The 72,089-nt window shown below is 44.8% G+C and overlaps 1 long non-coding RNA gene across 2 annotated transcripts; it reads left to right on the top strand.

The window, feature by feature from the left end:
* The first annotated feature begins 30,300 nt into the window (after positions 1–30,300).
* Positions 30,301–63,842, top strand: LOC143840786 (uncharacterized). 2 transcript variants are annotated; one of them, XR_013232412.1, is made up of 3 exons: positions 30,301–30,412; positions 34,162–34,273; positions 63,714–63,842. It is a non-coding gene; the product is annotated as an uncharacterized LOC143840786 (long non-coding RNA). The 2 variants fall into 2 exon arrangements; XR_013232411.1 differs by lacking the exon at positions 63,714–63,842 and adding an exon at positions 58,708–58,768.
* Positions 63,843–72,089: the final 8,247 nt, after the last annotated feature.

The raw sequence follows: 72,089 nt of genomic DNA, 5'->3' as shown, positions 1-72,089 counted from the left end.
GAAGAGAGTCATGGGAGACATGGAAGATTTCAGGAAGCTGCTCCCTGAGCTTGTGGCGGGCAGGAGGGCAGGGATCGCAATGAGTCAGGGAGCATGAAGACACTTTTGTGGAGGGGGCAGGGAACCTTTTCTACTGGCTGTGGGTGGGGAGGGCATGAGGACAGCAGCAGGTTGGGGATCACAGCTGTGTTTGGAGGGGTGGTTCCCTACTGGCTCTTAGTGGGGAGGTCAGCAGGGAGAGAAGTTCGGAGGGACTGGAGGGCAGCCGAAGGTCAGGGAGAGTGGTGTCATTATTGAGGGAGTGAGGGGGCCCTACCTACTAGATGACAGTGGGGAGAGCAGTGGAGCAATGATGGAGCATCTTGTCTGGCTTCCATGCTTTTGGAGAGTGCAATGGCCTCTGAGTGGTTCTCATTGGGGGAGGAGCCTCCCATTGAGGGCCAATCAAAGGCCCTCCATTGCTTCATAATGGTATGCCAGCCCCTCTGAATGGCCCTCAGTTAGGGAGGGCCCTCCCCCATGAGGGCCAGTCAGAGGGCTGGCACATCGTTGGAAGTACCCTTCACATTTTGGTGGTATGATTACTTTTACAACTGCTGATTGTTCATGTATAAATTTGTTTCGTACTTTTTTATTTTTGCTGGTCTAAGACAGTATTCATAAATACTACTGATAGAGTCACTCAGCAATACAAGAGCCAATGAGAGCAGGCCTCCAGAGATCCACAAGGAATGGAGTGCCAAGAAGCAGAGACAGTTAATAACAGTTGGGAAATGGCAGTTGGAGACAAGCAGTTAGTTAAAGGGATTTCACCTGTGAGAAGGGAAGGATAAGGACCAGTTTCAAGGAATACAGATTTTTCATTAAATCCTCTTATTCTCTCTGGGAACTTGAGTATAAAGTTGATATGGAGCTACAGTGAGGTTTGTCGTGGTTATTTGTAACAGTCTACCTTATGAACTGAGGTGTTTATTTAAGCCTGCCTGGAAGCAGTTTCTCAGTTTATGAAACTGCAATCCCTTGCCTCCATGTTAAATATTCTAATATCTTCAGCTCTCAAGCTTGCAACAAATATTGGGGGGTTTTGTTTTGTTTTCTTAGACAGCCTTCTTGCCTCCAAGTTTACTTCAAATCACAGCAATAAGCCACAGACTTTGTAAGGTTCTCACTTCCAAGCCAGCTTCTATCCTAGAACAGGATGCTGGAAAATGACAAAACCTAGTGTGAAGTGTGATGAAATGAAGCTATTTTTTTAAAGCCTCTTATTCCTGAAACATCATACCTTTCTTCAGGGAGCTCAATGTCTTTAACATGATTTGTCCTTTCTTCCACTTGATCATCGTACCAATCCCATGTAGGGTTCGGTGCTTCGGCACCCGAAGCGGCTGGTCTCTCCTGGTGCAGGCAGCACCGCGCCGCAGCGGGGAGGGGAGGTGCGGGCGTCGGAGAACCAGCGGGTGCACACATGCAGGTGTGGAGTTCCATGCCTGTGTGTATGGGCCCACCGGCGCGCTGATGCCCACGCCACCCATCCCCCATCACCCCTCCCCGGAGCTGGAGGTTGTGTCCTTCCTGGCCAAGCTCCTCTGCTCTGTCGCGCCGCTCTTTCCCTCCTCTGTGTGGTATCCCTTGTGCTACATTGCAAGTCGGGAGCTTGTGACCACTCTGACCTCATCCACAACCTCCTCAGTGAGTGGGGGGAGTGCCATGCCTGTGCGGCCTGGCCCATGTACAGCACGTGGAAGGGGGGAATGCGCCGGCCTCTCTCCTGATCCTGCCTACGAACTCCCTTCCGTACACATGCACCATGCTAGTGCCTGTTGTTTCAACAACAACAGCCTTGCCCTCTAGTTCTTTAATAAAGAGATTTCTTCAACCAAGAGTCTGCTTATTGAGGAAGTTGACTGGAATTTGACAAGTACAAACATCTACTCTTCTTCTGTAGTATCTGTTCTTATCACTTATATCAAATATATCCTCTATCTATCTATATATCCTCTATTAGAGGACTACAGTTGGGGAACTGGGAATATATTACTATTTTATTTGATGTTATTTATTTATTTATAATTTGATTCATAGCCCGCCACTCCCAAACAAGGTGTTTCATGTCAGGTAACTGACATAAAACCCCAGAATAAATATAATTAAATATAAAGTTAGAAAACAGTAAAACAAATTGCCTTAACCCCTCCCACCAGTGAACCTATCCCTCCTCCCCCTCCAGCTCCACCTCAGAGGTCAGTGAGGATCAGTCTGATGTACCTACTAACTTGGAGATGGGCTCCAGATCTTCTGGTAGAAGAGTTCCATCTTGCAGGCCCTGCAGAACTGTGACAGCTCTGTCAGGGCCCTCAGTTCTCCCAGGAGCTCATTTCATTATGCCATGGCCAGGACCAAAAAGCCCTGGCCTGGGTTGAGGCCACGTGAACCTCCCTTGGGCCAGGGATCTCCCAGTCTGAATCTATTGTGAAGGAAGTGCTATTATTATTGTTGTTGTTGTTGTTGTTGTTATTGTTGTTGTTGTTGTTGTTGTTATTGTTGTTGTTATTATTATTATTAGCCAAAATGGGCCATCAGCCTGATATAAGAAATATCCAAAGGGATCAAACATGCCCAGGGTATTTGATCCATTCCACCTTTGAATAAACTTTCTCCATGCCATATTACAAACTTTACCAAAAATGTTTTTAAAAACATGTTTTTTAAAAAATGTTTTTCCATTGCGAGAAAAAACATAGCTTATCACTTCACAAGCCTTGATCGCTTTTAAAATTAATACTTACTATAATTCTGACTGATGACTATTGACACAGCATACCGAAGTGCTTTCTTAGCCTACTCCTTTATAACAGCTAAACAGACATTTTATATTTTGGGCAACTGTGATTTGCTGAAGGGATTCCTTAAAGACGGAGTGGGGGCGGGGAGAGGAAAGAAGCATCAGCTTTCAAAAAATCTAATATCCGGAAACGCAGCGGCATTGAGAAATTGGCCACGAAACACTGAACGGATTCCAAAGCTTTCATTATTAGGCAGTAATTTTATTTCTCTTCCATTATTTGACACTTAAATAGCTCATAAAGTCAGCGCCACATCATAGACATCTTTATTATTAATAAACAAGGAAGAAATACATGAAATAAATAGTTCTTTTGTGATCAGATCATGGGCATTCAGAACACTCACTTTATTGCTTTTCATATATCCACTAGAAACCGTACTTGCGGTTTTTGCCAAAATATGGGGGAGGGAGAATGCAATATTCGGCATTTCTGCATGTATACATAACATCCTATATCTAAGTCCCTTCTCGCTAGCTTCTGCCAAAGGCAAATCTTAACACCGCCCGTGGCGCCACGGGCGCCACGGACTAAATAAAACGGTAAGGCGTTCTGAGGCGGGATGTGTCCGTGATGAGGAAGGGTCCGGATTGGACCCTTCCTCTGGACAGACAATCGGAGGGAGCAATCGGCAGTCGCGCAGCGCCTGCCGATTGCTCCCTCCGATTCCCAGCCCCGAGCAACTGCGAGCCGCGCGCAGCGCGGCTCGCAGTTGCTTTTTTGTTGCCGCCTGCAAGGGAGCCCTCGGCAGCCGCGCGCAGCGCGGCTGCCGGGGGCTCCCTACAACACAAACCTACGAAGAGCAACTGAAAGAAAAAAGAAAACCAGCCAAAAAGCCCCTACGAGCTGCGACAGAAGCCGCCGAGGAGCGCCCCTCCTCCGACCCGTGTGCACAGCTCACCTTCCGGGGCCTCCCTGCCCTCCTGGTTGAAGAAGAAAAGAAACCTCTGAGTAGCCACGGAGAGAAAAAAAAAACAGCCAAAAAGCCCCTACGAGCCGCAACAGAAGCCGCCGAGGAGCGCCCCTCCTCCAACGCGTGCGCACAGCTCACCTTCCGGGCCCTCCTTGCCCTCCTGCTTGCAGAACAAAAAAAACCTTTGAGGAGCCACCCAAAGAAAGAAAAAAAAACAGCCTACAAGCGCTGCCGAGCCGCGTCAGCAGCCGCCGAGGAGCACCCGTGAAGAGCTGCGGAGGCGCCGCCAGCCTCCTCTTACAGGTAGCTTCAGTCCCTCGCCTGCGCCACGGATCGGGCCGCGCCCGCGGATCGGGCCGCGCCCGCGAGCCGCGCCCGCGGATCGGGCCGCGCCCGCGAGCCGCGCCCGCGGATCGGGCCGCGCCCGCGAGCCACGCCCGCGGATCGGGCCGCACCCGCGAGCCACGCCCGCGGATCGGGCCGCACCCGCGGATCGGGCCCGCCCGGCCGCGGCCTGCACGGGCGCGGCCCGGCCCTGATTCCCTCTCCCCGCCCTCCCCGCAGTAAGAAGCTTCCCGGGCCGCAAACTTGCGGCCTGGGAAGTTTTTTACTGCGCGGGGGCAGCGGGGAGAGGGAGCCGCGGCCCGCAGGTTGGGGACCACTGTGCTAGAGCCCATTGTCTTCTTTATACAATGGGCTTTTTTTACTAGTGGGTAATAAAGCTCAACCTCAACTATCTATATCTATATCTATATCTATTCTCAAAAGAACAATTTCCCCACAGCCATTTTGTAAGGTCCTGATCTCTGAATTATTTTATGGGGGGAACATTGCTGGAGCAAAACAGGTGAATGTTTGTTGCCATCATTCTTACATGCACATATGCTCTGCCAACATATCTAGAAAGATATATAGCATTTCTTACACAATCAGAAAGTGTGTGTGGGAAATCCCTAATGTGTAGTTTGGATTAAAAAAAAAAACAGCAGCTTTTGAAGGCCTCACTTCCAAAAAGACATGGACAAAATTGAGAGGGTCCAGAGAAGAGTGACAAGAATGATCAGGGACCTGGGGACCATACCCTACAGCAGGGGTAGTCAAACTGCGGTATACCAGCATTTGCTGGCATGGGCTCCTGGGAATTGTAGTCCATGGACATCTGGAGGGCCGCAGTTTGACTACCCCTGCCCTACAGTGAAAAGCTGTGGAACTCACAAATATTCAGCCTGGAGAAGAAAAGGTTAAAAGGGGACATGATTGCTGTTTTTAAGTATTTGAAAGGTTGTCACTTGGAGGAGGGCAGGATGCTGTTTCCATTGGCTGCAGAGGAGAGGACATGCAGTAATGGGTTTAAACTTCAAGTACAACAATATAGGCTAGATATCAGGAAAAAGTTTTTCACAGTCAGAGTAGTTCAGAAGTGGAATCGACTGCCTAAGTAGGTGGTGAGCTCCCCCTCACTGACAGTCTTCAAGCAGCAGCTGGACAGATGCTTTAGACCAGGGGTGGTCAAACTGTGGCCCTCCAGATGTCCATGGACTACAATTCCCATGAGCCCATGGCAGGGTCTCATGGGAATCGTAGTCCATGGACATCTGGAGGGCCACAGTTTGACCTCCCCTGCTTTAGACTGATCCTGCATTGAGCAGGGGGCTGGACTAGATGGCCTGTATGGACCCTCCAACTCTATGATTCTATGATTCTAAATAAACTGTTGTCAAAACCTCAGGAAACTGGCAACTCTAGCTCGATTTACTGCTTTTGTTGTAGCATCAATCTCCTTCTCCCACTACGCACAAAGACTACATAGACTTTTTGAGAGGTGACTCCAAAACATCTAGACTCAGCACACTTAGTGAATCTCTTGGTTTGGGCTTCAAGGGTCAACCGAAATTCAGATTAGTTGTTTCTTGAAATGCCTCTTTTCTTGTCATACATCAAAACCTCTCATTGCTTTAAATCTGGGGTCCCCAAAGTGATGCCCATTCACCGAATGATGTCCACCAACACCTTAGAAAGGAGGTGGAGCTAAGTTGGGAAATTTCCCACCAGGGTTTCTAATCAGCCACTGTAGAGCCAATAGACTGGACAGATTTAATTGACTGGCAGGTGGCGACTAAACCCCAGTGATGACACGACTCCAGTTTCTTGGCAAATAACATGGCCGCAGCCTTTTATTAACAGACCAACCTCAAACAGAGGGTTGGCCGTATGCTGGTGAGCGAGCTTGACCCCAGTCAGCCGTCCGGCTGCCTGCCATGAACCGCGGCGCTCCGGCTCCACTCCTCACTCCCAGCCGGAAGGATGGGATGCCTTCCGCCGCAGAATCCCAGGGAAGTGGCTGCAAGAGACCCAACGGGCGTCCGCCTCCATCGGGTCCCCCCGCCTCTTGGCCTCCCGGGCCCCTGGCCTCCCAGCCGGGTAGGCCGCACCCGGGACATTGCCGATCTCCTTAATGAGACCCCCAACTCAGGGAGCCCCGCACGCAGGCGGGCTCCCTGCCAACAGGCTCACTACCAAGCATACCCGCAGCTGCGACAAAAGAATGCAGGTTACCCATTCCTTCCGTGTCCGAAACACAGGGAGGGAGGGTGGGTGTCTGTTCTGGCGAGCGGCTGGGGCGCGAAGAGGGCGAGCAGCCTCGTGCTCTGCCTTTTATAGGCTGGCTGCCCCGCCCCTCTTCAGCCGCGCTTCAGGCGCGGCTGGATGACGCCGCTGGGAGCCGCGTCATCCCGGCGGCGCTCCCGCAGCGTCAACGGCGGCCGCGCCAAGCCGCGGCCGCTATATAACTTTGTTTCAGTGGCACCTGCCACCACAATATTAGTTTTATTCTCTCACACTCCTCCTTCACAGAGTATTTTTTTAATTATCCCCTTTTACCCTGCATGTGGGCTTCATCTGTATAGCTTCTTCTCCTGCCGCAGCCATTTTGTGCCTGGCTCCTCCTCCTGTGACATCCATTTTGTCCTTGCTCCACCCTGTATCTGAATTCCAAATGTAGCCATTGGCTAAAAAAGATTGGGTGCCCCTTCTTTAGGGCAATGTGTGCTATAACAACATGCATTCTAGTTGCCCAGGAGTATATTATGGGTTGCTGCTGGACCTCGGCATGAAAAGACACATGGCATCATGAATTGGGCAACATATCTTCTCCTCATTAGATGGTAGTGCAAGAGGAAGGAGAACCAGATGCCTAGACACATTTATAAATGTGCATAAGTGTTCCAAGTATTTCTGCCACTGGTTTATTGATATAGTGTAGCTGTCGTGGTCATGCTTTTGCATATTTTACCTTTTGTTTAAGAGTATGCCTCCCTTAGGATTCTTGCGGAGAAGAAGAAAAGGGTTTTAGTTCAGAAAAATATGTCAATGAAATAACGATCCCATTTGCATTTCTGCATCTATCTATAAACATTCCATCTTTTATATTCTCAGATTTTTTAAAAAGGCACTTTCCAGTATTCTGACATGTACAACACATAATAAGAGCCCAGGTCTTGAAATGCTTGAGAATTTTTATGTAACCGGTAGGCCAAAGAGTCATCAAGAATATATGGCTGTTCTATGCACCAGATTTTAAATTATGGCCAGAGGTTTAATTTGACTGTGTTTTACTGCTTCCTATTTGTACATGGCCAACAACAGATGCTGGATTATTGACTCTCTTGCAACTTTTCAGCCACTAAGTAGTCTTAAAATCAGGCTTTATGACTGATGACTCTTCATCTTTGGCCCAAGGTTTTCTGAAACATATTTAAATGTGAAAAATAAACTTACAAAGAAAATCATAGCACGCAATAGGAAGAAGGAAACAACCAATCAGATGTATTGTCCAAACTATTTACATTTACAGACTTTAAAAATGATTTAATAATCTATTGAGATTATTTGTGTTCAGTTTTTTCTCTTTTTCAATTATTATTACTACTAATATTTTTGAAGGAAAACAGCAGGGTTACAGAAAAGAAAACAAAAAAAAATGGGTTATACAGCTTAGTTCAAGTTGTCAAAGACCCATAAAGGTTTACAAAATGTATAAGAGAGAAAATATTTTCCCTCGTATCCCCTTCATTATAATTTTAAGGTTATATATAAACTCCAACAAAAAAACCCCTCAACAGGTAACAGTTAGGACCTACAAAGGCTGAATGTCTGTATTGGTGTTAAAATTACATTACTTTTATTGTGCACAATTAAAAAAAAACCTATAGAAATTAAAAACATACATCCAGCCCATGCTATGCACTATGTGAACCAAAAGACCGACACATTTCTTCTTCTTCTTGAGGGCCTTCTTCAAAGGACTGCTTTTAACACACACCAGTTCTTAACACATATAAAATATGTACAGCAGCCTATAAAAGCTCCAAAGTAAGAATCAGAGTCACTTAATGAAAGAAGATATCTAGTTATCAGTCACTAGCTGTCTTCCAAAGGCTGTCCAAAATTTTCAGTGGTGTCTTTCCTTATTAGTGCATTTACTGTAATGAATGAAAAGCCGTTCCTTTTTGTATTATCTCTGGTTGCTCCAAGCATGCATGGCAAAGGGCTCATCAGTAGAACAAATGCTTTGCATTCAAAAGGCCCCAGCTCCAGTCCCTGGCATCATCAGCAGTGGAAGGCTGTTGGACATTGACAAAGAACTTTCACTGGTGCTGGTGTCCACATCTACAGGTAGTATTGAGCTACATGTGTTTGGGAGGGAGTAGGTCAAATTGTAGAATAACACCATTCCCAACTCACAACCTTGCAACATTCTTACTGGTTACCCTCATAGAGAAATTCTGACCAAGGTTCCACTGTAGTCTTGGTAGCATGTTTGTCATGAACATGAGTCATGAACATGAAGCTGCCGTATACTCAATCAGACCATTGTTCCATCAAAGTTAGTACTGTCTACTCAAACGGGCAATGGTTTTCTAAGGTCTCAGATCTTTCATATTACTTGATTCTCACTGGAGATGAACCTGGGACCTCCAGCATGCCAAATAGAAGAAGAAGAAGAGTTGGTTCTTATATGCCGCTTTTCTCTACCCCAAGGAGTCTCAAAGCGGCTTACAGTTGCCTTCCCTTTCCTCTCCCCACAACAGACACCCTGTGAGGTGACTGAGGCTGAGAGAGCCCTGATATCACTGCTCAGTCAGAACAGCTTTATCAATGCCCTGGCGAGCCCAAGGTCACCCAGCTGGTTGCATGTGGGGGAGTGCAGAATCGAACCCAGCTTGCCAGATTAGAAGTCCGCACTCCTAAGCACTACACCAAACAGATGCATGTCAAGCAGATGCTCTACCACTAAGCTATGACACCGCCCCCCCAGTGTCTTTTTTGCTCTTGTAATCATGGTTGCTGGAACAAGTGATGCAAATAATTCATAATCACAAAGAACTCAATTTGATGAGCCAAGGAAGAGAGAGTCTCTTAGCTAAATAATCTCCAGCTACTTAATTGGAAGGATTCTTTATCTAATGTCAAGTGGATTTCAGCTTAATGCTTGAGATAAGAATTTATATTAAGCTCAGAAGAAAATATTTGTCCTTGCAAATATTCATGATGTCCTACCCATTATAATGCTTTGCACATTGAGCCATGGGTTATATGTCCATGTGGTTCCAGAATCATGTGAATTCCTGGAGAAGATTTTATTATTTTTATAGGTTTAGACTTGAAGACATATGCAATGCCTTACATTCCTGAGGTAACTCACAAGGCAAAAACAATGCGATAAATTCTTTGAAAAACCTCAACAAATATCAATAACAGCACTATTAATACAAACCTTATTTATTTGTTTGATTTCTATACTGCCCCTCCCCATAATGGGAGGTTTAAAGGAGCTCTGCAGGGCCTGTAAGACAGAACTGTTCCAACTGGCCTATGGTCATGGCCCTGAGAAACCACCAAGAATTGCTTTCCTCACTACTGGAAACTAAAGGAAGACCTACTCAAAAAACATTTGAATCCCCCTGTCGAATTAGTTGGGGATTAATTAAGGCATGACTGGTTTATTATTGATGTTGTTGTTGTTGTTGTTGTTGTTGTTTGACTCTTGTTGTCACCCGCCCTGAGCTATATAGGAAGGGTGCATTATAAAAATAAGATTTCTTCATTTTATTTTAAAACAATATATACAATAATAAAAATGCAACAATAAAAATACAATGATGATGATGATGATGATGATGATGATGATGATGATGATGATGATGATGATGATGATGATGATGATGATGATGATGATGATGATGATGATGATGATGATGATGATGATGATGATGATGATGATGATGATAATAATAATAATAATAATAATAATAATAATAATAATAATAATAATAATAATAATAATAATAAACTGTCCCACCTCCTCCAATATTTCCAGTGTAGGGGGAAATGGGACTATGGGTATTATAAAGTTTTCACCACACCTCCCTATCTATGGTATCAGTACAAAATTTCTCCCAAAAGACATCACACCTCTGAGAATATAAGGAATGCTCATTCAGACCAAACAGAGTGAATCAAGAGCCCTTAACAGTACCTAGCCAGATGTTCCCAAGAAATTCTTATGGAATGAAGGATATTGTCATGTACCCACAGATGAGGTGCATGCTTTCAGTTGAGGCGGCCCACTGAGGGGCCTGTGTTCCCCGGGGGTAGGCATCATTGGAAGGCATGGCTAGTTGAAGGCAGTCCTCTCCTTCAAATTAAAAAAAAAAACTCCACTAGAGAATCAGGGAGACTGATTGTAAATTCTTTAGTCAGCAGGTGGTTCCATTCCTCCTTCAGGCCATCCTTCTTCCCAGAAGGTACAAGGAGAAACGTAATCCCATTTAGCTCTTCCTACAGTGGCAGCAATTTCGAGGTGGCACTTGTCACTTTTTTTCATTATTCTCCCCCATCAAAAAGGCTGGGGATCCCTGATCTAACCAGTGCTATCTGCCCAATCTACAAAACAAGGAATCATACACAAGAAAGGATTTGGGAGTTTGAGGATACGATTAGTGGTGTTAAGCTACAACAAAGCCATGGCCCCATTTGTTATTTCCCCCCAACAAGCACAACAAGGTATTTTTCTTACAGCGTACAGTGGACACTGTTATAGTTCATTCTTCAGAACAGATCTCTTCCACTAATAGGTGAAATATATCTTTCTCCCGATATTATAGGACAAGCTACGAAGGACACCGCGGCCTGTTCATCAACTGGCGACTGCCACATTCGATTTGTGTTTCACGGACAGATAACACATAATTCTGATCCTAGTTGTCTAAAATCTATTCCAGTTGCTGTCCAAAAAGAAGCAGTAAATGTTGAAGAAGTAAAGAGTTCTATCAACATTCATCACGTCTTCAGCAAACCCTGGACCGAGGAATTTGAATTATGGTGTTATTGAATGAGAGCCTGGGCAATTCTTTATTTTTATTTTTGAACAGCGAAAAATCAGTGAAGCTTAACATTTTGTTTTCAATTCTGGGAAAGTGACTGTCTTAGATGAGATGACCATATGGAGTAATTTAGTGTTTCATGTCACCGATATATGTTTAGATCTGCTTTCAGATCCAATTTCTTTAAAAAAATTCAGGCCAGCTTTAAGATGGGTCATTGTGAAGCAGGACTATGACAGAAAAAAAGTTGAATTATATATATACATAAATAAACACACACACACACCACTTTTCTCTACCTGAAGGAGTCTCAGAACAGCTTAAGATTGCATTCCCTTCCTCTCCCCACAACAGTCACCTTGTGAGGTAAGTGAGGTTGAGAGAGTTCTGAGAGAACTGGGACTGGCCCACAATCACCCAGCTGGCTGTATGCAGATGTGTGGGTAATCAGTTTTGTCAAGAGGTCAAGCTACAATAAATAACATAAAATAAAATAAATATTTATTATATAACGTGTACATATGTAATTTTTTTAAAAAAATTGTGACTGAATATCACACTACAATTTGCAAGCATTCCTAGCGGATAAGTATTTTCTATGAACCACATGAAACCAGATACATTTTGGTCTCTACAGCCTTCCACTGTGGTCAAAAATGCATTAAACTTACAACACGCACATATAGAAAATATATACTAGTAGTAAAGCCCATTGCATTCTTTAATACAATGGGCGCTAGCTCATGATTTGATGTAGGTTTCGTGCCTCACTTGGAAGCTGGTAACTCTAAGAAGAGATCCCTCTGTGCCCAGCAGTCTTGACCCTAGTCAGGATTATGCACACTTAGGTACTGTGGAATTCCAAAACATGAACCTACACCAATCTGGCAACCTTACCTCCTCTCGCCAAAGTCTTCTTGAACTGAAATAGGTCAGGGATGCAATGTGGCTGGTTAGGTGGCTGTGGAGGAATTATACAATTTGAGGCCCCTCTTTCAAACCTCAAGGAATATTTCCAGACCAGGCGGGGCCTGGAGATCTCCTGGAATAGCTGCTCATCTCCAGACTATAAAGATCAGCTCCCCAGACAAAAATGGCTGCTTTGGAAGGGTGACTCTGTAGCATTGTACCCCACTGAGGTTTAAGGATGCCAGCCTCCCGGTGGGGTCTGAGGATCTCCTGGAAGTACAACTCATCTCCAAGCAGTTAGGCTGAAGCGAAAGCTCTTCCCCCTTACATGTGCGCCCTCAAAAGGAATGCACATGAACATACACCCCTTATCTAGCACACTATGTTGTTTGGCTGGTGATGTCTGCCCTTCTGAAGACTGAGGCCTACTGCTGGTAACTGCAGTCCCTGTTGTTATCGGCAAGGCCTAGTCATTGCATCATAAAAGTGGATCACCTAGTTCCCCCCAAAGTCTCACTGTCTCCTTTCCTATAAAGCTAGCTCCACTTGAAATACTGGGCCACTTATGCCTTTGAGTTCATAGGAGTGTTTATTTACCAGACAAGATTGAGAAAAGTCCAGTTCCTATGACTCTCCAGCCATTCACTTTTTCACAATTTATAATGTCAGGTTGTAAATATTCTTTATTTAGATCTTCCTGTACTTTCCAGATTTGCAGGACTCATGCTGGACTGTCTGTCTGTGCCCCAAAATACAAATAGTGCTGGCCAAAGCCCATAGCCCTGCCAGGACACAGCCACATCACTCCCTCTCAACTGCAGTCTGCAAACCTTTACCATCATCTCTACTATCTCTGCTCATCTCTAGATTATAATGATGAGCTCTGCAGGCAAAACAGGCTACTTTGGAGGGTGGACTCTGAGGCACTGTACCATTTTGAAGCCTCCTCCAAACCTCCAGAGATATTTACAACCCAGGGGTAGCCAACCTCCTTATGGGGCCTGGAGAGCTCCTGGAATTACATATTATAAAATCAGCTTCCCAGGCAAAAATGACTGCTTTGGAGAGTGGACAGGGTTGTTGTGTACAAGAACATTTAAGATCTCCCACGCAGGTTGTAGAGATGAAACACTCAAGACCTAATGCATTGGGTTGTTGTGCAGATGAAACAGGTGGCAAAAGAACCTCTGCAACAGCATCCAGTTTCAGCTGCACAATAATCTTGCACAGTAGCCCTCAAATGTTCAGAGAGTTATGGAAAAGAGACATGCATGGCTTGGCTGCATCTGCCCTCTTGCAGTGAGACTGGCCACAGCAGCACTTTTCTGTGACCTCCCTGTCAGCCAGCAGTTAGGCAGAAGGGAAAAGCTTCTCCCCCCCCCCCCAAAGGTCTGAAGAGAGGAGGGGGAATCCTGAGCAAGAGCAGCAATTGGCCCTGGGGGAGAGGAAGTTTTACCAATAGGAGTCTTTAGAACCATCAGCAGGTTGTCAGAAATATGAATCACTCTTTATGTATATAGATTTTTCATGACCCGGTGTTGTTCTCTGTGTGGTTAGACAATTTTTTTAATATAATATGTAACTGTCCATGGATTCCTTACATGATGCCCATACTCACACAAATATGTTCAAACTGCTATGAAATTTCCAGTAGCTCTGAATGTGTGGAACATTAACCAACAGAAAGAGACAAGATTTTAATTTGACATAAGTATATGCTATAAAATAAACATATAATTTGTTGTTTTATTTGTTGTAGCTTGACCCTCTTGACAAAATTGGAATATTTGGGTTTGAGTTTGCTTCCTCTCTTTTGTTGTTTGGAGTGGGGACTCAAGCATGTTTTCCATCCACCACTTTTAATCACTACATCACACTACACCACAGAAGCCATGAGAATTGTCCTGACCCAAATGGCCCAAAGCTCATCAGTTCTTAGAAGCTAAGCAGGGTCAGCCTAGTTAGTATTTGGATGGGAGACCAACAAGGAAGTCCAGAGTCATTATACCGAGACAGAAAATGGCGAGCCACCTCTGAACATCTCTTGCTTTAAAAACCCGCCGGAGTCACAGTAATTTGAGGGCACTTTCCACCACCAACTCCCCCTTGGTGTTCCATTGAGATCAGGAAGGAATTCATAGAATCATAGAGTTAGAAGGGCTCATACAGACCATCTAATTCAACCTCCTAGTCAATGCAGGATCAAAACAATTGAAAACAGCTTTTTCTAGCACAATGTCTAAAAATGGCATCATGCCATTTGGCATCATGCCAAATCCACAGCTTTACTGGCTTTGACAAACTTCCAATTGTTGCATATTAGGCTTGCAAATGCTTGACAAACATTCTCAGAGTTGCAAAAACTTGAAGGACATGGCAGGAATTCCAGATATTTCCTGTTTCATTGATGTTTCTTCATATGTCCAAAACTTTGCCTAGTCATCACAATAGTTTTATAAATACAGCAGAGAAGGAAGGCTTGCTGGCCCCAGAATTAGTACAACATGAACAGGCTGGTGATCCCTGGACCTCCAGAAGTATGTTTGGCCTCAACCAGGGCCAGGACCTTTTCAGTCCTGGGCCCTACCTGGTGGAATGAGCTCCCAGAAGAGCTGCAAGCCCTTTTGGAGTCAGCCCAATTTTGAAGGCCTGTAAGGCAGAGGTATTTAGTTGGACCAATAGGCTACAAACATTTTCATTGGTACCCTCCTGTGATAAACCCCCCCTGGAAACAAAAATATGGATTGGCAGTTATTAAATATTGGTTGGCAATGGAATTATAAAGGAATGCTTATTCAGTTGTATTGTCAATTATTGCATCAATTGTTTTAATGCTTTAACCCTGTGTAATTTATCCTATGTTGTTAATTACCCCAAGCTGGCTTTTGGGAGGGGCAGTATATAAATGTAATAATACCTTTGCTCTGCTGCTTCAAACCAACATAGCTTCCCACTTGAATCAGTTTTCATGCCATTTACTATTGTTAGAAGAGCTGTTTTTTGTACCCCACTGTTTACAACCCAAAGGAATCTCAAAGTGGCTTCCCCCAACAGACACCCTGAGAGGTAGGTAAGGCTGAGAGAGTTCTCAGAACTGTGACTGTCCCTAGGTCATCCAGCTGACTGCATGTGGAGGAGTGGGGAATCAAATCCATGTCTCCAGATTAGAAGTCTCCACTCTTAACTACATCCTTTCCTTCCCTGACACCTGTCTCCCTAGCTGTCACCACTCTCCTTTCCCACTCCTTCCATTCTCTCTCTCTCTCTTCTCCTTCATATCCACTCACACCGTTTGTTCATCGCCCTCCTTCCTTTATCCTCCCTGGCTTCTGGAGTGTGGGTCCTGCTGATGGTCTAGTGGTAAAGAAAAGGATAGCAACCCTCTGATTGCTCACACAGTTATTAGAAATAGAGTCTAGTTCTGCATATTGGTTTGACTGTTTTTGACCCCTGGTTCTTATCAAGAGAGCAGTATGTTCCTCTCCAGGATGTAGCTTCCCGTGAGTTGGAGGAGGGAATGTTCTGAGCAGTCTTGTCTTGTGTGCCAAGGCCAGAAGGCATGAGTAAGACATGACAATCTGTAAACCTTGGGGTCTGGGATTGATGCCATGCAAAGGCCTGGATCCCTGTCAGCAGTTCCTGGAAGGCTGGCATAAGGGCTATAGGGTGTTCCCGAGAGGTGGAGTGGGTAGGTAGAGAGCCCAGGCTATTGGCTCATCCTGCAAGGGCATTATCTTTCCCATCCTCCAATAACAGGGTATTTAACACTATGCGATCCTATTGTTATTTTTGCAGATTTCAGAACTCCCCTGTATCTATATTTCTTCTGCAGTAAAAATATACAAAAGGTTTTTCTCTCAGTGTGATTCATTGGGGCTGGGCAAAAGAACCCTAATTAAGCCATTTGGCTATCACTGCTGGTAGACCTCCTAAGGGCATCTGGACTGCAGCCACTGTAGGACACAGAGTGGTGACCAGGAGGACCAGATACTGGTCTGACTTATGGACATAGTGAAAATCATAACCACACTTGCCTTTTTCTCTTCTCTAAGAGATTAGGCCTCTCTTTTGCTGGCACTCTGCTTCATCGATTGCTCACTCTCTTATTCTTTCTTCAACACTCACCAGCTTTCATCTTGATCCTTGCCTTAGAATGGTGATACTTAATATCCCATAGGTTCCATAAGCTTCTAGTGATTTTGGAGTATTGATTACTCTGTTGTATGAAACAGCCACTAGAGTTCTGAAAGTGAATGCATGGTAAAAAAAAAATAGCTTGAAGCTTTTCTCCAAGCATGATTTAGGGTAGAAAAGATGGCCATATTCCAACCAAGACTTGGAACATGTCCCAAAATCTGCATGCAGATGTGCATGAAGTGTGTCATTCAGTATTAGCCAATGATGTCTTAGTGTGGATCACTGTTTATGAATGTTGAATGTTGAAATTGCTAATACTTTACATTTTTATGGAATTTATATTTATACTAGGGACACTAGACTGGGGGGTGGGGTGGAAGAACTCTGTGGATGGCCTCTACCTCCCCCAGGACCTGGAAAGGCTGCAGGCTGGAGGTCGCTGAGAAGGGAACTCACCAGCACATGCAGCTCTCATGCAGCAGGGATCTGCAGCCTCTGAGCCTCGGAGGGAAGTGGAAGGAGGAGGAGGTGGTCAGGGGTGGGAGATAGAAGGTGATTGGCTGGCAGCTGGACCAACAGGTAAGCCGGTTGGAGGAGGAGGCACTCAGGGGTGAGGCAGCTGCCCTGAGTAGGTATTAGGCGCTGAGTGGCACTTAAGCCATGAGTCATCTCTTCCTCCTAGGCCTTACCAGAAATATAAAGTGGAACAGATCTACAATACCATTTTTATATCTGTACATCATTCTATGAATATCTCATGCACAACCATTTTCTTGATCCATCTGCTCTTGAAATATTGCCATATAACATGTAAACAAACCAAAATTGACAGCACAAGGACAGAGAAGCTGATGTCAATGAAAAATAAATAAAAATAAATCTGTAAGGCATTCCGTACACCCTTGTCTTAATCCTTTCTGCTTTTCCATCTAAATTGCTAAGTTGGGTTGTACACTGAAATTATTATTACTATTATTATTGTTGTTGTTGTTGTTGTTGTTGTTGTTACCCTTTAATTTATATCCCACCTCCCCCATTCATGGTGGATTTGGGTGGATCCAACTTGGAGTTATTTGGGAAACCCAAATCACCAGAACCCTGTTATTGGTATAGGGGTTTGGGTGATTTGAGTTGTTGTTGTTGTTGTTAAATTTATATCCCACCACTCCCCAAAGGCTTGTGGTGGGTTACAAAATACAAAATACAATACATACATACATTTACCAAGTTTACCAAAATGATTTAGCACCAAGGCATTTAAAGAGACCTAGATGTCCTTTTAAATGCCTCAGAGCCTGCCAAACTGCTGATCTGACTGAGAGAAATCTCTCCACAGGATCAGTGAAAAGGAGCACTGGAATGATTTGAGCCCTGCCTGCTTTAAGCTTGCATCACAGAGGGACTGCAATCATGTTTCTTTTAAATGTTCTTTAAATTGTGGGAGCAAAAAGAAGTCTGAAGGGGCAAGATCAGGGCTGTAGGGTAGATGAGGTGAGGTTTCCCAACAAAATTCTCATAGTACTTGCTACCCTTGAAGAATGAAAAGGTATATAATGGTGATGGGAAAAAATCAATCGGCACAACTTTCCTGGTCTTTTTGCAGGTTTCAATTTTCTTTAAACTTCTTCTTAATCAGCTCCTGTAATTGTCTTGTGTCCTTCGAGAAAACCATTTTGTTTGGAATAAACATTTTGTTTGGAATACGCCTGTGCATGTCTCAACGGGGACCATAGTAGCAATACTTCTTGACTTACCCTCATGTGCAGGAACTATGCACCAGGGGTAGTGAACCTGTGATCCTCCAAATGTTCATGGACTACAATTCCCATGAGCCAGTGTTTGCTGAAACTGCAGTTCATTCTGATCCAGTGTTTTCTTCCTGTGGTAAGGATATGCTGAGAAGCTCGTTTAGTGACATTATGCAATCATTAGAAATTGTTAGGAGCCATTCAAAGCTTTGTTTGTTTGTTTTACATTATCTTTGATGCCTAATTCGGGGTGAGCTAAAATCACATGTTCTTCTAATTTTATGTTTTCTGCTTTCAGTGGCAGAGGGTTTCTCACTCTCTTTATGCTCATTTCCCCAAGCTTCGGTTTATTTTTATTTGTTTGTTTTGGTAACTGATCTGAAATTTGGCAGCCATCTTTCATCTTTGTCTTAGCTGGAGATGTCTCCCTATTTGACTCTGAGGCTCCAAAGAGTGAGCTTTTACTGGGTTTGGTTCATATTGAGGATAGGAGCTCTAATATATATATATTAAGCTTAAACTTCTTGAAGCTCTCATAAGTAACACAATTAAAATCTAGAGGGACATATTATAATGTTGAAGGGAGACTTTGGAGACTCGGGGCCATTCCGCACAAGGACCAATGTTGCCAATTGTTCACAGAATGCAGAAACGCTATATTAAATAGTGGAATTTCATCATTCTGCATACCTTTATTTTTAGTGGAATATAGAAGTCCCAGTAGCCTTTCATTCATTCCCCAGAGGTTTCCGGTCTCGCTGGAATCACAACAAAGGAAGCGATTTTTTTCTGCCCTTCTTCTCGCCCCTGGCTGTCAATCAAATGGAACCGCCAATGGGCTGTTGTGTTCATGCTCCCGAAAAGCCCCTTTCCCTTTAAGAACTGTTTTTTTAAAAACCAAACACACCCGTTGCAACGAATACACGTTCAATTGTTGCATCGGAAAGACCTTTTTTGCTGGCATAGGAGCTGGCGATTAATCGTTTACACGCTCCTCAAGTAGAACCCCCCCCCCACACCACGGGCTCGATTTGTGGCCGAAATTACAGGCAGTGCCGAACAGGGGGCTGTGTTGTGCTTGGGAACTTAGGGAGGTTTGTTTTACTTTAAATCACTCCTGTGGAGGGACTTTAGCCAGAGAAGCCTTGCTCGTTCGTTGCTTTCACAGGTCTAAGGGGGAAAAAATGGCGATCGCTTCTCTGGAAGTTGGGGGCGAGAGCGGGGGAGGGACTTTCTTTCTACTGCTACATTGAGAACGCACATGTCTTTCGCTGGCTTGTTGCAGCTTGTGCTCAGAAGTGTAGCGGTTTTTTCAGGGGGAATCCACTTTTCCCGATTTCCTGAAAAGCGCTACAACAAAGCACTTTTTGCGGGAGTGTTGCAGGAGTGTTGCAGATTGTGTGCAACGTCATGCGGAACATTGCCTCCCCTTGCCACCCTCTCCAGGCCCATCATTGGCCAATTTAAAAATATATTAAAGTTAATTAATTCCCACCCATTCAGGAAACCCTTCCAGGCCATCAAGAAATCCTCACTGAGAAAGCCTGCCTTAGAATGCAAAAATGTATTCAATAAATAAGAAACTTTAATTGATCATTTTACATCATCAGTCTAACAATGGTTCTGTTGTGGCAGCTCCAAGATTATAGAAAAGTCGCTGGATCACACCCATTTTGGCCACCGTTTTCTATTGAAGATCCATAACTTGATTAGGAACCTGATGCCAACTCCTCCCCCCGCCCCGGAATGTGTAGATGCCACAAGGAAACAGGGACACTTGCGCCATGGCAGGGGAGTCATCCAATTCAGTTACATCCCCATTCCCAGCCAGGGCCCATATGATCGCTGATCAGCTGCATTAACCCCAAATGATGTGAGTTGCTGAAGTCTGATGGAATAATCACATCAGGTACCCCAGTCTATTATTTTTCCAGTTTGCTACCCGGCATCTAAATCAGCAGGACTGCAAAATGTGTCACCCACTGGACTGAAAATAACTTGGGGGCATAATCTGGCTCCATATCCAATACAAATTCTATTCCAAAGGTAAACATATATTTGTAAAAGGAATTGAAAACCATGGCATCTGGCAGAATCCCATGCAAAAGCTTTGTGTTGTGCATTTTTGGCAATAATGCGAAAGCACAGCAATGTGCTTGGAGCTTTGTTAAATAATATGAGCAAACCTTGGAGCCCAGGTATTGTTGCTGTGAATTATTATGGTGTTTGTCTTCTGGACACATTTGGAGTTGTACATAGAACTGTCAAAGACTCTACCTTTTGCACAGAATGACCTTCAGATGGCATTGTTTTGTTTTTATTTATTTATTTTTGTTTTCCTTGGTACTTAGTGTGTTTATTTGCCGAATGACTATGTGTTTCAAGCATGTATCTTAAGATGATGATGATGGTGATGGTGATGATGATGTTGATGAATAGTAATTTTGTACCCTGCTTTTACTACCCAAAGTAGTCTCTATGACCATTTATGCACTGGAGGTTTCATGCATTTGGCCCGGTGCGCCTCATCTACCCCTGATTTGTGCTCCTGCATGGGAGCTGGGGCAGTGATGTTCCCAGTGTGTAAATGGTCTAAGTGACTTACAATTGCCTAATCCACAACAGTCACCCTGTGAGGTAGGTGAGACTGGGAGAGCGCTGAGAGAACCAGGACTGGCCCACGGTTACATTCGCCTACCCTTCCTCTCCCTACAACAGACACCCAGTGAGGTAGGTGTAGGTGAGAGAGCTCTGAGAGAACTGATTGGCCCAAGGTCACCCAGCTGACTGCATGTAGAGAAGGACTGGGGAATCAAACCCAGTTCTCTAGATAAGAAGCCACTGCTCTTAACCACTACACCAAGATGGCTAATGAACATGAGTGAAAGCCTGCATCTCTATACAGGTGTAAGTCTTCAAGATGGTGCTAGAGTGGAACTGGATCAATTTGCCATATATCAACATCAAGGTTGACTTAAACATTCCATTATCCCCAAGAAAGGGAATATGTATGTCACCTACATATCCGATGTTAGAGGAGGCAGCTTATCCCATCTTTGAAGGTCCTGATATAACTCAAATCACCAGGGGGTGGTCTGTCATGGTAAACATTTTGGAGGATAGTACAGGAAACTCTGATCTGGAAAGGCATCTTGGTATAGTGGTTAAGAGCAGCGGCTTCTAATCTGGCAAGGTGGGTTTGATTCCTTACTCCTCTTCCACATGTAGCCTGCTGGGTGATTTTGGGCTAGTCACAGTTTTGATAGTGCTGTTCTCATAGAGCAGTAACATCAGGGCTCTCTCAGCCCCACCTACCTCACAAGATGTCTGTGAGGAAGGGAAAGCAATTGTAAGCTGCTTTGAGACTCCTTCTGGCAGAGAAAAGCAGGTTATAAAAGCCAGCTCTTCTTCTTCTAGCCTAGACAAGTCCAAACTTGTCAGATGTCGAAAGCTAAGCCCTGGGGAATATTTGGTTGGGAAATCCAGGGATGCTACATAGAGACAGGCATTGGCAAACCACCTTTGAACAAGCTTTCTGTGAAAACCCTACCTGATAGTTAAAAAAAAAAAACTTGGCAAATATTTGTGATATGTGACTTGGCATTAAAAAACAAGTCACACACAACACACAAAAAGGTTTTTTTTTTCAGTATAGAAAGAAAAAGTAAGTCACTGTTAGTAGACTGAAGGGCGATCCTAAACTGAATTACACAATCTTATATCTTTTGAATTCAAGGGGCTTAGGAGTAGGGTTGTGTGCAGTGGTCTCCGAATCGGCCATTCCAGGCCGATTCGGACACCGCTGCACACAACCCTGCTTAGAAGTGTGCAACTCACCTTCAGTTTGTATTGCTAGAAAAAGAACATACTGCTTTAAGCATTGTTTAAAAAAAAACCCACAAGTGTTACAAAATGTACAACTTAGAAAAGTAAACAACAGAAATAGCCCCCTGTTAACTTTATACAGGCCCATTTAGCAAATCTCCTCTTGGCAACGTCTGGGTGTCAAGAGAATTTAATGAGCACCATCTAGAGGATGCTATAATATTTCATTTCTCAATCAAGCAAGCGTTTGAATGTTCAGCCATATCTGATTAGTCTGAGCCAGTATTTGGCCAGTAATGGGAGCCACTGTGAGTTTTATAGTCATGAATAGTCATGAATAAAGTCACAAAGGAGTAACTTATTTGAAAAAGATGCACATTATGCTAAGAGATTTATCGAGTGTACATACATATCACACAAATACTGTAAATATACCTTAAGAAAAAAGACTTTTAATCCGCTCAAATTTATGAAACTATTTACGGAACATTTCACACACCCAAAATGTGGAAAGGAAATGCCATAACTTACAAGGGTCATGAAAAAGTGACAAAAGCATAGCCTTTTTAAAAAGAGCTTTATTTTTTTACAGAGCTTTATTTGTAAATGTATGATTTAATTTTGACTTGGGGAGGGGGAGGGAATTCAGGAGAAGACAGATCATATTGTGACGGTTGAACTCTCCAAATATTTCACACCATTACATTTCTTTCGATTTGGGCTTACATTCTTCATAGCTGTTTAGTGCATTGACATTTATAAAAGATGAATTTAAGGACCATGGCTCGCAATTTCATAGGAATGTTTCTGACAGTTTCCATATTGATCATGGTTGTCAGTCTCCTGGCCGTGGTGGTAAGGGCTTCCAAAAAAGAACCACGAAACTCAAGCAAGAGTTGCAACAGAATAGCCCAATTTAAGATAGTTTAAGATGTATTTAGGCCAACTGCATACTCCACAGAGATGCCACTGCATCTCAAGTGGCTTAGATCAGGGGTAGTCAAACTGTGGTCCTCCAGACGTTTGCTGGCAGGGGCTCATGGGAATTGTAGTCCATGAACATCTGGAGGACAACAGGTTGACTACTCCTGTCTTAGATGATTATCTTCTCATCACAACAACCTGGTGAGGTTATTTGGCAATGAAGTGCACCCTGTTAAGGGGGTCTAAAGCTATTTATTGGCCTGATTGTCACAGAGATGTAAAGGCGTATTGCCAAAAGCTGTGAGGTATGTCAGAGGGTGGAGTTCCCTCAGCATCATCCTAAGGCCCCTCTGCATCCAGTTGCTGTAGTGGGCCAGGTGTTTCAAAAGATCTCCATAGATATTATTCAACCCCTTCCCTGCACAGAAGGAGGGAACAAGTTCACCTTGGTCCTGGTGGATCATGCCTCACAGTTCCATTCAGCGTTCCACTTGTGTAACAAGGGGAGAGGGAGCCTAACCAAATTCTATAGGTCATCTGACCCTTAATGTCCCCACTGCACCCTGGGCTTCTCATCCTTTACCCCTGCCAGGACCCGAGATCCCTTGCTGTGGGATACATTATCTAGGTGAGGCTGAAATGCATTGTGAGGTGTAGACCTCCTCCGCCCTCCTCAGCTCACCTGGCCTTTTCCTATGGGATTACGAAGCCGGGTCAGACCCATATCCACTAGTTGCCTCTCACTGAGGCCTCCTGTTAGAGGGATACCAAATATTTTCCTGTCTTCCTTCCTTAGTTAGCCTCCATCCCTTTGTTCCCTGCCAGAAACAGGGCTGCCCAGCCCTGTTTCCACCAACACTAATTACCCTGCAACCATCCAGCCAACGTGGCCTGAATGCTACTGAGCCATAAATCAAGTCCCATATAGCAGGGGTAGTCAACCTGTGGTCCTCCAGATGTTCATGGACTACAATTCCCATGAGCCCCTGCCAGCGTTTGCTCACAGGGGCTCATGGGAATTGTAGTCCATGAACATCTGGAGGACCACAGGTTGACTACCCCTGCCATATAGGACAAATGCACCCTATCCTACATTGGACTTCTCAATGCCCCCGTGGTGTGCAACTAGACTCCCCAACCTCAACAACAATGAACTGGTGGATGTGTTAATTTATCTAACAGACCGGTTGATACTGTCTACATCCCGTGTCCCATGCCATGGCGCTCAACCATCGCCGACCATATGAGCATCGTCTCTGGGAGCCGCTGATGTTTCTCTGCCAGATCTTTCAAAATGGAGAGTTTCAGGTGGACCTTCTTTTCCTGAGGTAAGTCATTACTGCCAAGATGTATGATCAGTGCTGTAGGGCCCCTTGCACCACACCGTCTCCTCGATCGCTTCCCGCAGGGCATTCCACTGCATCCCCCTCTGACTGGACCAGGTGATGGAGAAGCAGTCCCCGAGTCCCAGGTTGGTCCCCCATCCGGAGCTCCAGGCATGCACCCCAGCCCAATGCACGTGGCTGTGCCCGAACATGCATACTGTGAGCCCCGCCGGGAGTGGTCCTATCAAAAAAGTCACCAGTTAATATCCATTGCAGGCTGCATGTAAGACCGATACACCCTGGCCACCCCAACCCATACAGAATGGGCCCCGTATCACGTGTCCTGCATACCCAACTCCCATAAGCAGGCCCTTAATACAGCCACAAATTGAAAATGTGATAGGCATGTCCCATCCGCGTGAATCAATAACGGACCTGCTATCATGGGCTGTCAGGCCAAGTAAGCCGGAAAACTTCACACGGGGCCTGGGCCTCCCCGCTCTGATTTCCTCAAAGTGATGCCCACTCCTCTGGGTGGACTGGAAGGATCCGAAATGTGGACTGAACATTGCATTTTGCCATCAATGCCCCTGGGCCACAGTCTCGCACTATGGCCACTGCCTGATCAAAGGAGGCATAGCGCATGGAGTAAAGGGTCTATAAAGTCATTGACCAATGAACCTGCAGGGTAGGACAGGTGGTGAATAAGCCTGAACTTGCCAGGAGCACTTCTGGGGACCACTCCCAATGGCAACATCCTGAGGCAGGACAGTGGGGGACTCGGAAATGGCCCCGCTATCCATCCCGCTGAGCACTCTTTGTCCAGCTTGTCTCGTAACACTGCTGGCATGGCTATGGCTAATTTTAAGTTTGTAGCCACCCTTTTCCCTGTGTAGAGAATACGGAGCCCTGCTATTAAACCCTGCAACAAATGGTCCGCAGCCATCCTGTTCTGCAAGCGCTCCAACAAGCCACCTAGTACCCTCACTGGCGTTGGTGCAGCTTGCTCGGAACATGGTCAGTCTGACTTGGCTGCAGCTGAAGGCCCTCTAGTACCCGATCCTCCCTCCTTCTTGCCAGAGGATCTGGTCCCTCAAAAGGGCTGTTGAGAGCCTCCTGCCCTGGTGCACAACTGGCCCACGTGGCCACCCCCACACACCTTGCAGATGTGGGCATACCTGCACTGCAGGTGCTTGCACACCTTGTGGTTAAAATCCCAGCATGGAAGGCCAGAGACCTTGCTTGCAACCGCTCCCCTCTTATCCTTTTCCTTCTGGCTCCTAATGTTGGGGCCCACCTGCATCAGCCAGGAATTTTGGTGCTTCAAATCCCAGCATGCAGCAGGGTGGTAGGAAGCCTGTTCCCTAAATTCTCGACCATAATCGAGGGCAGCTTCCTCTCCCCCACACTCCCTGACATCCAATACATGGGAAAGGTACCAGGCCAGGTGCCACCCTCATTCTGGATAGGCCCCCGTTATTAAGACCAGGTACTCCGCAAATCCCTGGAGCTAGTTGTTGGTTGCGTTCACAAGGGGCCTCGTGTTTCTTTTTCTCTTTACATTTGCCTGTATTCCCGGGGGGGGCGGTGGTCACCGTTGCGGTCCCATTCTCCTACCCAGCAGACTCTGAGGTTTGGTTGGTCTCTGAGAAAGAGGGGTGCTCTGGTGCAGACCATTGCTCCAGTACCCTGGTGTAACCATGCCAATAGGCAGCAGAGTCTGAGCCCCTGCCACCTCTGCCCACTGCACCTGGTGCCCAGGTGTTCAGGGTCACCGACCAGCGCCAGGAATACCCCCATCTCCCTGCTTGTCCCTTCCAGCTCCATGCCAGCATCATTCCCATTGCATGGGGCTCCATCATCCCCTGCTCTCCTGGAGGGGTGCCTGCCCTGGCCTAGGCCATGCCCCATTCCCCCACCCCTTGATTGGATGGGTGTCTTGTGGTTGCACCCTGGGTGGGCCTCCTCCTCCCTAGCCCAGGCCCTGGAGGCCTTCCTGCCACATGGCATGCTGGCCCCATCCTGCGCTTGTTCCCTGTCCCTGCCTCTGTGGTGCCCAGGGCCACCCCTGCTGGCCGCTGTCCCCCTTGAAAGGGCTGCTGTCCATGTAGCATGGGCCCGGATGGTGCTGGCTTGTCTCTCCCCCCACACCCAGTCTCTACCAGCTGGTCTGCCTCCCCAGTCCCGGGGCCCTATCCCAGCCTCATCCCTCCCGTTTTTCAGCAGCTGGTGTAGGCCACTTCCATTTGAGGGGGTGGGATGCCCCTCTTCAGCAGCCCTCAGCCCACCTCCCCAGAACCCTTGGCCACTAGTGGTGCGGCCCAGACAATCCAGGGTGGGGCTGGCAGAGGGCTGGCCGGCCAGTGGTGGGGGTGTCCATTGCGGCAGGCTGCACCTGCGGTCAAAAGAAGCACACAAATCAGCTGTGCTAACACTCATGACTTCAGAGCAAGGCATACTGGGAAGGGGACTTCTCTGCAGGAAAGGGGGCATCTTTTGGGCTCCAGCCAGGCCTCTCCAAAGGTGGTAGGGGGCCAGGAGGTCCCTGTCAGGCCAGCCAATCAAAGCTCTGGAGAGCTGAAGGAGGCATGGCCTGATGAGGTTTCTTCAGGCCAGCCAATCAGCATTTGCACAGCCAGCTGGGAAAGGGGCAGGATTCCCTCATGGGCCAATGAATACACTCCTTGGAGCAGCAGCTTCTTTGGGAAGCAAGGGGAAGAGATTGCTGCATGTTTCACATCCCTTTGGATCTTGTGTCTGTTACCAGAGCTGGGGGATCCCTGGGAGACTGCCCACCCAACCAGTGGCTTGGCAGGCCAACTTCCCATGCCTCTGCAATCTTCTTTTCTCTCAACAAAAAGCCCCTAATGTTTTTGCTTTCTCCCATCTGGAAGGAGTCCAGCATTTGCAATTTTGAGCTGGTCGTTTCTGATCTTTCCACTCTACCTTTAGGCAGTGGGGGGCTCAGAATTATAGGCAGGGTCCCGAAGGAAGTGCAGCAGCTCTGCCCATCTCCAGGCATATTCACAGGTGGACATGATTACTCTAGCCAGGACCAGAGGAATGTGCCCTGCTGTTTGCGCACAGACTGCTCAGGGGAGGGTAGGCAAGCGCTGCAAGGTCACTTCAGCCCTGAGGATGAGGAACTCCCCAGCAGGAAAACCAAAGACCGGAAGATTCTGTCCATCCCATGCAGAACAAACACCCTCTGGAACATTATCTAAAAGCCCTGATTTAGGTTGGAGACCAAACGGGTCACCCTTCTGGGACTGGGTGAGGTGGGTCTGCCACCCTTAGCCATCACATTGCCTAAGGAGTCGCATTGGCCTTGGTCACACGGTCTTGGTGGCAGGCCGAACTCTCTGGAGGGCTAAAAGGAGGAAAAGAAGCTGGGGGTGAACCACCAAGGAGGGCAGATTCCTGTCCCTCTTGGCCTCCTTGCCGCCACTGACAGGAGAAGTGTCTGAGGGCTGAGCTGGGCGTACCTCTAATGATGTCTCTCTGGACGACCCAGTGAATTCGTCTCTGTCTGAGCTGGAAGAGTCCCAGCTAGAGATGAATTCACTGGGGGTGGATCTTTGATCCTCAAATCTCAGGTCCATTCCGCAAGACTTAAATATAGCAGATGTCTTACCTTTGGTAAACGCTACAAATTCAAGGTTCCGCATGACATCGCACACAGTCTACAACACTCCTGCAACACTCTCGCAAAAATCGCTTCGTTGTAGCGCTTTACAGGAAATCGGGAAAAGTGGATTCCCCCTGAAAAAATTGCTACACTTCTGAGCACAAGGTGCAACACATCAGCGAAAGACATGTGCGTTCTCAATGTAGCGGTAGAAAGAAAATCCCTCCCCCGCTCTCGCCCCAAACTTCCGGAGAAGCAATCGCCATTTTTTCCCCCTTAGACTGGAAAAAGCAACGAACGATTGAGGCTTCTCAGAGGTTTTTCCGGCTAAAGTCCCTCCACAGAAGTAATTAACACAGTAAAACAAAGCTCCCTACTGCAAGTGTCTTTAAAATTCCCAAGCACAACACAGACCCCTGTTCAGCACTGCCTGTAATTTCGGCCACAAATCGCGCCTGTGGGGGGGGGGGATTTTTTTTTTCTACTTGAGGATTAATCACCAGCTCCTATGCCAGCAAAAAGGTCTTTCTGATGCAACGATTGAGCAGTGATTCGTTGCAACGGGTGTGTTTGGTTTTTTAAAAAAACAGTTCTTAAAGGGAAAGGGGCTTTTCGGGAGCATGAACACAACAGCCCATTGGCTGTTCCGTTTGATTGACGGCCAGGGGCGGGAAGAAGCACAGAAAAAAATCGCTTCCTTTGTTGCGATTCCAGCGAGACCGGAAACCTGTGGGGAATGAATGAAACGCTAATGGGACTTCTATATTCCACTAAAGAAAAGGTATGCGGAATGACGAAATTCCACTATTTAATATAGTGTTTCTGCATTTTGTGAACAATTGGCAACATTGGTCCTTGTGCAGAATGGCCCTCAGTGACTCCTGGGAGAAAGGAGAAAACAGGGGGCCATTCCACACGGAATAAATAGCAGCGTTAGGCGAGCACAATGGCTTAATGCTAAAAAAACCCGCGCCTCCCAGAATTCCCCACCTGCTGGCTTCTCTGCTTCCGTCTAGCACTTCCTGCCATTCTGCACGCCTGCTTGAAATTGCAGAAGAGGGGAATATGCTAGACATGCTCCTCTCTCCCGCCTGTCAATCAAAGCAGGTGGTCAATTACCTTTCTCCTTCCTTTAAAGGGATTGTGAGTTATTTTTTTTTAATTACTTACTCGTTTAAACACATATGCATCTATTCATAGATTCATAGGGCTCCTTTTACTGCAAGCTGACTTGCAATCCGGAGCCTTGAAGCTTTAAAAACAATTTGAGGGGGTTGGGGGTGATTTTCTTTTTTTTGGTGGGGAAGAGGCATGCTTTAAGAACAAACTGGTGGGGGAAAGTTTCTTTTGTGCTCTCTATGGGCAATTGTGTGTTTATTAGTTGTTCCAGGCAGGTTTTTTTTTCTTTAAGAAAGCCTCATTCTGGCTGAAGAGAGAGGGAGGTGGAGCTGGAACTCTCACTACTTCAGCCACCTTGCTGGCTGCTTTCATCCTGCTAGTGAGAAGGAGGACTATGGCCTCAGACTATACTTCAGGGGCTTCCAAGAAGCAACAGGGCATAAGACACTGTAAGAGACACAGGCATTGCCTGATCCAGCAGGGCTTTCCTTATTACTTTTTTGTCCCCTTTTTATCCTCCTCTTTCCCCCACCCCCCAGTCTTTCCAATGTTCGAAAGAGAATAACATCCTTCTTACCCAATCTCCCTGCAGCGCTATCTGGCATCAAGTAACAGTTTGGCCCTGGGCTCCCACCAGAAAAGTCCCTTTCTGAGCCAGCATCACAAAGGGTTCTGGAGTTTTCCTCTGGGGGGGGTTGCTCTGGTGACCTGCAGAACAGAAGGTGGGGGCTGTCTAGCTGCTGACTCTGGCCTTTCCAATGGCTTCATGTTCAGCAGAAATCACTTCCCGATAGATCTCAGTCATCAAAGTATGACATCACATGTTCCTTTGGGCCTGGACCGGGATACTATTATTGTAGTCCATGAACATCTGGAATTGTAGTCCATGAACATCTGGAGGACCACAGGTTGACTACCCCTGGTCTAGATGACCCTGGAGAACATTAGTGTGGGTGGTGAGCTGAAGGTTAACTCTCTGTTGACTGAGAAACAGCAGACTGATCTACAAGAACTGTTAGGCCTATATGCGAGCATCTTTTCAAAGGTTCCCGGAGTTACTCAAGTATTTCAGCATCATATAGACACCAGGAATCACCGACCCTTCCGATCTAGACCCTACCCTTTGAATGATGCTGGAGTGGGAATTAATAAAGAAATCTTCCTTGCAATAGGGTTCCCCCATTGTAGTTATTCTGAAGAAAAAGATTAAGGAGGGGGCCCCTTTAGAGTATTGGTTTTGCATAGATTATCAAAAACAGAATCAGACGGCGGTCTTAGATCCTTATCCTGCCAATTTCTCAGGCTTGCCTTTGATTTAAATAGGGCTAGAAAGTTGTTCCAAAGATTGATGGACCGGGTCCTGCAGGGTCTTGAGTTTGCCAGGGCTTACCTGGATGATGTGGCCATTTTCAGCTCCTCGTGGGCTGACCATCTTGGACACTTGGCCATAGCATTGCAGCTCTTGATGTGGGCCTCACAGCCAAGATTTCCAACTGCCAGTTGGGCTATAAGAATGTGGAATTCCTGGGTCATGTAGTGGGGGATGGGGCCATTTAGCTCCAAGAGGCCAAGGTTGCCAGTGTGGTCAGTTGGCCCATCCCTAAGAGCAAGAAAGAAGTGCAGGCTTTTCTAGGCCTAGTAGGGGTACTACAAAAGGTACTGCAGGGGATTTGGAGAAATAGCCGCCCCCTTGAAAGAGTTGTTGTTGTTGTTGTTGTTACTTTAATTTATTACCCACCACTCCCAAGTCGGTCATGGCAGGTTACAACAGTCTGAATAAAATCCCCAGTAAAACCCCTCCTAAAACCCCAGACATAAAACACAGAATCTATAGTCGCATAATCAAAAAGATTAAATACAGCAGAAAACAAAGTTGTGCAGTAAGAGGGCTCCTTTGACTGTGGCATGGCCTGCCAAGTGCCAGGCAGCCTTCAAACCATTGAAGGAGTACTTACTGCGGGCCTGTCCTTAAGCCGCCACATTATCATAAGATAGTCCATGTGAGAGTCAACCCATCTGAGAATGGGCTGGGCAGGCCGTTGATGCAAGAGGGTGAGAATGGCGAACTTCACCCCGTAGTATATCTGAGCAGGAAATTGTTGCCCAGGGAAAAGGCCTACTGTGTCATGGAGAAGGAGGGCTTGGCTGTGGTCTGGGTTTTGGACAAATTAGAGCCCTATCTGTTGGAATCTAAATTTCTGGTGGAGACAGATCACTCCCCGCTAGCTTCCTTGCACATGATGAAGGAGAAGAATGCTTGGATCTTTCAATGGACCCTCAGGCTGCAAGATTTTCAGTTTGACATCAGGCACATTAAAGGGAGCTCAAATGTGGTTGCGGAAGCCCTGTCTTGTCAGGGATTCTGAGCGTGTTATTTGTTGTGCGTCTTGAACACTGTTCTGTGCATTGTAAATAGGCAAGCGTTTTCCTCCCTGTCCTTTTGTTTAGTTGTCATTCCCAAGAGACTTGTAATCCCTTATGACCACCTGGGGGGGGGGGGGGCGTGTGAGGACAGGCCCAAGCTCACATTTATTTCCCTCAGCACAAACAGCCATAAATTGTCAAGCCTTTGTGATAACATCAGATTACTTAGTCTCTTCCTGCCCCTTACCAAAGCCAAATGGTCAGGGCTACACCTCTTTTTCATTAACTGACTAAGACACATCAAAGATGCCTCCTTAATTATAACTGGAAACAGTTTCTTGGACCTGGAGCCTTATTCTCACAGATCCTAATTTCTAGCCGGAGGGACTCTGCTTGTGTGTAAGGTACCATACAAGACAAAAATCATATCCCAAGGCTACTATAGATGTAGTAAAATTATACAGAATACATGAAATAAAAGGTTCTCCGTTATTATTATTATTATTATTATTATTATTATTTAGATTTATTTCCCGCCACTCCCCGTAGGCTCGTTGCGGGTCACAACAGTCCTATCCTCATTAAAATACCCATTAAAAGACTTTAAAACAATCCCAACATGGCGGAAGTTCTTATTATTCCCACCCTTGCTATCAGAGCGGCAGGGAGGGTGGGGAGGAGATCTAACTTACTAGTTCCGGGGGGGGGGGAATGTTGGCACTCATTTGCTGACCCCCGCCTCAACCATAGACCTGGTGGAAGAGCTCCGTCTTGCAGGCCCTGCGGAAAGCTGGTAAATCCTGCAGGGCCCGCAGCTCACCCGGGAGCTCATTCCACCAGGTAGGGGCCAGGACCGAAAAGGCCCTGGCCCTGGTCGAGGCCAGGCGTGATTCTCTAGGGCCAGGAACGATCAGGAGATTCTCCCCCGCTGAGCGTAAAGCCCTGCGGGGGATGTAGGGCGGTAGGCGGTCCCTCAGATCCCAACCCACGTATAGCCTTAAAGGTCAAAACCAGAACCTTGAACCTGATCCGGGCAGCAATTGGCAACCAATGCAGCTGCCTCAGCACAGGCTGGATATGGGCCCTCCAAGGTGTCCTCCAAGTGAGGACCCGAGCAGCTGCGTTTTGCACTAGCTGGAGTTTCCGGATCAGAGACAAGGGTAGGCCGGCGTAGAGCGAGTTACAGAAATCTATTCTGAAGATGACGTTCTTGTTTATTCTTGTATAGGATCCAACCAGATTGATATCTAGATATGTCCCAATATATATATTATTCAATAGAGGTAAGAACTGTATTGAATTTATATACTTTAAGAAATTCAAAATTGAATATTTAATTACTTTAGAACTATATCCTTTTTAGGTTGAATTTCACAATTTTGACATTTATAACACTTACATTCAAAAGTGAGAGAGTATGGGTTTACTTGAATATGCATGATTGCTTTCAATTTTGTGAGAATCAGCTGACGGTCTTAGAGCCAGTTTGGTGTAGTGGTTAGGAGTGCGGACTTCTAATCTGACATGCCAGGTTAGATTCTCCAGGGTGAAATTCGCAACATGCTTTCCACACTGAGTCCAACTGAGGCAGACTCCCATCAAGCTTTGTTCCCCTCTCCTTTTTTTAAAATGTGTTTTTTGCAAAATGCTTTGTTTTCATTGTGCTCCTTAATCCCATCATTCTGTGCCCTTGATCTCCTTCCCCCCTTCCTCCCAGTGTCCTGAATGTAACCCAAAACCCTGGGTTATTATTATCCATGGTTCCTCTATATATTTGTGAAGCGCCCCTGTGAGAAGAGCATGTCTGGGGTTTCGGAGCTTGAATACGAGCCAATCAGGGAGCGCAGCTAGATGCACCCTGATTGGGCTGGCCTCTATACTCGCTGCCCACCCTAGCAGCCTCCCTCATAGGGTGCCTATTATGGGGAGAGGAAGAGAAGGTGATTTTAAACTGCTTAGAGACACCTGAGGCCTGCTGGGTGACTGTGAGCCAGTCCCAGTTCTCTCAGAGCTCTCAGCCCCACCTCCCTCACAGGGTGTCTGTTATGCGGAAAAGAAGGGAAGGCAGTTTTTTTAAACTGCTTTGAGACATCTGAGGCCTGCTGGGTGATTGTGGACCATTCCCAGCAGGTATTCAGTTGCTGCCACTTGAAATGTTAGCACTATCGGTCTGTATCAAGCATTTTGGGCAGGCCGGAAAAATGAGAAGCTAAACATAACACAATGTTATTACTAAATGTGTTTTAACGGCTGCATTTTTTTTTTACTACACAGTTATTCTCCATTTCTGTTAGCTTAATGGTATTACTCCATAACAAGCTATTCTGTTAAATGTCGTCACTTAACAAATTGTTGAGAAGGAAAAAAAATCTCACTTTCTCCTGTGAGAACAATAAGCTAGATCAGCAGTTCTCAAACTTTTTGTAGTGGGGGTCTACTTTCAACGTGACTCTATTTTCGGGGGCATAATTCCATACTGCCCAAGCTAACCAGATCGTATGAGATCTTGGAAGTAAGGAGGGGAAATGGCCAAATAACAATTTCCCATCACGTTCCTCTCCCACCAAAATAGGGATGAGCTTGTAGCAGAAGGATCAAATCCAAGAGTGTAACGTTTTTATTTTTAGTTTTCTGAATGAATTTGACATCCTTTGCAAAGAGAAGGTCAAAGCACTCGCCGTAACTGTCATTCTACGCGGGCAAACTCTTATGAGCAATGATAACAAGACCATTTCCCACATCCAGGGCTTTAATATAATGATCATGTCTCAACAAAACCCAATGAAAGCCTCATGTTTTTGGACTCTGCTCAGAGTCAGAGGTGAACGATAACCGTCCCATTGATTAGATTGTCCCTATTGCACCTCTGCTTCGGATGTGAGTTTTTTCTAGTTCTTGTTAACGATCCAGTTACATGTGAGTTGCTTGCTCCATAGTGAACTGCACTGAAAAATGTGTGAAGTGTCTCCTTTGAGCAATTGTGTTGTTTTCGAAGAAAAGATGTTACCTTGTGTAATGTTTTTTTCCTCAATGACCAACAGAAAGAAGAAGAAAAAACTTCTGAATGAAGAACTGTTAGTTGAGCCAACATCTTAACGTTAAAGTACGGTGGTTGGAGTACACCTGGACTTTGGAGGTACAGCATCATCCTAGGTGTGTATAGGGGTTATCTCCTTTTCTTTGTCTTAACCTGGGAGCTGCCCTCTGACCGCTCCGCTCCCTTGGTCCTCTCTCTCGATTCACATGGCTTTCCATGGAAATACATGTCTCTGCAGGTCACCTGATACCACACAAGAAGAAAAAGAGGAGTTTTATTATACTCTGCTTTTTACTATCCAAAGGAGCCTCAAAGGGGTTTACAAGCACCTATCCTTCCTGTCCCCATGACAGATATCCTGTGAGGTAGGTGAGGCTGAGAGAACTCTGAAAGGACTGCTCTATGAGAAAAGATCTAACAGGACTGGGACTAGCCTATGTTCACCCAGCTGGTCACATGTGAAGGAGCGGGGAATTGAACCTGCCTTGTAAGATTAGAAGCTGCTGCTCTTAACTACTACACCATTTGTGTTAGGGAAAGTGCTGTTAGTTCCTGCACCTGTTGGATAGTGCCCTTTCAATGCATTCTAGAAGTAGATTTTCTTTTTCCACATAGGAAAATCCAGCGGCGAAAGCACAGTGAAATTGCAGTATCCAATGGGTACTCATTCCACCTGGCTCTGGTCAAGGCCAGGTGGACATTTCTAGGGCCAACAAACGTTTTTGGACCTTACCAGGGCAATTGATTAAAATAGCCTTTATTAATGGCTGGGCTGAATGACCATATACCCTATATACTTGCATATAAGCCTAGTTTTTCAGCACCTTTTTTCACACCGAAAAAGCCCTCCTCGGCTTATACGCGGGTATATATGGTAATTGAAATAAAAGCCTGCTCCTGCCAGCCAGTTGTTGCATTGCTTTTTGCAAATGTGTACTGCAAGCTGTGGCATAGAGTAGTAAGGCAGCAGAAATGCTGTCTGAAAGCTCTGCCCATGAGGTAGGGAGTTCAATTCCAGCAGCCGGCTCAAGGTTGACTCAGCCTTCCATCCTTCCGAGGTCGGTAAAATGAGTACCCAGCTTGCTGCTGGGGGGTAAACAGTAATGACTGGGGAAGGCACTGGCAAACCACCCCGTATTGAGTCTGCCATGAAAACGCTAGAGGGCGTCACCCCAAGGGTCAGACATGACTCGGTGCTTGCACAGGGGATACCTTTACCTTTTTACTGCAGCGTGTAGGACATCAACAGTTTGACTGCGGGACTCTGATCTTTTTCTCCTTTTGCCTTCAATGGCAAAAGGAATGGCAATGCTGGATGGGAGAGCCTGTGATGATGGAGCATTTCCGAACCTCGGCTTAGATGAGAGTCAATAAGTTTGCCCATATTTTGTGGTAAAATTAGGTGCCTCGGCTTATATGCGAGTATATACGGTACATTTCCTACCCTTCTTAATGCAGATCACAAAGGGCCTTTGCTAGCTAACAAACATATGGACAACTCTGCTCTGGCAGCTTGGATTGTTGTTAGATCTGTGGTGGAACTTGTGGGTCAATAACTCACACACATTGGAATCGTTGCAGCTCTTTGTTGGTGCCAGGAGATGATATGGGTGGCACCAGGAAGACACTAAGAAACCCCACTCAATACACAACCTTATATACACAATACTGACAAGGGATCGCCACACACCCATGTGTGATTGGCTGGACCCCATTTGATTGATTTGAAACTATTGGATCCTGCCATGGTGATCCTTGCAGCTCATTGCCTAATACCGCATTTGCTTCGATCCTACCTTGGACCTGAAGCTCGGTCCTCCGTAGGATCGTTATCAGGGCCACCAACACAACCATCACTGCTGGGCCTAGATGCCAGGTCTCCTGCTAGAATTGCCAGCTCCAGATTGGAAACCTTCTGGAGATTCGGGGACAGAGTCTGGAGAGGACAGAGACCTCAGTGAGGTGCACTGCCTCAGAGTTTATTCTCCAAAGCACCCATTTTCTCCGGAGGATCTGTTGTCCGTAGTCTGGAAGGGAGCATAATTCTGAGGATTCCCCAGGTCCAATGTGGAGGCTGATATTCCTATCTCATATATTAGCAGATTTTGTCTGCAAGTGACATTATAGAATATGCGATGATGGTGCCCCCCATGTTCTCACCCCGAAGCTTCAAGCTCCCACCACTTCCTGTGTTTCCCAACCCCACCTCCCAGGAAGCCTCGGGCCCCTTTCCAAAGATAAGGGTGCAAGTAATCCCTGCACCATTATTGGTGCAGACGGGCTTGTCCTCCCACCTGATTGTAAGCCAGGTATGTGGAAGAGACACTTGAAGTGTGAGCCAACTTGGGGTAGTGGTTAAAAATGATGCCTTCTAATCTTGAGAGCTGGGTTTGATTCCCCACTCCTCCACGGGCAGCCAGCTGGGTGTCTTTGGGCAAGTCCCAGTTCTGTTAGAGCTCTCTCACTCCCATGTACATCACAAGGTATCTGTTGTGGGAAGAGGAAGGGAAGTCAATTTTATGCCACTTTGGGACTCCTTCGAATAGTGAAAAACAGGTTATAAAACACCATTTTTCTTCTTCTCTCAGAGCTCTCTTAGTCTCACCATCCTCTATTGTGAGAAGAGGAAGGAAAGGCAGTTGGAAGCTGCTTTGAGAGATTATGACATATCCAAAACCAGAAATTTACTGGGATGTGGTCCATTGCTCAGACATTTTAACATTCATTTGAATTATTCATGAATTATTTCCTTGGGGGTTATTACGGGATGTATCCTGCAAATGTCTTCTGAATCAACTTGGTGTGTTTTCAAATACTGCTATTTGGCATTGGAAAGACTGAATTTTGTCCTTCTGACCACAAATCTCTGCATGAGTAATCCTGGTATATCCTTACAGACAATAACCTTATTATGCTAAGTACGGATGCTTTGAACCATTGAAAGCGCTCATTATCCAGCCCTTGGCTATTAGAGCTGCCCTTTTCTTGTATCATGATGACTTAATATTGGGGTTGCATTGTCAATAGGAGCCTCATCCACTCCGGGAGCTGTTGTCGGCTATTAACTCATCGGCAATGCTATGATGATCAAACTGTGATTTACAATGTGTTATTACAATGCCCCTTGATGTCTTCCACAAGGGTTCAATTTTGAAATGATCTGCATAGAGGCTCACCAGTGAGAGGTAATCTTCTCCAGTTAATTCAAATAAATCTGCCATCAACCTTGAACCAAGGGCACTTCCAAACAGCATGGGGTTTAAGAGTTTGGGGGCTTTTAAATACAATCTCTCCTCAGGATTCTGCAGAATTTTACTGTGGTGTTATGTTATTTTTATCTTAAATATGTGTATTTTTCAGAGGGAACAGAACATTTCTATTCCATTATGGTACAGAGGCACATCCGTATATAAGACATCAGTATATAAATATACACATGCTCTGTGTGCACAGTGATGTCACAGCTGTTTTGTGGTTTGCCCTTGCCTGCCTCTGTACAGCAACCTTAAACTTCTATGGTGCTCTCCCATCCAGGGCCAACCCTGCATAGCTTCCAAGACCCAACAAGATTGGTAGCCCAGGCCATTAGAGAACCATAAAACCTATCTAAGAAAATTATGTGAGTCTTATAGAAATTCTGTTGATTTCCCCTCAAGTTCCTCATTCATTTCACATAAGGAGGTCCTTCAAACAGATTCTACCTTGGGTGAAATCTAGTGCAATCCAGTGGAGTCATACCAAACTTTACTTTCATTCATTCATTCATTCATTCATTCATTCATTCCATTTTTATACCGCCATATATCTTATTAATCTGCTTCAGTCTCCTTACTGAAGCAGAGTACAAAAGCTTAAAGAGTAGTTATAAAACAAGGCCATTGCAAGCCCCTTGTGGCTCAGCTACAGGCAGATTACATGCCACACATCAGCAGATGGAGAGAGCTAAGACTGCTGGCTTGCTTCAGCAAAGGGGCACCCACTGAACTGCTCTTCCTGAAAAAAGGAAGAGGATGGGAGCCTACCTTATCCCCAGTTGTTGCTGTTGTTGTTGTTATTATTATTTTAGATTTACTTCCCGCCTCTCCTGACAGGCTCGAGGTGGGTCACAGCAATCAAACCCCATTAAAATTCCCATTTAAAACATCAAACTACCAACATGACAGCTAAAAATCCCATCCCTCCCCCACTATTAAAAAAAAGTGAAGAGGAGAGGAAGGAGGGGAGTAACGTACACTCCGACTCCTAGGGGGGAAGCGATGTCCCTGGTTCGCTAACCCCAGCCTCAACCACAGACCTGGTGGAAGAGCTCAGTTTTACAGGCCCTGCAGAAAGCTGACAAATCCCACAGGGCCCACAGTTTACCCGGGGAGCTCATTCTACCAGGTGGGGACCAGGACCGAGAAGGCCCTCACCCTGGTCGAGGCTAGGTGCGCTTCCTTCGGACCGGGGATGACCAACAGGTTCTCACCCGCAGAGCGTAAAAAGGGCATAGAGCGATAGGTGGCCCCTCAGGGATGTGAGTCCCAACTCACATATGGCCTTAAAGGTTAAAACCAAAACCTTGAACCAGATCCAGGCAGCCGTTGACATGCTGGAGACTTTCCACTCCTCATGGTTGTGATCCCCAGCACTCCCTGATTGCCTCCAGAATAACAGTTAGACTGCTAGGACTCTCTTTGTCCTCTCTCTTTCTTTACAAAGCAGTTTCAATTCTCAATAAAGTTATTTATTCTTGAAACTGTTGGTGCTGCAAAAACTTTGCATATTCCAACTCCGCCAACAGTTTTTACTATGTCGAATTGCTGTAATACCCATAGTGAAGCAGAAAAGTTGATCAAAGCCCTGCAATGAATATAAGAAATACAATGATAGTGACCTACACCTTACCAAACCACTCAGCCAACTGGAAGCTTTCCTCCACCCCTGAGGAGCCTTTCTCTAGGATAAGCGGCTTGTGGCTATCTCAAGCAGTTAAATCTGAGACATTCCCAGAGATGTTGGAAACAAATCTAAAGAAGGCAGGTTGGGTGTGGGGAAGTAGCTCATTGGAGATGAGATATCATCAAAGCCACCCTCCAAATCTGCCATTTTCTCCAGGGGAATTGAAAGTTGTAGTCTGGAGGTAAGGTTACTAACCTCCTGGTGGGCCCTGAAGTTTTCCTGGAATTATAGCTTGTCTCCAGACTGCAGAGGTCAGCTCTCCTGGAGGAAATGGCAGATTTCAAGGGTGGACTCTATAGCTTTACATTCCCACCCATCTCTCTCCCCTCCCCAAACTCTGTTGGAACTTAGGCCCAGTGCAATGCCTCTTTCCTCAGTCAGCAGCGGCAGATTTCTTACCATATAATTAGTGGGAAAGATACAAACACCGACCACTCACCTTTCTGATCTTTCTGATGCTGCCTCTTTATGGCAAAGGTAAAGGTATCCCCTGTGCAAGCACCGAGTCATGCCTGACCCTTGGGGTGATGCCCACTAGCGTTTTCTTGGCAGACTCAATACAGGGTGGTTTGCCATTCCCTTCACGGCTAGTTAGGGACAATTTCCTGTTTCTTGCTTCTTCAGGGCCTCTTCTGCATGATGGATAAGCTGATGAAAACTCACTAAATACACTGTTGTTTTTCTGATCTCTGCACAGAAGAGTTAATTTACCCCGTCTTTTAAGAGTTGTTTCTGAAAGATGCTTTTCACCGATTCATTTCTCTCCTGCCTGAGATGCTCTATTAGCCATGCAGAGAAGATCTTTAGTTATGCAGATTAGTGACTGTATTCGAGAACAAAGCAGAGTTGGCAAAACTACAGGGGGCAGGGCTATGAATTGTTTCATGCAGAGAGCATTGCAACGTAGTTTTTCAACAGATTATATTCAATGCAGAACAACAATTGTAATATAATAAAGCGGTCTAAACTGGTTGTTTTTAAACTGTTTTATTTGGCTTCATGCAGAATACATCCAGGACTCTCTTTCCTCTTACTTGCCTACACAGTAATGAGTGTAGAGATGCCTCCTGCATCTCTTTCCATCCAACTCGCTAGAGTAGATTAGGGGCTATTTTCCCTACCTTTCCTGTGTAGAATGGAGTGATGAAATAAATAGTTGTTATATTAGTTTAATAGCACAACCAGAGTATGAGCTTTCTTTCTTTGTTGTTCTTGGCTTACAAGCACTCAGTTGCCAGCAATGCCGTGCTGTGAATGCTAGCCTAATTAAGCACTCTGCTAACATTTCTAGATATTGCACACTGGTACCATGGGTCCCACCACTCAATATCCATCCAATTCTCCCCTCCCCAGACACTCCAACAAAATCTTCCAAAATTTCCCAATCCAGAATTGGCAGCTATATCTGGACATCAATTGTAATTCCAAGAGGACTCCAGACCTCACCTTAAGGTTGAATGCCTTAGGCTCTTCCACTGTAGATCAAGTGGCTCTTTCAACCTCTGCTACATTATGCTTTGACAAAATACAACTCTATTTATATCCTTTTCCTACATTTACTACCAGACATAGATGCCCTTTTTGATCCAGAGCGTTGTTGTTGTTGTTCCTACAATACGAGTTATGCTACTTCTCATAAAATGTAGGCCCTTCTTTTATGGGTTTATTCACCTCGAAGGGGTAATTTTTGGTAGGGAAGAAGTTCTGGACTGTACCCAGAGACATGTTTTGCACAGCTGCTGAGTAATTTGTGGAGGGATCAATAGAGAATTGCTTCAGGTGTCCAGATTGTAAGTGCGCAATAGGTGAGGTGCACTTTAATTTAAGAGTTCTCTCTCTCTCTCTCTTGCATGGACACTATTAAGGGCAGGGGAAAGAAAACAGTTATTTCAGTCCATTAAAGCAACAGCAAAATATAAGATCTAATGGATTATCAGAACCGTACAAGTGGGCAGCAGAAGATATATATTCCATGCTACATTCTGTTCCCTTCTTTTAAGACACCCAAGAATCCTATTTGGGATTTTAATTGACAGCTGCTCAGCATGTAACTCATATTAAAAAGGCAAAGAGAAGCCTGGCTGGATAAAAAAACGGGAAATAGCGTGACCATAGTGAGGTTTCTTTTTCAATTACTTTCAGCTCTTTTTTTTTAAGACACTCAAATATCCCATCTGCATTTTAACTGATCTGTACCATGTGTGCAATTAAAGAACCCCCAGCAATTTTAAAGAAACCTATAAAGGAATCCAGGGTGCCATAAAAAGAGAAAATATGCCAATGAAAATAGTGTGCAACACCATTACCTTATGCTTTCTTCTTCAGCTAAATTTTGTGGGCAAGATACTCTAACTACTTCTTTACACAGAACACATATATGGCAAAAGAGTTTTTGGATATAAAGGCAAAATATTGGGGGGGGGGCAGGGGAGTGGTGTCAGGGCTCCCTGGACTCAATTTACTTTGAACTGACACAGCAGATGTAGGAAAAGTTTCTCAGGAGCCGAATTCTGCTCAGGACTGTAATGTGGAAGGAGCCATTTCTACCTTCTCCTCTATGTCCTTTCCGTAGTCAAAATAGCCCCTGCCAGGAGTTATTTGCCTAGCTTTGGAGCTGCAGGCGGGTGGTGTGCAGCTGCACTGGCTCCAGATTGAAGACTGAATCAGATTGAAGACTGAAGGTTATTTGTTTGTTTATTTACTTACCACCTTCCCCTATGGCTCAGGGCGGTTTACATAGAATTTGGGAGAACATGGAATGAGTACAGTATAGCTCAGCACCATTGAATAAGACAACAGTAATAATCGTATAGGTTCAAAAACTGGTTGAACAACCTCACCTTCTTACCTTCAAGGCTACACTTTTTACAAGCATTGTATCATGTAGCCCCATACTACTTGCCATGAATTCAGGTGATAAGCAAACCAATGTCCTAGGAGCCCTCTGGCTATAATCCAATTTTTCTGATTTCTCTCTCCCCCCCCCCCCCCTCTGTATCTGGCTCTCAGCATTCATGCACATACTGTAGTCTGTTCCCAGTAAGATGTCCTTCACAATACTATCCCTTATTCTGCATGTTGTGGCTCTAGCAATTAGTTCTGGCCACCTTTTGGCCACCAGGTGTAAAATTGTAGATTTCACTTTATTCTAGTTGTCCTTTAAAGATAAAAGCCCTTCTGCCATGGGAATAGCTAACAGCAGGGAAACGGTGTGTTACTTTGGGAATAGGGGTGCCTATATGTACCCCAATACTGGTCAAGACAGTTGCTCTTAACAAGAGACTTTCTCTCATGATGCTTCCAGATCAACTCTCTTAGGCATAATAAACAACTTTGAACTCTTGTCTATGAAGAATGTCTCAGTTGCCTCATCTCCTATGAGAGAGTAGCCTTGGTTCGTGACATATTGATAAGACAGCATGTATCCTTTGTGACTGGGATTTGGCCGTTATTATTCTAATATACAAAAAGGGGAACAAATCTGATTCCTTCCACTATCAGTCAGCCTGTTCAGTGTAATGAGTAAGCTTTATGCTAGGCATCTGTGTTGGAAGCTTTAGTATTGGTTAGAGTGAAGGACTATTTTAGGTTGGGCCATTCCACTTTAGTTCAATCAGACAGCAATAAAATATAGCAGCCCATCTCACAAGGCATCTCACAAGGTCTATGTGGCCTTCACTGATTCTAAAATGGCTTTAAAAAGTATTGCTCAGGATAGATTATGGGCAAAATTAGAGACATTCTCACCAGATGGAAGACTACCCACAAAAACAATTTTCTAATAGTAGGATATAATCAATAGGGCCATTTATCTTGCAAGGTCCCTCGTTTTTCATTGGTTCCCCCCCTAGGCTGGAGGTCAGTGATTGGGCATTAAAACTAGGAGTCAAGGTACTGGGGTTGGGTGAAGTGGGGTAGCTGTTTGCCGCCATTAAGTTGGTGTGACTGTATTGTAAGTTGTTTTTAAGCATATTGTAGGGGATTTTAATTTTTTTTAGAGTTTTAATGTGAACCACCATGAGCCAGCCTGGCTGAGAGTGGTGGCATAAAAAGCAAACAAATAAACAAATAAACAAATAAACAAATAAACAAATAAACAAATAAACAAATAAACAAATAAACAAATAAGCAAATAAACAAATAAACAAATAAACAAATAAACAAACAAAATGGGCAGGAAGTAGGGTAGCATTTGGGTTCCTCTGCTATTCATTTTTGTGTAAACTCCTTGTATAAACTCTGAAGAATTCCACAAGGAGGATCAGTTGCAGTGTGACTATCCTTATTTTTTACCATAAGATATGTTAACCGGAGACATCAGATCAATGGGCATACCACATTATATAGATCAGCTGACAAAGGTTAAGTATTGTGGAGGGCTCAGTTTGTGGAGGGCTCAGATCACCCATGATCAGGGCAGTTCCAGGTTTTGGAGAATCCTGGGCAGACTGTGTTCAGGGGCTCCCATTTGCCTACCACCAGGTCCCCCCTTATTCTTTTCTTCCCACCCTAACACCTGCATGCTCCCTACTTGCCTTTGTGTCCTTCTTCCACTTGTACTCCTACTGCCCATGCTCAGTTGTCTAAAACCTGAATATTCTTTCCCTAAGTGCAGTGGCCACTATATGTCACTGGGATTGCTTCTGCCATTACTACCAGAAGTGCCATCACTGTGCACCACCCACATGCCTTTCCTTAATAATGCTGGACAGTTGGGAGCATGGCTGCAGACAGGTAGCAGGGGAGATGTGTGGGTAGGTGTCAGCAGCAGAGGATCTCAGCAAAGGCCATGGGCATGACCACTGCCCTACTTCAGAGTATACATTGTTGATATCAGTTGTGCCCTCAGTATAGAGATCTTCGAAGGAATAGCATCTGCTACCCAGAAAGTCTTTCATATATATTGAATTATTTTCAGGCCAAGGTAATATCCAAATGTGTATGGCACACAGTTCTTCCTCTATAAAGACTTCCATTTCCTGGAAGCAATTCTTTCTAAATTCTCCAATCTGTATTTCTAATGTGTGTTTCTAATGTCCATCTCAGAACAGATTTGGGGAAGGCGTCACACAATTGGAACCGAGGGGTTTGCATTTGCCCTAAGTTAAATTTAAATCAACTTGGATTAGCTCCTTCAGTTCAATTATGTAATTTTTCCCCCACAGGGTGAGTGGAAGCCATTAAAAGGAAATTATAGTCTTCTGGGCTTTCTCCCCCAATTGTATTTTATCCTTGGTTCTTGGAAGCTAAAAACGCAAACAAGGAATTGGGGATACCATCCTTCAAGTTTATAGAGGTCCACTCTTATTGGGCAGTAGGGAATCACAAACAAAATTTTGTTCCAATAAACTACCTCTATACCTTAGAATGTCCTAAATACTACAGAGCATTTACTTTGGCTGACTTCAACATCTTCCCCTCAGGTCTGCTGCAAGACAAATCATTCGGGATCCTTTATTCCCACCATTTGTGCTTTTGTCATCTGCACAAGGTTAAAATAGGTGAACATGTGTTTCATCACTGCTCATTTTATAAGGTTAAAGGTAAAAGTAAAGGTATCCCCTGTGCAAGCACCGAGTCATGCCTGACCCTTGGGGTGACGCCCTCTAGCGTTTTCATGGCAGACTCAATATGGGGTGGTTTGCCAGTGCCTTCCCCAGTCATTACCGTTTTACCTGCCAGCAAGCTGGGTACACATTTTACCAACCTCAGAAGGATAGGAAGTGATATTTTCATTCCCTTCCCCCCCAAAATATATGGTGACCATAGGAAGCATTTCAGGTGAGTCTGAAAACTGGCATTATGCTTTGCAATAGTGTGAGAAAACAGTGTAATCATGTGAAATGATCACATTCAGGTTTGTACAGATGAGTCCAACCATGATGCTGCACAATTAGATCTCTGCTCATAACCAGTGAGTTGGCTGGGAACTGACTCACCACGCGTTGGAAGAAGAAGAACTGGGAGGTTTTCTTACTACCTAAAGGAGTCTTAAAATGGCTTACCATTACCTTCTCTTCCTTTCCCCACAACAGACACCCTGTGAGTTAGGTGGGGTTGAGTGAGCTCTCAAAGAACTGTGACTAGCCCAAGGCTGTCGGGTTTCTTCAGTTGTCCAGAAAACACAGCCTGTGACTTGGAGCATAAGACAGCTTTATTCTAAAGCAAGAAAGTGAGCTCAACATGTACTTTGTTGAAACTGGGGTTCGGGGAATGGAACACAGCATATAACCCTTTCTACTCCCACCCCCACCCATGAGAACCCCAAAAAACATGGGAAGATTGTTTTCAAGGGAAAACAAACCAGGCAGCTGGCACAACAGAGGGGCCCAAGGATGTAGTCCAAAGGCAGGGAGAATGGACAGGAAGGGTGAAGGTGTGAATGGGGAAAGTAAAGAAGGGAGCAATACATTTTCTAAAGTCAATCTACACATGTAAGAGCAATAAACTGAATAGCATAGGCATGCTGATGGAAAAGAACAGACATTCCAAATGGTTTGTGACACTGTCCAGACGTGGGAATGTCCAGGCAAGACAGTCCAATGTGTTAATGAATCCCAACAAGATTTAGAACACAAAAGCAGTTTACCCCAGAAAGGCAATTAACACATCAGTTGGTTACTCTTCAAAGACCAATACTGGTAACGATACGCAGAATAAGGTGGGGTAGGGTGGAAAGATACACACTGGAACCACAACAATTTGACAGAACCAAACTGGTTCTGACAAAGGCCTCATGTATCTCAGAGTACATGAAAATTGCTTTCCTTTCTTCATGACAGATAGCCTGTGAGGTAGGTGAAGGCTGAGAGACCAGTGAGAGAACTATGACTGGGCCAAGGTCATGTAGCTGGCTGCATGTGGAGGATGAGTGGGGAATCAAACCCAGTTCTCCACTCTTAACCACTACACATGCAGGATAATACACATTCAGTATGCTTTTTCAGCTGGATTTTCCTGTGCAGAACAAGATAATCTCCCTCTAAGATGCATTGAAAGTGCATTATCCAACATGTGCATAATGTGCCCTGGTTTCTGGAGTCAACCAAGGACCTAGACACCATCCAGATGTCCATGGGCTACAATTACCATGAGCCCCTGCCAGTTCATGGGAATTGTAGTCCATGGACATCTGGAGGGCCAAAGTTTGACCACCCCTGATCTAGAATTTCCACAGGTACAAGAAAGAGGTCTATTTTCCCCCTCCACCCTCCCGAAGCAGTCTGGAGGGCTGCACCCAGTGAATAGGTGTGGAATAGGAATGGGAACAGTCTCTCGCAGGAGGTGGGGATCTGTAAAAACTCTCACCTCTCATGCTGCCAAAATTCTAGGTGGGAGCCAAGCCAAGATTTTTGAAATTTATATTCAATTTGCGTTGATAAGCCTGTTCCTTCCATTACACTTCATGCCAAAGTCTCTGGAGTGGGGAAGAGAAAAGCAAATCATTTATTTATTTTTCTAATGGAACGGACCCCCAGATAAGAGTTTTAGGCTCACCGCCTCAAGGACAGAAAACCCATGCATATAATATCAATAGACGTCGGACAAAATGTGGCTTCCAAAGTAGTAGCTTCTGCACCTGATTCTACAAAAAGCTTTGATAGTATTTCACCGAATTACATTTGTCCTTATGCTAGCAAAGATAAGGGTAATCAAAGAGTTGTGCTTTGGGGTGAGTGCTGATTGCTTGTCGGGAGAAAACACTTCTCTTTATAAATAGCTTTGTAAAATTCATGGAATACATTTAGTTTTCTTTCAGTTTTTTCCCTCCCCCTATGAATACTTTCTGCTGATCTGGGTATTGACCAGCATTAAAAAAAAATGTCACAACTGAAAAAAAAAGTCCAAGTTTTATTTTTGTTAAACAAATGTATATCTGTGACTTGATAGATCCAAGAAAATGCAGCAGGCGGTTCATTCATATAAGTACTGAGGTGTGCTTTGTAATCCACTCTGAGTCTTGGTGGAAAAAATGTCTATAAACAAGGTTACCAGGTCCGGTTTGGGAAATTCCTGGAGATTTCAGCAGGGAGCCTGTGAAGAGTGTGGCATGGAGATGGGAGAATCTCCAGAGGGGTATAATGCCATAGGCTTCTCCTTCCAAAGCAAAACATGTTCTCTACAGGAACTGATCCCAGAGCTGGAGATCAGTTGTGAATACAAGAGATCTCCAGGCACCTCCTGGAGGTTGGCAACCCTTAGAATTTTAGCTCAGGGCTGAGGGAGGGAGAATAAAATATCCTTAAAATATCCTAGATTAAAACCATGGAATATATGGTTTAAGGCATGAGCTCTCAGTGGTTCACAGAGCAATCCTAAACAGAGGTAAACACTTCTAAATCTACTGAAGTCAAGGGGTATATAAGGGTACAAGTGGAGACTCACAATACTCATGGGGGTGGATTCCACCACCCTGTTAGCCTTCTTCCCCTATCACTCCCTGCTTCAGCTCCTGGCCACTCCCACCTCACTACTATGGCCATGTCCTCTGTGGCTTCTTTCACTTACCTCCACCACAACGGCAGTTCCCAGCAGTGCCCCCCAAATGGTTCCTGGCTATTTCCTCTCCCTTCACTGTGTTAGAATTGCAATCAGCAAAAAATTTGATGAAGTCATCTTAAAGGACTGTTGTTAAGCTGTTTAAGCAGCTGAGCTGTACCTATGTGCTGTACTTATGTGCTCACTAGTGATGCCTAATTGTCACTCTGGGACTGCAGTGGAAAAAATCACAAGCACATAGCTGGGTATTCCTTTGTTTAAGGTGGGCTCCCTCCCATGTCCTCTTTCTTCAGGAAGAACAGATCAGTGTGTGCCCTTTGCTGAAGCTTAAACAGCCACTAGGCTTAGTTCTCTCTTCATTTGTTGGCATGTAGTCTGCCTTCAGCCTAGACACAAGAGGCTTGCAATGTGTTGCATTTGTAAGTATTCTTTAAACTTTTGTATTCTACTTCAGTTAAGGAGACTGAAGCATATGAATATGATTTCTGTAAATAATCTTTCCAGTTAAGATTATTTTCTTCTAAACCTCAAAGCACCTTGAGCCTGGATCTGTGCCTCATACAGAAAGGAAACTAATAACTCCATACTTTCAAAATGTTACTTGCATCTCTATTTCTCTGGAAGGACTCAGGACCCAGCCAAGTCCAAAATTCACAACATACTGCCACTGCAGGCCTGGTGTGGCTTTTGGCCACTCTCTGCTAACAGATTCACCACTAGAGGAGGAGGAGGAGGAGGTAGGTACATTGTCCGTACATGTGCAGAAAACACTTTCATTTGGGAGAGATTAATACACACCCCACATGTATTTTTCAACATTTTAAAATTATTCTGTAAGCATAGAAAGTCCCCCAAGTTCAACAAAATATCAGTTTTCAGTGACTATGGGTCCAATCTATGGATGTAAGTATCCACAGATGAACGGATATTTGACTATTAGAATTGCACCATTGTTCACATTCTTTTTAACTTGCAGCTAAAGTAAGGTGACCAGATTTGAATATTGGTAAAGCGGGACACCATTGACTGGTGGGGGGTTCTTGATTAAAACTTTGGTCCATATAGAGCAACAAAAAGTTTCATAGAATGCCTAGAATGCAAAAAATAGTATTGTAATATATATATATATATTTAATTTCAACATGAGTACAATTTGCCAGGTACCCCCAGATGTCCCTCCAAAAGTGGGACAATCTGGTCACCTTAACAAGTGCAAGTTTAGGAAGTAGCCTAGAAACTATATGGGAAGGTGGCTGATGTGATAGATAAGGGAAAGCTACAATGTAGTCAGAGTGACCTAGATACAAATACCATTTTGGTGCACGCCCCAACAATTTGAAACAGATCCATACTGATCCCAACCCCATTACACACTATTTACCAGCTGAAAATCAATGTAAAACAATCTAGAAGTGTGTATCCAAGCAAGCGGCAAACATTTTGAACTCTGTCATTTTTGGATTATCTTCAAAGGCAGCCCCATATAGTGTTTATTAACCAGCAACCTGTGGTGGAAGTCTTCTCCAAGTTATGAATGATGACTGTGTTTATATAGTCACATGTCCACTATGGATCAATTAGGTTTAAGGACTGAGATGTACTTTAAGTGTTTTGTATTAAATCAATACATTTTTTTTAAAAAAAGCATTTCTATCTCTTGCAAATGTCACCTTGTCAACTTCTTTAAAGTTCAGGACTAATGTTGGACATCTGCACCTACATTGTGCTTAACTCTGCCAAGTGGGAATGAAAGGATTTTACCACACATGTGAAAGAAACATGTGTGATAAAATGGTTGCTTACATCACCTGAAGTTCCAGGCTCTCTTTGCTTTCTTCTTTGTTAACTTCTTGAACCAACTGATAAAGAATGCTACAACTTAGAAAAGTGGAAAAGTGAAATATTAAGGTTACAAAATGAGTCAGGAGGTGGTAAGTGTTGGAATTGCAATCAGCAAGTAATTTGGTGAATTCAGGCTTGAAGGTCTGTTTTTAAGCTGTTTAAGTAACTAAGCTGTTTCTGTGTGCTCACTAGTGGCATCAAGTGGCCACAGGAGAGATTGCAATGGAAAAACCCCAAGCACATGTCCTGGGGATTCCTTTGTTTAAGGTGGGCTTCCATTCACTTCCTCTTACTTCAGGAAGAGGAAGCGATTATCAGTGTTTGGCCTTTTTTGAAACAAGGAACAGACTCCAATAGACTCTTGATAATGTGTGGCATATACTCTGCTTGAGCCAGCCAGAGGGGCTTGCAATGTGTGTGTCTATATTTTTTTTGTAACTAAACATTAAGTTTTTGTATTTAAAGTAAGGAAACTGAAGCAGATGCATATGATATATTTTGCAGTAAAGAATATCTACCTTTTAAACCTCAAAGTGGTCTGAGTCAGGATCACTGCCTTATCCACAGAGGTAACTAATAACTGCATACTGTCTAAATGTTCTGTTACTCTGCAACTCTTATTTTCTGGGATCACCTAGGACCAAATCTAGTCCAAAAATCCCAACGGTAAGAGACCAAGAAACCAAAAGAATATTGTCATGAACCTGGGATAGTTGGCCCAAATCATTTAATGGTACCCTTAATAAGTTACTTTCTTTCTTTCTGGGCTGAGAATAATAATAAATAATTCTGAAGGCAGTGATTATGCAGTTGTTTGAGGACTGAAAAATTGGAATGAAGGGTGAGCTGAAGAAGAGCTGTTTTTTCCTACTCTGCTTTTCACTACCCAAAGGAGTTTCAAAGCAGCTTACAAGCCTCTTTCCCTTCCTCTCCCCACAACAGATGCCCTGAGAGGTAGGTGGGTGTTTTAAGAGAACCATCACTAACCCAAGGCCACCCATCTGTCTTATTGTGGAGGAGTGGGGAATCAAACTCAGATTAGAGTCTAAACATATGTTTTTCAAGATTTGAATGAGATCCATACTATGACCCATTATGCACGGGGGTTTTAGCGCACATTCGGGGTGGAATGGCGGCGACTAAAATCACGGATAACGCACGGAGCCGGCTGCAACCGGCTGCAGCTTCGGTGCATGCCGCCGAAAAAGCCGCGTCAGTGAAACGCGGAAGAAAGCGCAGCTTCCGGGTGAGCGGGGCGCAACCAGAAGCGGCGCCCGGATCGGCGCGTGCATAATCGGTTACTCTGGGTTTTGCCGCCGTCGCGCCCCGCCCCATGTATAACCGGTATGCGTCGCGTCTTCCCCCTCCGCGTTTTCCACGTGATCCGAAATCGCCGTTTCGGCGGCCGTGCATAATGGGCCTATAGCATGAAAGGCCAAGCTGCCAGATCAATTTATATGAAAATCTAGAACAAGCAAATTAAAAAAAAAACATTCAAAAACATATAGCTACTAACAGTACAGTCCTATATAGAATGACTCCTTTCTAACCTCACTGGTTTCACTGGGCTTAGGCTGGAATAATTCAGCCTTGGTTTGCACTGAAGGTCTTTGAAAAGGTAAATTAAAAATAAAATCCAAAGTGAGTAGTAAGCATCAAACAGGTAAAGCTAAAAGCTCATGAATCCCAGTGTCTTTCAGAGAGAAGAGTATTAAAAGTCGCTGGGGTGGGAGGGGGGGATAGTACTGGGCTTGGGAGTTGGGAAATCGATCTACTACTCCTGTTCTTACCCCCCACAGAACTGAAAGTGGCAAACTCATTATCCACGATTATAGCATTTCCAAGGGTGGTGAGCGGGTGCCAATGTCCTAATCCCTGTAAATCTCAATGATCAGGTCCAAAATTGCCTTCTTTCTTGGCTTTCCAGCACTGAAATTAGAAATATAAACGGTATTGATCTCAGAGCAGGAGATGGAGCGCAACAGCACTGCCAATGATGAGCTATCCCGTCAGCCTGCCGTGGGTGTCATGAACCAGGGTGGTCCTACCTGACATGGTTTAGAAGCATCAGTTTGTCTTTCAGACCACATGTCATTCAAGAAGGGCTCTGCTGAAAAGCAAGACTAGTTGGAGTCAATTGAGTGTGTATTTGATGAGGGTGATCTAGCATAGCGTGGTGCTTAGAGTGTCGGATCAGGATCTGGAAGAACCGGATTTGAATCCCCATGGAAGCTTGCTGGGTAACCTGGGGTCTTCTTGTGTACCTGAGCACCCCATTGGGAAGTTGAGCATTGCAGTCTGGGCCTAAGCAAAGATCCAGGGGCATATGAAATATTGCACATCTGAATGAGTTGTCTATGAGGAAGGCTTTTAGCTGAAACATGTTTGATTCTTGTATGTATGCAGACATAATTTTGTACCTTTTAAACCTCTATTTACTAGTTTGAAAAGGATTGGACAAGGTGGTTCCTATTCTATGCACCCCCCCCCAAAGAAGGTGCCCCCATTTTCCATTGATTTCAGAGGAGGGAGGAAAGATATTAGATGTAGGTACTTACATGCACAGCGATAGGGATGTGGTTTTTAAATGATATTGAATGGAGAATCATAGACTCATAGAGGTGGAAAGGGTCCTACAGGCCATCTAGCCTGCTCAATGCAGGAGCAGCTTAACATCCATGAGAAGTTTCTGTCTAGGCACTACTTGAAGATTGCCTGTGATGCCCTTAGGCAGCCAATTCCACAGCTGAACTACTGTTACTGTGAACCATTTTTTTATATCTAGCCAGTACTGTTCTACACAAAGTTTAAAGCCATTACTGTGGGTCCTCTCCTCCACTGCCAACAGGAACCATTCCCAGTCCTCCTCCAAGTGACAGCATTTCAAATGCCTACAAAGAGCAATTGTGTCTCCTCTCAACCTCCTCATCTCCAAGCTATACATTCCCAAGTCTCAATTTGAACGCTCCCAAGTTTCTAAGTGTAATTAAATTCTCTTTGCTCGGCGGGCACTATTCTGTTAGTGATCCCTGGTCCTAGAGAGGTATGCCTAGCCTTGACCTGGGCCACGGCCTTTTCGGTTCTGGCCCCAACCTGGTGGAGAACTGAGGGCCCTGAAGGAGCTGTCAAATTTCCACAGGGTCTGCAAAATGGAGCTTTTCTGCCAGGTCTTTGGTTGAGGTCAGGTTGCTTAAAATACTTGCCCTCCCCCCCCCCTGCAGGTTTCGCTATATCATCAATCAAATCCATTTGTGGATGGTTGCAGGGGGGCGGAGAGGTTGGAGGATTTTATTTCTGCCATCTGGAGGTTATGGTTTTAAAGGACTGGGGATTTTATGGGATTTTTAATGTAATCTGCCTTGAATCCCATCAAGGATGAAGGTGGGCTATAAATGTGATAAATAATAATAATGCTCTATTTCAGTGGTTCTCAACCTAGGGGTCACAACCCCATTTGGGGTTGCCTGCCGCTTTTGTGAGGGTCCCCTGGTTGGTTGCCGCCGTGGCAGGCAGCAGTGGCCGGCGGTGAGTGGTGGTGGCCGGGAGCAAGAAGTGGCGACTGGGGGCGAGGAATGGTGGCCAGGGGCAAGGAACAGCGGCTGGGAGCGAGAAGCAGCAACTGGGGGAGGCAAGAAGCCAGGGGCAAGCAGCAGCAGCCAGGTGCAGGCAGTGGCAGCAGAGGGCAGGCAGCTAGGGGCAAGTAGCAGCTGAGGGCAGGCAGCAGCGGCGGTGATAGGCAGCGGCGGCCGCAAAGCAATTTAAATGGCCACCTCCATGCTGCCCACTTGTTTTGCGCATGTACACATGCGTGCATGCTCGCACGCATCTGTGCATGCTGCCGCTGCGACCCCACCACCACCGCAGTTGGGATTGTGGCAAGGAAGTGGTTGAGAACCACTGATCTATTTTGTGCATTAGCGTGGCATACTAAGTTATAATTTAGTTTTCGGTTACCTGTAACCAGGGTCAGTCACAGCTGCTCAGCCTACCCCATCTCACAAGGTTGTTGTGAGGATAAATGTAAGCCTCTGTGGGGCCCCATTTTGGAGAAATATGGGTAACACAATAAAGCCAGTTTCAGAGGTCAGCAATGACAATGGGTTGATTTGAGGAACATTCCTGTTTCAGGTGTGAAAAGTTGAGGGAGGCAGGGCTCAGGGCTGAGCAGAAGAGCCTTTGCATGTTATGGAGGAGGTCCAAGGTTCAATCCTGGGCATCTCCAGTTAAAAAGGACCAGTATAGGCCTCTTGTGGCGCAGGGTGGTAAGGCAACCGACATGCTGTCTGACAGCTTTGCTCATGAGGTTGGGAGTTCGATCCCAGCAGCCGGCTCAAGGTTGACTCAGCCTTCCATCCTTCCGAGGTCGGTAAAATGAGTACCCAGCTTGCTGGGGGGTAAACAGTAATGACTGGGGAAGGCACTGGCAAACCACCCCGTATTGAGTCTGCCATGAAAACGCTAGAAGGCGTCACCCCAAGGGTCAGACATGACTCGGTGCTTGCACTGGGGATACCTTTATCTTTAGGTGATGTGTCATTCTGAGTAGGTCAGCTTTTCTCAACTTTGTTACTATTGAGAAACCCCTGAAATATTCTTAAGGTTTTCAGAAACCCCAAATGTAGCACATTCATTAGTGCACCGCAGCACTAATGAGCTCCCTTCAATCCCCAAATTCTGCCCTTCTCAAGCACCATCTCCAAACCTCCAGGTATGTCCTGTGCTGGATTTAGCAATTAGTAGATAGTTGTCTGAATGAAGGAATGTTTTAGCCTGGACATTTACTAAAACAAAACCAATGCTGGTCTGATCTCAATAGCCCAGGCTAGACGGATCTCCTCAGATCTTGGAAGTTAAGCAGGGTCATCCCTGGTTGGGATTCGGATGGGAGACTGCCAAGGAATATCAGGGTTGTGATGTGAAGACAGGCAATGGGAAACCACCTCTGACTGTCTTACCTTGAAAACCCGATGGGGCACTGCAAGTGAGCTGTGACAGTAGAGCAGCAATGACAAAAGGAATGGTTATGGTGAAATAGCTCCAGTGTTAACTCTATGGTATATACATAGAAGGAGAGCAGATGCAGATTTTCAACAGCTTTCAGTGCCGAATGGGAAACTGACCAGCAGAACAGTTCATATGCTGAAGACCACTTAGGGACTATTCTTTTGAAAGAGGGTTCAGTGTTTGGAAGAGTTTATAAAAACAGACGGTGACATGGGGAGAGTCTAACAGTCTGACAGCCCAGTTCAAGACAAAGCCACTGAAACAGGAGCAATCCCCAGTTTAGCTTGTCAGGAAAAAGAGAATTACAGCTAGAAGAAATATTTACTTTTGCTAATTGTGTTAAGAAAAAGACAAGCTGCTGAGTTCAAGCTTAGAATTTTTTTTGTTTAATTTTCTTTATACAAAACCATAGACTTGACAGCGAACAACCAAAACAAGCGATCAGCAAAGCTCTACTTCTTTGTTAATTTACATTGTTTCCCACTAATGATTGTTTAGAAGTGCAGAGATACAAGCGTATCTCTCTGTACACTGTCCCCATTATGTCCTTTCCCCCCTGTTTAGATTCAGATATGCATGGCATTCTACATCTTGTCTTATAAATGCTGGGAAATCTTCAGTACTTTGGTTTTCCCCTCATCCCACCCCCAAATTTGAATTATAAAAGATCATATTCCAGCTGTCATACAGGATGGGATAAGAAGAGATGGCAGAGATGTGAATTGGAGGGATCAACCCCCTTTGGAGGTGACCTGTGCAGGAGAATAGATATTTCCTGAAAATAGGTTAGAATCCTTCTAGAAGGGTATTAGGCAAGAGCTTTCAAAAAGCTAGTCGAAATTGTACTTTCATCCTTTCCTTGCACTTTTCTGTTACACAGAGTTAGAAAATGCATCTGCCTTAAATATAGAATTGGGAAAGTTTCTTAATGGCTAGTAGCAGCAGAGAACAATAGCCTAATCATATGTTAAATTGGACAGGAATAATAATAATAATAATAATAATAATAATAATAATAATAATAATAATAATAATAATAATAATAATAATAATAATAATAATAATAATAATAATAATAATAATAATAATAATAATAATAAAAATTTACTTATGAGGTAACCCCACCTTCTGTCCTGGCCCCTATCTGGTGGAATGAATTTCTGGAGCACATCCAGGCCCTGCCCAAGCTAGCACAATAACGCAGGACCTGTAAGAAAAAGTTCTACACCCAGACTTTTTGTTGGGGCCAATGAATTGTTCACATTAATAATCTGTACAACGTAACCTCCCACAATAAAATCAGGGAATACCCAGACCTTTGTCTGACGGGAGAGACAACAGAAACTGAATTGTGGCAGACTTAGAATCATAGAATCATAGAATCATAGAGTTGGAAGGGACCTCATGGATCATCTAGTCCAAGCCCCTGCACTATGCAGGACATTCACAACCCTATCACTCATCCATTGTAACCTGCCACCCCTTTGCCTTCACAGAATCCGTCAGATGGCTATCTAGCCTCTGTTTAAAAATTTCCAAAGATGGAGAACCCACCACCTCCCGAGGAAGACTGTTCCACTCTGTCTGGAATTTCTTCCGGATATTGAGATGGAATTTCTTTTGAATTAATTTCATCCCATTGGTTCTGGTCTGTTCCTCTGGGACAAGAGAGAACAACTCTGCTCCATCCTCGATATGGCAGCCTTTTAAATACTTGAAGATGGTTATCATATCCCCTCTCAGTTGTCTCCTCTCTAGGCTAAACAGACCAAGCTCCCGCAACCTTTCTTCATATGTCTTGGTCTCCAAACCCCTCACCATCTTTGTTGCCCTCCTCTGGATACATTCCAGTTTGTCAACATCTCTCTTCAACTGGGGTGCCCAAAACTGAACACAGTCCTCCAAGTGAGGCCGAACCAGAGCAGAGTAAAGCAGTACCATCACCTCCTGTGATCTGGACATGATACTCCGTTTGATACAGCCCAAAATCCCATTCGCCTTTTTAGCCACAGAGTCATACTGCTGTCTCATGTTCAATGAATGGTCTACTAAGACACCTAAATTCTTTTCACACATGCTACTGCCAAGACAAGTCTCCTCCATCTTATATTGGTGTATTTGGTTTTTCCTACCTAAATACAGAACTTTGCATTTATCCCTATTGAACTTCATTTTATTCAGTTTAACCCACTTCTCAAGCCTATCAAGATCATCCTGTATTCTGTTGCTGTTTTCAGTTGTGTTTGCTACCCCTCCCAGTTTAGTATCTTCTGCAAATTTAATAAGTATCCCCTCTAATCCCTCATCCAAATCATTTATAAATATGTTGAACAATGCAGGCCCAGGACAGATCCTTGGGGTACTCCACTTGTCACTCTTTTCCAAGACGATGCTGAACAATTAACAAGTACCCTCTGGGTACGAATTGTCAACCAGTTATTGATCCACCTGACAGAATTAGGATCCATACTGCATTTTACCAACTTTTGAACAAGAATATCATGTGGAACCTTATCGAAAGCTTTACTGAAAAACCAGATAAACTACATCTACGGCATTCCCCTGATCCGGCAAGGTAGTCACTTTCTCAAAAAAAAGAGAGAAGGTTGGTCTGACATGACTTGTTCTTGCGAAACCTGTGCTGAGTCTTAGAAATCACAGCTCTCAGTTCCAGCTGCTCAAGGACCGTTTGATTATTTTTTCCATAATTTTGCTAGCTATAGATGTCAAGCTGATGGGTCGATAATTAACATTGGACACTCTCCTTTAATAGCCCAACCATTATTTTAACTGTTTTAATTATTTAATTTGTATGTGGTTTATAAATATGTTGTATACCTCTCAGAGTCAGACCAGAAATAGGTGGTTTATAAATCGAGTAAGCAAATCAGAAGAGCTGTTTTTTGTACCCCACTTTTTACTACCTGAAGGAATCCGTAAGCAGCTTGCAATCATCTACCCTTCCTCTCCCCGCAACAGAAGGCCTGTGAGGCAGGTGGGGCTGAGAGAGCTCTGAGACAACTGGGACTTGCCCAAGGTCACCTAGCAGGCCTCATGTGTCCCAAGGTAAAGGTATCCCCTGTGCAAGCACCAAGTCATGTCTGACCCTTGGGGTGACTCCCTCCAGCGTTTTCATGGCAGACTCAATACGGGGTGGTTTGCCAGTGCCTTCCCCAGTCATTACCGTTTACCCCCCAGCAAGCTGGGTACTCATTTTACCGACCTCGGAAGGATGGAAGGCTGAGTCAACCTTGAGCCGGCTGCTGGGATCGAACTGGGCAAAGCTTTCAGATGGCTGCCTTACCACTCTGCGCCACAAGAGGCTCTTGTGTCCCAAAGGGGCTTACAATTGCCTCACTTTGAGGTAGAAGGTGCTGAGTGAGAGAACTGTGACTGGCCCAAGGTCACCTAGCTGTCTGCACGTGGAGGAGTAAGGAATAAAACCTGGTTCTCTAGATTAGGGACCATTGCATTTAACCACTACACTAAGCTGCTCATGGGGTCATCCATGTGGTTGGAAATGCAGGGGAGAAAAAACCCACCCTCAGAGTCGAAGCTAAGATCTTTGGACAGATCTTCTGTTGCATATGAACATATGGTGGACTGGGCCAGCAGATATGGCCATTCTACCCCATAGGCTATCTTTGTTTGAATTATGGAATACGTGCATCAGAACAACATAAGATAGCAGAGGATGAGAGGTAGCTTCACCAGGTCTGAAAAATACAGATTACTACCCCCCCCCCCCTCCTCAAAGTGCATATCCCTCCTTGGAGAGTTGAAACCTCTGACCTCCTTGGTCATGCTGCAGAATCTTCCTTCGAGGTCCCCTTAACAGATACAAAGCCTGCTTATCTTCTGAGATATGTATATGGAAAGTGGATCTCCAAGGAAGACTGCAGTAGAAGGTCTGAGATCTGTATTAGATCTTAGAAGCTAAGCATTTGGACCAGGGGTAGTCAAACTGCGGCCCTCCAGATGTCCATGGATTACAATTCCCTGGAGACCCTGCCAGCAAATGCTGGCAGGGGCTCCTGGGAATTGTAGTCCATAGACAGCTGGAGGGCCGCAGTTTGACTACCCCTGATTCGGACGGTGAGACCACCAAGAAAGTCCAGAGTTGCCACTGGTAGGTAATGGCAAACCACACCTGAATGTCTTCTGTCTCAGAAGCCCCAAGAGGTCACCATAACTTGCCTGGGATTTGACAGCACTTTCTACCACCATCTGTAACTCCATTTTATCTTCTTTCTTTCTTTTTAAGGACTCCTTTAAATCCAGCAGTAAAGAAATCAAATGCAGCGCTAGTAACTGTTGCTTACAGGGTTCACGATCCACCTGCCTGCAGTGAGTGACCTTGGAATTTGAAAATATAATCCAGCCATGCCAGCGATATTGGATTTGTGTCAGGAGCGTAAAACATTTGGAGGAAAATAATAGGAGATCACAGACTATTCCGACGTCCTGAGCCTGATCATTTTGTCAGCTCTTCTATTTACAACACTGCCATGCTATCCGGGCGGGCATAAAACAGCCACACAGTGTCCCAGCAGGTGCCATAATCATTTTACAGGCGTTTAAAAAGGAAATATGCAACAAGGACATAGTTTCCTCCAGAAGGGACATAAATAAAAACAAAGGAGAACTGCCAATGGGAAACAGCAAAGAATCTGCAACCCATCAAAATAGATTCCTCCTGTATTTCCTGATGGGGGAGGGAGCAGTGTGCCAAGTTATTTTGCCCCAGTGTTTAATGCAGGGGTAGTCAAACTGCAGCCCTCCAGATGTCCATGGACTACAATTCCTTTGAGCCCCTGCCAGCAAACGCTTAGAAAGGAAGGGGGGAAGGAAGCAGTGGGGAGAGGAAGGAAAAGTTGAGGGACAAGGCAGGGAGGACAGATGACTGAGGGGGCAGCCTAGACGAGACAGAGCCCATTTGTGGAGCAGGGTGGAGAGATGAGCCTGAGTGAGTGAGGCCCGGCCTGCTGCTTGGTACCTCCCCCACAAAGCCAGCTGGGTCAGGGACACAGACTGAAGTGGTGGCAGTTGTCTGAGCAAGGACAGAGACTGATGAGTGAGAGCAAGCAAGGCCTAGCCCACTGCCCTCCTGTTATCTCCCTCACAGCAAACTCTCTGCTGTCTCGGTGGAGAGGGAAGAGCCCACTGAACCTCACACCCAATGGCAGAGGGACTGGCAGCCTCTTTAAACTTTCGTCCACACAGCCCATTGTAGGCAACAAGACCCTTCTCCCTCCTGCGGGAGAGAGAAGGTCCAGAAGTCCAGGAGCATCAGAGCAACAGAATGGCTGCCATTTTGTAGTTGCACATGGCTGCCATTTTGTAGTTGCACATACCATGCACTGCCATTTTGTAGTTGTGTCAGAATTTCAAAGTTGCCCACAGGCTCAAAAAGGTTAGGGATCCCTGGTTTAAATAAACAAATCAAAACAGAACATGAGCATCCGAAAGAAGATACATTCAAATGCTGGTTGCAGGTGGGTCAGGACGGGTGTTTGCAGCGTTTCTGATAAATGGAAATGGGGTTTCATGACTGGGCTTTAGTCACAGTTTGAACTTACAAATATCAACCCATCCCAGCATCTTGCTTCTTGGTTAATTCTCCCCATTTGAATTTTATGTCAATATGCAAAGGAATGGAGTATGAATATGTAACTCATGTTGTATGCTTTATGAAATCCAGTTTTGAAACCGAAACAAGACAGAATATATCGGCAATGCTGTATATTAGACCTAAATTATTCTCGTTATTGAATTTACCGTGGCAGATTAATGCATACATTCTACTGTCTTAATATACTGGACTACCAGAACTCCTATTCCATAAATAATCATTGGACTTAATACCAAGAAATCATATTTTCCACATTACTGAACATGTCTCATTCCCCTCCTGCTATGCCTTACAGAGAGAGAATAAATGAAATATTCACTCAAGAAATATTCATAGACTCCATATTATTCAATATTATTCAGAGACAGTTTCATGGATTTGAAGGCTGGTGCAGTGCAGTGGGCAGAGTGCAGGACTTAGACTGGGGGAGTGAGTTCAAATCCAGGTCAGCCCCTTGACCGCCTAGATGACCTTGAGCTAATCACTCATCCTGCCCAGTTGTCCCTACAGGGCTTAAGCCAAGGGAGAAAGTGAAATAAGTCCTGCTGTGACTTGGAGCATTCGCTGGCAGGGGCTCCTGGGAATTGTAGTCCACGGACATCTGGAGGGCCGCAGTTTGACTACCCCTGAGTTACACCCTTCTAAGTCCAGTGAAATCAAGACCATTAGAAGGGTGCAACTCTACTTAGGATTCCACTGTTACCTCCAGGAGAAATACATTCATGCCCCACCCCTTACCTCAGAGCATGGTGGTGTGGAGAGGAGGGCTATTGGCTGGCCACATGGACACAACAGGCTTCCATTTATTGCCCTCCTATGTTCCGTGTTCCTGTGTTTGTTCTGATAGCTTCCCGTCCTTCTGCAGTTGCTCTCTCAAGAGTGCTTCGTGAGTTCTATCTAAGAACTCTTCGCCCTCCTTTATATGTGGCAGTGTATTCAAAGCCACTAATTTACACTTGCTGCAGGGTAAGAAGACAAGCATGGCGTAGCTGGAACAGGTCACTACCTCAGCTCCTTCAGTCATCATGCCACTTTGATTCATCTGAAATGCTTCTGAAACTCTGGCACTTCACTGAATCCTTTCGCTTGATCCTTCAGCAAAGAGCCAACAGCCAAGAGTCTTTTAGCTCTTGCCATTTGTATCCTTACAGCAGTGGTCCCCAACCTTTTTATCACCGGGGACCGGTCAACGCTTGATAATTTTACTGAGGCCCGGGGGGGTAGTCTTTAGACAAGGGACGTCTCCGCCACTACCTGAGCCCCTGCTTCACTTGCTTTCCCACCGGCGCCCCTGACTTCCCATCGTCTGCTGGGGTGCGCCTGCCAGCAGCAGCTGTGCAGTACCATGCCGAGTGGGGAGCCCCAGCCATGGCGGCCGCTGGAAAGCACCAAAGGTGAGCTAGCGGCAGAGTGGCAGGACAGCCCCCAAGGCAGCAGCTGGGAAGGAGGAGCTGCGGCCTGGTACCGACTGACCCACGGACTGGTCCCGGTCCCCGGACCGGGGGTTGGGGACCACTGCCTTACAGAATCTTCTGGCTTGATCCAGAACCCAAGAGTTCGTTGGTTTTCGTAGTTTTGTGCACACCAAAGGCTCACACCTCTGGCAAGCAAGAGCCTTTTATAGCATAAAGTCCCACTCAGCAGAGGGCGGAGCTAGCAGTCAGCTCCTGAGTCGGCTCCTGATATGCCACTTAGTCTTTCTCCCATCTCCAAGTGGAACTTCATAGGAGACTGTTGTGGGGAGGCAAAGAGAATATTATTATAAGCTGATTTGAGAAAAATTACATGTGTTCCGCATCCTTTCTCTCAGAGCTCTATCAATTCCACCTACCAAACAGGGTTTCTCTTGGGGGAGAGGAAGGAAAGGAAATTGTGAGCCACTTTGAGACATGAGGCCTGCGGGTAATCATGGACCAGTCACATTATTCTCAGAGCTCTCTCAGCCCCATCTTCCTAAAAAGCTGCCTGTTGCAGAGAGAGGGAGCGAAGGGAATAGTAAGCCACTTGGAAACACATGAGGCCTGCTGGGTGACCTTGGACCAATCACAGTTCTATCAGAACTCTCTTAGTCTTACCTACCTTACAGGGTGACTGTTGTGGGGAGGGCAAGGGAAAATTGTTGTCAGTTGCTTTGAGACTCCTTAATGGCAGAGAAAAGATATATAAACCCACTCTTCTTCTATCTCCATTGATTCTGTTACTTTGTATGTTACACATCAGGTATGTGTGACCAGGTCTCTGAACCAGGTCAAGAATGCACTGTGCTTCAGTGCAAAACCTGTATTTTATATTCCTATCCAGTGCATTTTCACATACAGAAGTTGGGATAGTTGTGAAGTTCCCATCTCAGCTGTATAGTCATAGTTCAAGTTTGTTTCTGCCTTGTGTGAACTGTAAACCAAGCCATGATTCTCATATCACTTCTTGTTTCTTTACACGGAATCTTTCATCTATAATGTACACATTTTCCGCCAGTAAAATGTAAATTGGCATTTTACAGTCTACAAATGCATGAGGTCCATTATACAGATTCATAGTCAAGAAACGGCTTTCCGAAATCTGAATGCAAATATACCATTCCAAAATCTTATCAACCAAAATCAACAGTGAAAAGCACAGATCCCGAAACTGTTGACAGAAATATAAAGCCACAGCAAACGAAGGCAAACAGTGAATGTTCACTCATCTCTGGTGTGAACAACACTAAAGAAGAAAATATGGACAGAATGTAGCACTGTGCTGAAAGAATCAGATATTGATCTGCTGACGTTCCCCGTAATCCTTGGTTTATCCGAATATCCCATCTCGCAAGGAAAATGACTGCACATTCGTGCCGTAAATCTTCAGGTTACACCTCAGATGATAATTTGATAACAATACCTTTATTGGCATATAACAAATGAAAAGCAAATACAACCAAACAAGGTGAGAATATAAGATTACTTTAAAACATCTTAGAACCGATTCGGAACCATTAAAAATTCAGCTATACACAATGTAGTCCCTGCAGAATGATCGTTTAGAAGAAACTGCAGTGTAACTTCTTCATTTGCCAAGAAGCAGGGCTGAAAGAAATTGCAAGGAGTCTCATGCAGCTGTTAATCCAAAATAATATCTTAGGTTGATAGCTACACTGAGGCATTTGGAGGCAATGCATCCTCAGGCGTATGACATGGCCTGCCTCTGATTTCTCAAATTTAATTGTGTGGGTTTTTTTTTTAATACTCTCTAGCACTTTTTGGGTAAGAAGATATAAGAGGGAACCAACAAGCAGTTGGGGAGGGACGGCTATAAACCACCTGGAACAGGTTCAGTTAACCCCATCTTGAAAATATTCATTCTCGTGTTTTCTGTCCCTTCACCTTTTCACGCTTTATTTATGTTTCTGTCCTCTTTAATGTCCATGGTGTTAAATGAGAATATTAAGCAATAAAAAACCCACACCAAAGCAAACAAACAATAATATGTTGGGTTGAATCATGGAATTTGCAGAACACGGACACAATCTTTTGTTCCTTGGGACATGACGGTATCTTCCCACTAAGATATTTGAGGGAAGTGAACTTCTTGCCTGCATAAAAAAAATCTGTTGAGGGGTGGACTAACATGGTTATAAAAATATTTCTCCTTTCTCCCAGGATTTAATTGAATGCCCAAGGTAACAGGCGAACAGGCATAAGGTTGTGATGGAAACATTTTTGATCATTCAGAATCAAATAATCTTTGTTGGAAGAAAAGACCTCAGGCTCATTGAGCAGCAAAAAAAGGTCAGTTGAAAATCCAAGTTTCTGCAATGTGGGTCCATCTTCACGAAAGAGATTGAACTATTTGACTCAGCTCTAAAAATGTATTTTGAGTCAGAATTTTAAAAGTATCAGCCATATCAACAGGGGACAACACAGAAATCATGAATCCACTGCTTCTTGGTATCACCATACCCAATATAGTATCTTTATCCAATTGCCTGTGGAGAACATCCATTGCACAGTCCTCCTTCCTTTCTGTCTGCATTCTAAGTGACCCTTTTGACATTTCGGAGAGGATCTAGTTTGCCACTTTCTCTTCCCTTCCAGGGTCATTTACCTGACTAATCATACGTTTTGGTTTTCCCATGCCTTGGGCCTTCCCTTGTTTTACATCCAAAGACCATTGAGGCATCCCCTAGTTGATTTTCTGCAAAGGTTGGTTGTGACTTGCAATAGGCATCCCACTGTTATTCCCCCCCCCAAAAAAAAAACCCCTGATTTATATGTCTCACTCCCACTCTGACTTATCTGCCATGCCTGAATTGAGAGTTTGAGAGTGACTGCTCTCTCTCCCATAGATCAAACTCCTTTTCCATTCCCCGCAGTTGACTATTCCTCCCCTGTCAGTCCTGCAAATTCTACTTTGGGTAATGTGGCAGGGGAGGATACAGAGGAGTGCTCCTTGCAGATGAGTAGTCTTTTTCCAGACTCCAAAGAGGAGTGATTCCTTGAGCAGCCCAAGGAGCAGCAGTTGCTCATGCAGTTTCTGGAGGAGGAACCTGAGTCCAAAAACATAGCCAGCCATGCCTCAGCACCTGGAGATGGTCAGGCATCCCTGCCTTTGCTTGGCTACCTGGCTGCCAGTCATGCCCCAGAGCTCAATGCAATGACTCCTGGGGATAGGTGTACTGCTGTGTCCTCTGCATGATGGATCTGTAGGGTGTGCCTGTGGAGCAGGGGGTGACAAGGATCGTCCACAAGCTTGGAGGTGCCAGGATGTGCTGCAGCTGTCAATGTACTCCCTAGGCCCTGGTGCTTATAGTGCTTATAGGTAGTTGTGCTCTGCAGATGTTAGATAGGTGAGAAGATGGTGGTGTAGGTGGGCAGGTAGGCAGCTGGTTAGGTAGGCAGGTAGAAAGTTTGGTAGGTAAGCAGATATTTGGTTAGGTAGTCAGGTAGACTGTTGGTTACGTTGGCAGGTAGGAAGTTTTTTAGGTTGGTAGGTAGATAGATGGGATATCGGAACACCTGAGGAGCTACACCCCATCCAGGCCCCTCCACGCTTGTGGACCTCATGGTCATATGTGCAGGAACCACTTGGCCCCTGTAGGGGCTCCTGATGCCCATTTCAGTTAGGTCCATAGGAAACTTTGCTCCTCTCTAAAATCATGACATGGGAAGCTAGGCAGATGGATGACCACCTCCCATGGCCAAAGGGGAGAAGGGTGGACACTGTACAAGACCCAGAAACCATGTCCACAGTGAGTCAATACAGTCAGGGGGCTCCACAGTGAATTAAATATGTAAAGCACCCCAGGAAACAGTGAAACAATTAACAAGCAAACCCTCATGAACACCGGTGTGTGTGGGGTGAGTGTCCATGCAAGTTTGAGATTTGGGGTTTGTGACTTCCCCCTGACCCATGACCACCCACAAATTCAATGAACTTCCATTTTCCATGTTTGTGTTACCTCTACTCTTGAGTAGGAGATTTCCAGTCCACAGCTGGAGGTTGGTCACCTCCAGATCAGGAATGTTCCTTGAGGTTTGAAGTCCAAGGGTGTGCAGGAGCTTTTGCGGTGTAGCCAGTCCCCAAGAAAGCCACAGTGTAGGTTTGTATCCTAGTGCCCATTGTATTACTGGGTACAATGGAATGCATACTGGCCATAGCTTCCAGTATACTCAAGTAAGCATGTGCATTCAGTTTAGTAAACAAGAAAAAAATAATATCATCAATGAAGGGGAGAAAACCCAAAATATTAAGGAAAACCAAGTATTTTCTGGCTCCATTGAACATGGATCAATTAAAGTCAATGGCAAATCTAGCCTGAGTCTATTCAGTGGTCTGGTTGGGGTGGGATTTGAGGTAGAGGCATCGAATTTGCAGTGTTGGTGCTGAAGCCTCTCTTCAAAAGATTCACCAAGTTTCAAAAATATTGGACCTGCGTGTCCAATTCTATGGGCACCCAAATAAGGTGCCCCCATCCTTCTCCTGCATATGTGATTTGATCTCCATTCTTTATAATGCCATTAGTCTTTTTTTCTTCTCCATCCTCTTCCTCCAGGTCTATAGTTGAGGCCAGCATGGCAAAGAAGATCTGACAGGCTCCCCCTTCCCAGTGTTAAGAGCATAAGCATATAAGATCTGATTTCCTCCTCGTGCTCCTATATTAGTTCCAGGTGGGGTTAGACGGGTTCTCCGTTACAGTTTTTATTGTTGGAGTCTGCCATGTATATGTATATTGTTACGTCCAATATTGTTTTTAACGGGGTTTTTATTGCGGACAAATTTGTAACCCACCACCAGCGAGAAATGACAATGGCGGGGAATAAGCCCAATAATAACAATAACAATATGTCAAATACCTGCCAGGTTTGTTTGCATGTTCAAAATACCTTTGTTTTGAAATGTTTTTCTCTATCTCTTCAATTTCTAACATATCGATTTTGATTTTTAGTCGTCTGATTTCTACTATATTTGTTGGAATTACTTTTATGCTCGCACTCCAATATCTGATTTTTTTCTACTAATACCTTAGATTGTTCTGGGACCCCCTCTCCTTTGTGTTCTTGGCAGCAACAGCTAGTAAGATTAATGAAAACTTAGAATGAAGTTTACTGGACTTCTCTTCAAGGCCCACAATAACTCCCACAGAACAACTGGCCTCATCATTAGGAGAAGGAGAAATTAGAAGATCGGGTCTCTTTTAGAGGATGCCCCTCTCTGGGTTTTTAATTGGGGCTGATTGCATATTTTGATTGTTTTAAAGTTTTAAACTGTATGTTAATTTTACTGATATTATCTGCCCTGTGCATTAGGAAGAGCGGGTTATTATTATTATTATTGTTGTTGTTGTTGTTGTTGTTGTTATTATTATTATTATTATCATCATCATCATCATCATCATCATCTCGCTTCCCAAATTTTAATGGAGATCTTGTTCACACTTGTTTATTACATCATTTTGGAGTAAAAGAGTATTGTTCCCCATTTTCTTCTTGGTTTTCTGTTCCGTTGCCAAACTCCCACTATAGGGCTATGATTTGTGAATATTTTCAGTCAAATCTCTCCTTTATCTAGATTTAATGTTAGAATTTGTCATATCTAAGATTTGTCTATTCCCGACTATGTTTGATGTTTATCAAAAATTAAGTGAAATGTTTATTTCTTGGATGTTTGATCCCCTAGGTGTCTCCTAATTTCAGCATTTCCGAATAATGTAATGTATATTTTTGGTAATTCCCCATGTTTAGCATTTCTTCTTTGGATCTAAGACTCCATTGATGTCTCCAAGCATAGTTTGAAAAAAATCTCAAAAAAATTAACTCTGGCATTGTTTGGTCCATATATTCTGGTTATCATGCACGCCTCACCTTCCATAAGTCTTAGTTTAAAAAATAACTATCTTCTCTCTGAATCTCTTGATTCTTCTTTGTGGCTTCTTTATGTAAAAATCTACTTTGCACTTTTTAATTAGAGCTACCAGCATGGTGTAGTGGTTAAGAGCAGTGGCTCTGGAGAACTGGGTTGGAATCCTCACTCCTCCACATACAGCCAGCTGGGTGACCTTGGGCCAGTCCCAGTTCTCTCAGAGCTTTCTCAGTCTCACCTACCTCTCAGGGTATCTGTTGTGGGGAGAGGGAAGGTAGGTGTTTGTAAACTGTTGTGAGACTTCGGGTTGTGAAAAACAGGGCATGAAAACCAACTCTTCTTCTGAAACAATATATACTTCACCTATTTTTTAAAATGTGAAATACGTTCATGAGAAATATGCTGTTCTTGTTTGTTCATTTGTTCTGGAGCTGTCATCAGACTTTTTTTCTCAAGCGCAAGTGACAGGGAATATTTATTCTTCCTTTTTTAAAAATGGATTAATATCCATTTATATGGTTGAGAGAATCCACTGCAGGATATAGAAAAACACAGCTGTGATAATATGCTACAAAGGTAAACAAATGGTGTTTTGTTTTTCTTGGGACTCTGAGATTTATCTGTGCCATATATTTAGAAAACACTGCTTTGTCAGCCGAACAGAACAGACACATAGTATACCCTTTCTAATGGCTGCTATTTCTATGTTGATTGGAATAGCCACAGTATAGATTGCAGATAAGCACTAGTCAGTCCATCAGGATATTCAGCCATTCCTCATTGCAGTGAAAAAGCACCTGTTACATTATATAGAATCATAGAATCATAGAGTTGGAAGGGGCCACACAGGCCATCTAGTCCAACCCCCTGCTCAACGCAGGATCAGCCCTAAGCATCCTAAAGCATCCAAGAAAAGTGTGTATCCAACCTTTGCTTGAAGACTGCCAGTGAGGGGGAGCTCACCACCTCCTTAGGCAGCCTATTCCACTGCTGAACTACTCTGACTGTGAACATTTTTTTCCTGATATCTAGCCTATATCGTTGTACTTGAAGTTTAAACCCATTACTGTGTGTCCTCTCCTCTGCAGCCAACAGAAACAGCACCCTGCCCTCCTCATTCATGAAGGCATAGTTAGCTAATGTTCTCCCCCGCTCATAGAAGATACCAATCTTGTAGAAAATATAATGCAGACCACAAAAGCAATAGAGACTCCCACCACATATTTAAAGTAATGTGCAAGGTAGACTTTTACACATATAGATCCATGTGGAGCTCCATATATATGTTCAGACTTATACACTACTTTTCCCTGAGAGATGGAGTGGAGGGGCACTAGGGATGTGGCCTGGGACCCATGGAGGCAGCAGCCCCAAAAGGATTGGGAACTGCTCATCTACAGCAAGGGAAATTATAATACCATTCTATTCCACGTTGGTTAGATCTCATTTGGAATACTGTTTCCAGTTCTGGGAAGTTTAGAACATGTTCAGAGATCAACTAGGATGGCTGATGTGTTGGAATCCATGCCTTGCAAGAAGAGATTGAGAGAGTTGGGGATGTGTAGCTAGAGAAGAGGCAGGCAAGAGGTGATATGATGTGTCTAATTATGTGAAAGGTAGACATGTTGAAGAGGGGGTCAGCTTGTTTAAAAACAACAACTAGGAGAAATGGGTTCTACTTACAGGAAAAAAGATTCCACTTAAATACTAGAAAGCATTTCCCGATGCATTTCATAGGTGGTGGAGAGAGTGGTGAAGACTCCATTGCTAGAAGTTTTTAGGAGGTGATTAGATGAGCCCCTGTCAGGAGTGTATGTTCTTTAAGTCCCCAAGAAGGTAGAGGGCTGGACTGGGTGGACCTCTGTGGTCTCTTCCAGATCTCTGTCTGATTCTGGTATGCATTCTCGTTTCAATAATGGATTCCACCAAATTTACCTGGTATCAGCATTAGGCTAACAGACCTGTAATGTATTGGATCTCCTCTGGAACCTTTCTTTAAAGATCCTATGGGAGTCTGTCCCATAGGATATAATGGGAACCCCTAGGTATGGACCCCTTGGACCAAGTATTTTGAAATTTGGAGAGGAGTCATAAGAGCCTTCTGGAGCTACCCAGAAAGTTTGGAGGCTCTACCTCAAACCCACACCTCCCCAGGTCCTGGGAAATACAGGAATGCTGAAATTCCCATTATAGTCTAATTGACTTCCATGGGTGCTGAAGACAAGGCAGCCAAGCCCTTTGATAAATGAGTAAATTCAGATTGTTCCTGATTTTTTTTTGGGGGGGGGACTTTCAAGAGGCACACTTTGTTGAATGAAATATTCTTTTATTTCTAGCATTGCCTACACACGTCTGCATATTCGTTGCTCCAGGAAGTTAGCCATTTTTTAAAAAGTAATTTTCTTCCCTGGGAACAAAGGAGAGTGAGGCAGGAGTGAGGGTGGGATGCTGCAGATGACTTCAGCATGTTTGAGCCTCCATACCTTCCTTCTACCTCTTGTCTGCTGGTTGCTCTCCGGTCGCTAGAGCTTTTCAGGATGGTGAATCCACTTTTGGGGATTCTCAGAGAAGTGCTTTAAAATGGAGGATGGAGCAAGCAGTTTGCTGCCAGAAGCGGGATGCGGGCAACATCATATGGAGGGGCCAGAATATAGCATCTTCATTAGGTAAGCATTAAGCTACATTTATGGTGTGCAGAAATGCCCTTAGGATTGCATGGTAGATGAGGTGAACATCTGCTCTATGAGAGTATCTAGAAACCCAATCTCTTTCTCCTGACAAACATACACTGACTCCAACAATCTATAGGTTGTTAAAATCAGCCAATATAGCATGGTTGTTTCATCTGACGGCTTTCTTTAATTAGTCTGCTGTTTTTAACTCATCCTCTAACCTTTGATCTGGTGGGCGATAACAAACTCCCAGAGTTAAGCTTCCTTTTGAGTCCAATATTTCTCCTCACAGCATCTCTGTAAGCAAATCTGTTTCTCTTGGATACTCAGTTTTCCTGGACTGTATACCCTCTCCGGCAGAGCCAATCCACTTTCAGCCCCACCCTCCCTCTCCTTCCAATGTATTTTATATACAGGAATCACTGCATCCCACTGATTATCCGTATCCCACCAAATGTCTTAAATGCCCAACATGTCTGTTTTCCTCAGATACTACGCATTTCGGCTCCCCCACTTTATCTCAGACACTTCTAGCATTTGCGTATAAACATCTGTAATTCCTCTACACATTAGACCTGCGACCTCCTTCCTGTGGCCTCTAGACCTTGTCAGACCATCAGTATTGCCTGTCACCCTCCTAGTGGCCTGTCCTGATCCATTTCCCTCTATGACCGTTTATGCACTGGGAACTTCACTGTCCCAGCTCTCATGTAGGAGTACAAAACAGGGGCGGATGAGGTGCACCAGGCCAGATGTTCCCCTGTTTGGGTGCAGGAAGAGGTGGGGCAACCTGCCACGACTAAAACTCCAGCCTGCAGCCTGGCATGAAACCTTCAGTGCATAAACGGTCCATAACAGTAACAGCTACCCCATCAGGCCTCAGAAATCAGCCACCCTGCACCAGAGACATTTCCGACTTGTAAAAAATGATGATAATGCCATTAAGTTGGACTCTGGAAGCCACAGATGGTTAATGAATAAGAATGAGCCCGATCACCATTAAACTCTGAATGAATATCGGTAAAAAAGCTGAAACGTTATCAAAGTGTCCCTGGTTTAACGTTTATTGATTCTACATGTGCCTGAGTTAAATTTTAGACTGTAATAAATTCAGCGATAAGAACATCCCATGAACTATAGCTAATGTCAGTTTATCTTCCAGGTGTTTTAATAACAAGAAAGCACCTCTTCCAGATTCTCTCTCTCTCTCTCTCTCTCATTCTCTCTAATTGGAACAAAGTGGATTCTTGGAGCACTTTGGAAATTCTTCAGCCTTAGCAGAAGTCATGGTTCTGTCCCAGAAGCCCCCAGGGGAGGCATTCTACCTAGAAGGCCTAAGCCAGTTGATCTCACGCAGTTGCAATAATACTGAATGATGGGTTCCTATCTTTCAAATGAGATGCTCTCTGTTTCCTTTAAACGATGATGTCCATCTTCTCTTTTCCAATGCTGCCAGGGAAAAAAGAAACAAGTAGATTTTGTACTTGAGGCCACACTGGCTATAATCATCAAAGCTAGATAAAATTATAACTAGAAATATCATCCATATTGATTTCACATCAGCACTCACTAATTATTGCGGGGGAGAGGGTGTTAATGCAGGGGTAGTCTACCTGTGGCCCTCCAGATGTCCATGGACTACAATTCCCATGAGCCCCTGCCAGCAAATGCTGGCAGGGGCTCATGGGAATTGTAGTCCATAAACATCTGCACAGCCCCCCCCCCCCCGAAGAGTGTATACTGCACGGAGCTTCTATTCCAATCCCAGGTCAATTCAGTCCCTGCCCTCTACACAGAATGCAATTTCCGTTTGGATTTTGGGCAATTTAAATTTTCCTTCTGCAGCAAGAAGGATTGATCTGGAGTAACCCTACCTTTATTGTGCGATATCTTAGAGTGCTTTTAACCCTCAATATTTAAAGACGGTCTGGGCCCAGTGTATCTGAGAGACCGCCTCCCTGCCTATACCCCCAGAAGAGCTCTACGCTCTGCCACTTCCAACTG

Source organism: Paroedura picta, chromosome 6 (assembly GCF_049243985.1).
Source record: "Paroedura picta isolate Pp20150507F chromosome 6, Ppicta_v3.0, whole genome shotgun sequence".
In the NCBI taxonomy this organism is placed as follows: domain Eukaryota; kingdom Metazoa; phylum Chordata; class Lepidosauria; order Squamata; family Gekkonidae; genus Paroedura; species Paroedura picta.
Note: the sequence above shows the minus strand (reverse complement) of the source record. Positions and strands in the feature narration are given on the sequence as shown.